The sequence below is a fragment of the Benincasa hispida genome, chromosome 1 (assembly GCF_027475165.1).
Source record: "Benincasa hispida cultivar pf3 chromosome 1, pf3_genome.v1.1, whole genome shotgun sequence".
NCBI lineage: Eukaryota > Viridiplantae > Streptophyta > Magnoliopsida > Cucurbitales > Cucurbitaceae > Benincasa > Benincasa hispida.
This window is the reverse complement of record NC_143478.1, coordinates 69959714-70031802: the sequence shown is the minus strand read 5'-3', so window position 1 is coordinate 70031802 and position 72089 is coordinate 69959714. Positions and strand designations below refer to the sequence as shown.

At 36.3% G+C, this 72089-nt stretch overlaps 2 protein-coding genes across 4 annotated transcripts; one reads left to right on the top strand and one right to left on the bottom strand.

The window, feature by feature from the left end:
* The first annotated feature begins 22482 nt into the window (after window positions 1–22482).
* Window positions 22483–55837, top strand: LOC120090672 (prolyl 4-hydroxylase 1). Of its 3 annotated transcripts, none has more exons than XR_005485582.2 (12): window positions 22483–22846; window positions 23501–23548; window positions 24435–24503; window positions 30998–31050; window positions 31806–31871; window positions 43649–43723; window positions 49744–49818; window positions 51271–51341; window positions 51434–51485; window positions 51615–51704; window positions 54428–54718; window positions 55524–55837. XR_005485582.2 is itself a non-coding variant. In XM_039048392.2 (12 exons), exons 1-12 carry the CDS (start codon window positions 22780–22782, stop codon window positions 55635–55637), a joined length of 873 nt encoding a protein of 290 aa, XP_038904320.1. In that variant the 5' UTR covers window positions 22483–22779; the 3' UTR covers window positions 55638–55837. The 3 variants fall into 3 exon arrangements, 2 of the variants coding, with proteins under 2 accessions (XP_038904320.1, XP_038904325.1); XM_039048392.2 differs by having other exon boundaries at window positions 54626–54718; XM_039048397.2 differs by lacking the exon at window positions 43649–43723 and having other exon boundaries at window positions 54626–54718.
* A 3342-nt stretch (window positions 55838–59179) lies between these two features.
* LOC120086071 (putative lipid-transfer protein DIR1) lies at window positions 59180–59690 on the bottom strand. The gene has a single exon (XM_039042507.2). The coding sequence runs from the start codon at window positions 59643–59645 to the stop codon at window positions 59346–59348; it is 300 nt and encodes a 99-aa protein (XP_038898435.1). The 5' UTR covers window positions 59646–59690; the 3' UTR covers window positions 59180–59345.
* Window positions 59691–72089: the final 12399 nt, after the last annotated feature.

Genomic DNA, 72089 nt, shown 5'->3' with positions numbered 1-72089 from the left:
CATCTTTTCCCCGAACCCTTCAAAATGAAACAAAATTCATTTTTATTCATCGGTTACAATAACCAACGCTGTTCTCCACTAACACACGTCTGAGGATATTTTAGGTTAATTATCATATAATTAACCAATCAAATTAATAATAAATATAATCATATTATATTTTTATTTTATAGTTTGATATCACATATCTACTATAGTAATTTCTCCTCTACTTGATATAAATCATATTTATATCTAATTTCCTCCAAAATAATGTATCTCATACATTTAGCCAACTATATCATATATAATTAACCAGACCGATTATATCATATATAATCGAACTTCCCCTTGTCAATTTGAACATTTCAAATTAACCCAAACATTGATTCTCGACTTTATCCACGCTACCCAGGGGACCTAATGGACCTGTGGCTTGAAGCTCCAACGGTCCGTGAATAGTTGACTAAACTCTTTAGCTACGAGATCCACCATCCGTTAACTGTCAGGCATTCCACTAAAGATCAACAACTGAACTTTTCTTACCACAGATGTATTTCTATGTCCATCAGATATAACCAATCATGAGTACGATGACCCTTCACAGATGATCGTAAGTACAACTAGGCCAAATTATTGTTTTGTCCCTGTAGTTACATCTCACTCCCTAAGTACCACTGATTCCTCTAATGAACAATACAACATATCCAACTATGTGTGAACACCTCTCGGGCAAAAAAAATGTGTGTGGCGCCACATTGTTCAAGCTCTAGAATCAGCCCTTAAGGGAGCTATCTATCTACTTACTCCTACCTCGGGGAAAGAGTGAATTCCATCTTGTGTAGCTGAGTTCTCAGCTCCCAAATCAGACAAATCCTCAAAATGATAGGTTTGAATCGGTGACCTGGCCACTCATACCCATACAAATCAAAGGACCGCCCTTAATGGCAGGAGTTCCCAACTCACTCAGGATTGAGGTCACGTTACCTATGGTCATTCTAGTGAAGTGAAGTCTTTATCATGAGTGGTGTTATATAACGAGACGTTAACATTTCGTGGTTAGGTCTTATACAAACTCTTTGTATAGGATGCCCCTGCTCGCATGTCCCTAGGATAAGGTTTCCATCCTATATCCGTATACTACAGACCATTTTGGTTATCATTCAAGACATGATCCACTTGTATGTCACCACATACATGCTTGAGTTACATACAGATAACTGAGGATTTTAAGTTTATTGGTTTGTATTAAAGCAAATAAAACATGCAACTAAGCAAAAAACAAGATGTGAAGTAAATATCATATATTATACAACACAAACGTTCGTACAAGCTGTTTACAAACTACAGAACACGAGACTTTAGGGCATTAACCACAACACTAATCTTTAGGTCTATAAGGTCCCCTTGCTAGCTCACAAAAGGGTAGTAATGAGGAATGATTTAAATTGTTCAAATCAAACGATGGAATTTTATATTAATGAGACTAATATATAATAGTTAATTATAAATGTGATCTATAATCCAAATTATATAAGATAGATATATTTGAATAAAATTCAAACATTAGATTCATAAAAGAGATGTATACATATAAATATGTGATATTTATATGCTAATTAACTCCATATTAAATATGTTTTAATATAGATACTTAATTAATTAATTGCCTAAGAAATAATGGAGATTGGAGGTTAACATAAATATATGACATTTATGATGATTAATTAAATGTATATTAAATAGGATTTAATATATGATTATTTAATTAATGTGTCATTTAACTAAATATGAGATTTAATTAATTGGCACTAAGGGCATAAAAGAAAATTCTTGGAGAAGAGGTTAACCCTTCTCCATATAAATACATCCTTATAACCATTTTAGGTAAGGTTTTTGATATCACGCAAAAACTAGCCTCCATCTTCTCTCTAACTTCTCTTTAGAATTCTTTATCATTTTCCTCCTCATAGTTCTTGAAGACCATACTTCCAGGTTCTTTGGATCCTAGAAAAGAGCAAGGTAACCTCATTGGTGGTGTCCTTCTATATTGGAGAAGTTTGAGATTATTAACAATAATAGAAGAAGAAAACTAGAGGAATCAACAAAAGTAAGTTGTGATTTCTCCTATTTTTCCTTTTTAAAGCATGTCTATGTTTTCTTTGAATATTTATCCTAAAATTACATGTTTTATTTTACTGTTTTTGTTTCTTTAAAAATCAAATTTCTAAATGCAAGGCGTTCACACGCTTGCGCTTAAGATTAGATTCCTTCAAATAAGTCCACATATATCACCATGAATTCGTTCTAAAAATGCAGGTGATTTAATTCCCATTTTAGCTGGTGATGGTTTAATTATTAATTTGTCTCGAGAGCAAGCATCACCTAATAATTCATTAGATTGAAGAATCTTTTAGCTCTTTAATAGATGTCTAGTGAATATTCAATAATTTTTATCGTCGTTATAAATTTTGGATGACCCAATTGGTCATGCCAAATTATAAATATGTCTGGATCCATGAACTACAAGTTCATTGATGCATATATTTCAATTATTTCTATATGAGTATAATATAATCTATATGATAAAGCAAATAATTTTTTCAGTATACGTTTTTCATTTGAGACAGTAGATGCGATATAAAGATATTCTATCTTATTCTTTTTATCGATCTTAATATGACAACCATTGCAACGTATATCTTTAAAACTTAGTAGATTTCTCTTTGGTTGACTAGAGAATAATATATTGTCGATTGTAAATTATGTTCCTCTAGATAAAGTAATATTTGCTTTTCCAAAGCCTTCAATTAGGTTTGCAAAATCTGATATTGTATTAACTTTTGCTTTCAAGATTGTTAATTTGGATAAATATTTTCTACTTGTAAGTATTGTATGCGTAGTTGCACAATCTGCCAACATAGATATTCATTCCTCATTTTTTAGTTACTCAACATATGAAAACTATCCATGCTTCTTCATTAGACAAAATAATTACAACAGGAGAAATAAAACTTGAAATAAAAATTTCAGCCTTAACTAAAAAAAATATGAAAGATAGATTCTAAAGAAAAACAACATTAATTCTAGATATTCTCAAAATAAAAAGACACACTTGTTATGCCATCAATCGTGCCAATTTTCTTTTTAGGAGATTCAAAGAAGTCTGTCACATCCAAATTTGTCGCATTGGATGAGTAAAAAATATCATTATCCTAATATGCACGATTTTCTTTCACATTTTTCCATTTTTCTTGCAGAAAAGCTTGATAAAGATCAACTAAATGTTTTGATGTACAACATATGCGTACACAATACCTAGTCATACCACATTGAAAGCATTTTTGTTCAATATTTCTTGAATCTTTTATTTTGTGGAGCTTTTCTTTTATGACCATCATTTCATGTTGTTTTGAAATTTGAATAATTATAACGACCACCACAGAAAAAATAATTATTTCTTCATCTGTCATGGCATGGCCTCGACCATAACCAAGATCTCAACCACGATTACTAAAGTTCACAACATTCACTTCAGGGAGTGGTGTTGTTTCAGTTGGTCGAGATACATGATTTTTCATCAATAGCTCGTTATTTTGTTCAACCACGAGAAGACATGAAACTAATTCGAAATATTTTTTAAAACCTTTTCTCTCAATATTGATGTTGCATGAGCATATTCGAGACATGAAAAGTAGAAAATGTTTTCTCTAACATATATGCATAAGTAATTATTTCTCCACGTAATAACAATTTTGAACTGATTTTAAATAATGTGGAGTTGTAATTGCTTACTGATTTAGAATCTTGGAGTGCATCAATTCATAACGAGCTTCAAGAAGAATAACCGTTTTCGGGTGATCATATCTTTCTTTCAAATTTTTTCACAAGATGTGGGGATCTTTTACTGTTAGATATCCCATCTTTAATCCCTCATGGAGATGACGATGACGGAAGATCATGGCTTTTGCTATTTCCTGACCGGATGTCACATTCCCTTTTTCAGTTGTTTCTCCAAGGTTCATGGCATCTATGTGCATTTTGGCATCAAGCACCCATGACAGATAATTATTACCATTAATGTCAATGGATGCAAATTCTAGTTTTGTTAGATTTGTCATAGTAATACTATCACAAAAAATGTATTTATATTAAAATTTTAACATATATTAAACATACAAAATTATTTATTAATAAATAGGGGAAAATGGCATACCATTGGGACTTACCTTCAGCGGGGGAAACGACAGGAGCTCATGCTGATAACGTGTTGTAAAAATTGAGGAGCACAATGGGAATATGGATATGAAAAAAATATAATATAATAATAAAATATATAAACAAAACAAACAAAACAACAAAATAACTAAAATTTGGAATAAAGAAAGAAAATTTGAAATTTATAAAAATAAGTAAATATGGAAATTTCTCTTTTTATTTTCCACCAATATGCATATCACCAACACCGCAAAACAACCATTATTTGTAGGAAAATTTGGCTACTAGGATATGACTTTACATAGACACTAACAATATGTAATTGTAGGACATAAGAACAATATGTATAAAGACATATGAGGTTAATGGGAGAATATCATTTGGTTTTTTTTTAGCACTAAGCATGAGCATCTATCTAACGCCTAGATTATAATATTTATAATATGAATATATTTTTATTCTTTATTATCTCCCACTTCATCTAAACGTGCAATGTCATCTCCCATGAGACATTTATTCGACATTTCATTAACTGATTAATTTAATAAGAAATCAACTAAAACACTACAAAAAATAAATTATGAAAATAATAGTTACATAAATATAAATATTTAATGATAAGACCATGTAATAAATAGATTTGTTAAGTTCAATAAAAATTTATACATAAAACTTTGCTCATAACTCTAGACATAAGGTATACGTTGAGGATTGTTCCCTAAATCTCGTGGTTTGTAATGTATAAATGATGATACTCATTTATTTAATAAAATAAGGAGTTATTTTATTTGACATTTGGAATTGTGTAACCTAGTCCAATAAAGAAGATCTGAGGTTATCTAATGTAATTTGAACATGTAGGTGGTTGACATACATGTGGATCATGTTTAAGTAATAACCTAAATGGACTGTAGTATATGGATAGGGTCGGGTGCCTTATCTTTGTGACACTAAGGATACGACCAACTTTGTAATTGTTACAATAGTTGTAAAGGTTAGGGTTGATGCCCTAAATTTCGTAGGGTTCTATAGTTTGTAAATGTCTTGTACAAACTAATTATTTATTTAATAATATATGATATTTTATTCCTTTTTAGTTGCATTAAGCACAAACCAATAAACTAACTTCCAAGATTATCTTGTAGCTTAAACATGTATGTAGAGACATACGGGTGGATCATATTTAATTGATAACCTAAACGGTATGTAGTAGATGGATAAGGCTGGGTACCTTATCCTGGTGATACTACGAGTATGGTCTGCTTTGTAGACATTACAATGGTTGTAAAATGCTACAAATGATCTGATCCTGATCATTCATGTGTAGACATGTGAGCGAGGATATTCTATACAAAGGAGTTGTATAAGACCGGATCACGAAATGTTTAGTCTCATTATATAACGCCGTTCATAATAGAGACTTACATTTCACCAGGATGACCATAGGTAACATGACCTGAATCCTGAGTGAGTTGTAGACTCTTGCCTATGAGGACGGTCCTTTGATTTGTATGGGTGAGAGTGGCCAGATCGTCGACTCAATAAGCCTACCATTTTGGGGATTCGTCTAATTGGGGAGTTGGAAACACAACTACACAAGAAGAAATTCACTCATTCCCCGAGGTCGAGGTAAGTAGATAAATTGCTCCCTTAAGGACTAATTTCAGGGCTTGAACAATGTGGCGCTATACCCTATCTTGGCCCGATAGGGGTTTAGTCATAGTTGGACTATGATCTATTGTTCATTAGAGGGATCAATGGTACTTAAGGAGTTAGATGTAACTATAGGGGCAAAACGGTATTTTGGGCCCAACTGTACTTACGAGCAATTTGTGAAGGGTCGTCGTATTATTGATTGGTTATATCCAATGGACACAAAAATATATTTGTAGTGCAAAGAGTGCAATTTTCGGTCTTTAGTGGAGTGCCTGACGGTTAACGGATGATGAATAATTTAATTAAAGAGTTTGATTAATTATTCATGTACCGTTGGAGCTTCAAGCTACAGGTCCATGAGGTCCCATTGGTAGCTTAATAAGATTAAATAAGAATCAACTTTTGGATTAATTTGAATTGTTCAAATTAATTGAGGGATTTAATTATATATGATATAATCAAGTTATTTTAATTATATATGATATAATTATTATAATGTATTTGATACATTATAGCATTTGTGAGAGAAAATAAATATTTGAATTAGATTCAAATATTAATTACATGAATTGCATTCATAATTGTTAAATTTAATATAAATGTAATTTATAATAAATGTCATATGAGAGAGAAAAGAAACTATAGGTTATATTGTATATGATATAATATTAAAACTATAGGTTATATGCTATATTTGATATAACATATAATTTAATATATATATATATATATATATATATATATATATATATATATATATATATATATGATAAGTTAGTTATAAATGTTATTTAAATTTAAATGAGAACTCTCTCCCCCTCTCTTCTCCCTATCCACGTAAGTGGGTGGTTGATGATATTTGGCTTTTGATAGAAGGGAGTCTCCTTCTTCATCAAAGTGACAGAAAGTGATAAAAACCTTCTATGTATAAGACTTTCTCAGAGAACAATCACAATTCCTAATCCTTCTCTCTTTTCTCAATCCCTTCCCCTCATTCCAAAATAGCCAGAGCCCACTACTCCTAGGTTCTCTACTTGAGGATACAAAGTTGTCATCGTGGTAGTGCCCGTTTCCAGTCTGAAGGATTCTTGAAGATCTGTCTTCAAAAGTAAAGGTTTCTGAAACCCTATTTTTGTTTATCTTTGCATGCTACAGTTAATTTTATAACAACATAATCTACTTGTCCATTCTGTAAAATTGCTTTCTCTAAAAGAATGGTATTTGGGACGATCCCGCTTCCGCTCAAGGTTCCCTTCAATAAAGTGCTACAAATGACTTGATCCTAATCATTCACGCGAAGACGTGTGAGTGGAGGTATCATACACTAAGAGGGCGTTTGGGGCAAGGAGTTGATTGTTATAGTCCTAGGTTATTATAGTTGGGTTATAATAGTTTGTGTTTGAGGTGTAGATTATTTTAGTTTGGGTTATAATAGTATGTGTTTAAGGTGTAAAATATTTTTAGTTTGAGAAAGAAATAGTAAACATTGTAGCAAAGAATTAAAAAAAGATGAATGTAAAATAGTAAAAACTATATCAAATAGTAAATACTGTAGCAAATAAGGATTTTGAAATGGTGTTGACTTAGCTAATTGGAGACTTTGAAATAGTATTTACTATAGTAAGAGGTGGTTATTATAGTCTTTGGATAGTCCTTACCTCAAATGTCCCTTAAAAGTTTGTGTAAGATTGGACCGCGAAATGATTACCCTTTCTTTATAACGTCTTTGCTTGAAAAGACTTACATTTCACTAGGATAACCATGGGTAACTTGACCTCAATCTTGAGTGAGTGAGTGAGGACAATCATTTGATCTGTATGGGTGAGAGTGACCTAATTCGCCGACTTAATATGCCTACCATTTTGGGGATTTATCCGAGTGAGGAGCTAAGAACACAACTATACAAGATAGAATTCATTCCTTCCAGGTTATAGGGTAAGTAGATGAATTGCTCCTTTAAGGGCTGAATCTGGGTCTTCGATGAGGTACTGACACTTTCACTGGCAAAATAGGAGCATAGTTTATAATTGGACTATAACTAATTGTTAATTAAAGGGATCAGTGGTACTTAAGGAGTTAGATGTAATTATAGTGGTACAACGAAAATTTTGACCCAGACATAGTTACGAACGATTCGTGAAGGGTCAACTCACTGTTGATTGGTTATATTCAATAGACACAAAAATATGTCTACAATACGAAGAATGCAATTGTCGATCTTTAGTAGAGTCATAGACAGTTAATGAATGTTGATTGATTGATTAAACTAATTAATCTCCTATCATTTGAGCTTCTAATCTGTAGGTCCATTAAGTCCCCTTGCTAGCTCACTAAGGATAAAACAAGAAATAAATAATTTTAGAATAATTTGACTTGTTCAAATTATTTAAGGGATATTTTATATTAATGTGATTAATATAAAGTATAATGTGTATTGATACATTATAATGCATAGTTAATTATGAATATGATTTATAATTAATACTATTTATAAGGAAATTAATTTAGTATATATCATTATAGTACATCATGGATATAATTTATAATCAATAAGAGAGATTAATATTTGAATGAGATTCAAATTGACTTAATGTATATTGATACATTATAATATATAGTTAATTATAAATATAATTTATCATTAATACTATACAATATATGACATTGGTTTTTTTTTTTTAAAATAAGATTCGAATATTATTTATATAAATGAGATTTATACAAATACTTTATGTTAAAATTAATGTGAACATAATTCATATTACAACTATAGGTTATAAGAGAGATGTGCAAATGCATATTATATGATTAATTAAGTTACTTAATTAATCACCTTATAATATGATAATAATGTATATTAAATAATTCCCCATTACAGGGGAGTTATTTTCTTTTCACGATGGATTGGATTCAAAATAACTCCCATCCTCCCTTTTCCTTCACAATCTGTACTATGAATATAGAAGTATAGATTTTGAAAGTGCAAAAGGATTCTCTCATACTCTCTCACTTCCTCTCTAACTCTTTCTCACTTCCTTCTTCTTCTAAAGCAAAGGATCCCACAATCCTAATTCCTTGCCGGAGAATAGCAAGGAAGTCTTCTTAGTGGCATCATTGTTCGTGATTAGTGTTGTTTGTGGAAGTTTTGTTCAACGGAGATCAAGTTTGAAGTTGTTCGAGACTTGGAGAGGAAACACTATGAAGAGAAGTCTCTGAGGGTAAGTTTCTCATGATCTCTCCTCAAATCTCAGCAACATGCTTATTAAGTTATTTTGTTATACTTATTCTTCTTTATATTTCACAATTTTCATATTGTACAGCGCTCACACGCTTCCACAAGGAACTTGATTCCTTCAATTGGTATCAGAGCTGAATCATACATTTATTTTTCAATTTTGAAAAGAAAATTAGAGAAAAGGTGGGTGTTTTGCATTATGAACGTTAGTTTGCAAAGTTGGATAATTTCAAATTTTGGCACAAGTTTTACTGCTTTAATCCAATTAAAGTTATAAGGCCCGTTGTTTTTTGGCATTTAATTCTTGTATCAAGTTTGTATGTCCGTGTCAGTCGCGACGAAAGAGTTGTTGAGAAGATCGGTGGAGAACGGAGCAAAAATGGACTCAGAACGAAGCAGAGATATGCATTATGTGCTAGAGCGTTGCAACGCTACCCTTTACGCTGCAATACTGGCCAACATTGCAACATTCTGGCCTAGCGATGCAACACTTCGAGCATCAGGCATGCGTGTTCCAAACGGTTGGAGGGCGTGGGTTCAAGGCTGAGAGCGGTTTTTTGCTACAGTTTCTTGTATTTTCGAATATTTATGTAATATTTGTTCTTCTAATTAATTAATTAATATAATGTGATTATGCTGATTTAATTAATTTTTAGGGTGCCAAAATTTGGTTCAATTTTTGCTGTTTATTTAATTTTGCATGTGACGTATGATTAAATTTATATGTTGCATTTTGTATGTCATATAGTTTTAAAATCACACCTTAGGATAAACATATTTCATGCATCATATTTAATATAAATATTATAATATATAGTTGCATAAAATTATAAGCATGCACATGCATCTAGTTTAATATAATGACCCATTTAGTTCATCAGTATAAGAGGTGAGAATAGAAAATGATTTTTCATCACCATGTTCGGTACAAGTTTTTAACCTTGGGAATGAGAATATCTTATTCCAAGGCATTTCATATTCCCATCTATAGAGATTTTTCATAACCACCCAAATAGATGGATTTTCTCAATTTCCAATGGTTTTTTTCTCTCCGTTACCTTTTATCTTTTCAGTTTATTTGTTTTTCTTCTTTGTTGATAGTGGTTAATAGTGCAAAGATACGCCACTCCAAATTTCTCTTTTGAATTTTACAGTTTTTCTTCCCTTTCTTATCTACTTTGCTCATTGTTTCTTGTATTAAGGAGTTCTTAAGACCATAATCCATTTTTCACTATGATGAGATTTCTGAATGTGTACTAGTTATTGAACTAGTTTAGTTATTTTCATCTCTAATCTTTCGATTCCTGTGGTTGAGTTCATTTTGCAGACGTTGAAAACATTGTTGGGTTGGTCCAACAGATTCATTTTGGACTTTCGGGATAACCGGAGGTATGGCATACGCAGCAAAGAAACCAACTAAGCCATGCTTGGAAGATCCACAAGAGCAAATCCATATGATCTAGATCATTGCCCTTTCCTCCAAAAATGTTAAGAAACTTGAGAAAGGTATATCTTTTATATGCGTTGTTGCTTTTTTTTATTCTTTTGTAATTTGGTGAATATGGCACTCAAATGAGTTTGCATCTTCGTTTCTTTTGTTTGATAACATTCATGTGAAATGAAGTGAATTGAGGATGATTGGTTGGTAATTTTATTTCGATGCATTGATTATGAATAAGTTATGAGATTGTAAACAATGGAATGATATGATCTATTAAGACTGTAATTTTCTTGCCATGCTCTAATCTATTAAGTAGTTTTGGGAAAAAAAATGGAATGAAATTCAGTTGAAGTTTTTTTGGGTGGTTTTTACCGAGAACAAAATTGGGGGTTTGATTTGTTTGATAATTTTACCTCTTTGTCAAGAGATAAATTCATTTTTTAAGTTAATTCAATCTATACATTGTGGTTTTTGGTATGTTTACCTTGTTAAGAACTCTCATATTCTCAATACTAGATGTCTTGATGCTTTTGACAACGTCAAGAACAGTAGTACTTGACATTGTAAAAACATCTGGGAACATTGTTTTTCTTGCAGTGGTTGTAAAGTTAATTTTACAACTTTTATATGTAATTTTGTTTTTGCATTGTAGTTCTATAGCACTTTACTTAATATCCGAATAAGTTGGGACTTATATATGGGTGCATTTTCTTTCAGGTAACATCAACGTTTATAGATGAAGAATAAAAATCTTACCTTCCAGAGCAAGATCATTTGCATCAGAGCAGGTATGTGTAATTCTACAGTTTTTTTTTCTTTTTAAATCATATCACACGACATGGTTCATATTTCTGGTTTATTAATTATTATTATTTGTTTAATATGTCCTTAAATTCCATTTATTTTATTAAATTCTCAATTAAGCTATCACCCATGTTCCTGTCAATGGTTTTGTAAAAGAATACTCAAGTTGACTTATTGCTTGTGTAGGGGAGAATGCTAACTCTAGGGTTATCACCCGATGTGTATCAAATGGCGTAGGAAAATCAAAGCTAAAAACGATGGTACAAATATTCTTTTATTTTGGTGCTCAAGCTTCACTTGGTTCATCTTGAACTCTTTTTAAATGTTGAACATGATTTATAACTATTAGAAACTCTTTGTCTGTAGTCTAGGAATGATTCACAATGTTGAATTACGGTGCGCTTTTATAGATATTGCACGAATCCACTAAAGTGATGAAACTACCAAGCAAGTGATTGACTTTTGGTTAGTGACAAAACTTATTAAAATGTAGTTACTCGTGACAATACCTTGTTGTAGTTTTCTTGTAAAAATTTTACCAAGTTTGGTTATTAGATTATTTTGTATTTCTTCCGTTCGGGACATTCGATAGTTTCCTTGTATTTAGTTTCTTTGTAAAACACTATCCATTTTATTCTTATATATGAAAGTTTTTATTTATGTTTGTATTGATTTTGTGTTAAAATAAGATTAGTTGATGGTGGATATCATATGTGTAATGACAAGGTTTAAAGAAATAACAAACTATCAAGACATGTATTCTATTGACAATATAAAAGTGTCATAAATATGAAATTTTGTGATAATAAAAATGTGTAGTAATAGAATACTTGTTGACATAAAATAGATGTCATTGTTCAAATATTCTTGACAATAAAGTGTCATGGTTCATATATTCTCGACAAGAAAAAAAAGTCAGTATATTTTCTTTTTTTAACATTTTATAATCGTCGTCAATGCTCGTGACACTACAGAAAATACCCAATTTTGAGTCAATCGATGATAATAATAATTTGGCATAATATATTTGATAATGATAGTTTATGATTATCAGTAATTATTCATTGTTGACAATTATTTAAAGACCAATTATGATATTTTTCAAAAACTATCCTTGATGCACATACCTTTACAAGCGATACAACGACTGAAAATAATTGTCACGACTTTCAATTCTGATAGCTTTTAAATATCACTAAATTTCATTTGTGTTGTTGTGAGAGGATCAACTTGATCTAATTTCCTTAGATCATACCGAGGGGAGCAATGAATGGCTGGTCAGAACATTAGATAAAGAAAATAATGAAGCTGAAGATGACAATGAGCTAGTTTTTTATGACGAGGACCTCACATATGGAGATGTGGCTCGTGCTAGTGGCGTTAGAGAACCCATCAGGTATACTAGATCAAGAGAAAAGTTCAATTGCCTTTGCCACCACTTCTAGAGTTCAAAAACAAAGATCAACTATACAAGTGGTTAGTGATGAAGATGACGACGATGATGATGAGGAATTAGACATTGAGAAGGACAATGGTCAAGGAAGAGCAATGGACGAAACCTTAGATTTAGATGGGGGATGGTGATGATTTGACATTTGATCATGTTTTGAACTTTTACTTTTATAGTGTTGTTCATTTTTATTGATTAAATTACTATTATTAATCTTAAGGCTTTGATATTTGCACATAAATTTATGTTCTACTTCTACATTATTTATTTATTCATTGCACCCTGCTTCGCTCGGGCATTGCCTTCTTTCACTTCTCACCTTGAGGTAATCAAATGACTTTTTGCCTTGAGGTGCGCCTTGCGCTTTGAAAACACTGGTACTAATTAATAACTCTTCCTACAGACATTCTAACTTTTTATTAATACCCTTAGCAAACACATGGGACGAAAAAGAATGTGTGACACCAGGATCAATCAATACATGAGCAGGTCTACAAAAAACAAATAACATACCAGTAACAACATCAGATGTTTCGTCAGCTTCCTGTTGGGTCAACACAAAAATCTTCCTCTGAGCACGGGATGACCCACTAGTGCCTTCTGTTTAGCATCACTCGTATCCTCTCCTCTAGGAGCTGTTGGCACAGGTGGCTGATCCAATGTTTAAGAAGTGGTCCTTGGACTAATATTGCTCACATGTAATAATTGAGGATAATCCCTGCGGAAGTGTCGGCTTTTCCACAGTTGAAACATATGTTGTTCTTCCCAAAGCATGAATCCCAATGATTGCCTTGCTTCTTGAATCTTCCTTGCCTTGTTTCTTATAATTGCTCCTTTGGGTATATACAATGGTTCAATGGTTGAATTCACATCAAAGATCTCTTATCAACTGCTGCTGATACACCACTAGATGATTTAACTTGTGTATCTCTTGTGGACTCTGTCAATCGTCTTAAACCATTAAAAGATTGGAACCCTCCTTCTTTGCCAGATCTAAAGTTGGAAGAGCCATTATACCTTGGTTTAAATTCGAAACTCCAAGAGTAAACTTCTTACCAGATCTATCATGTTGTTGGCTCGAAGAGGTAGCTACACGAACACTCCTTGCAGCTTCTTTCTTTGTCTTCTTCTCAACTAGATTTTTCTCAACCCTTGTGATAGTTTCAATTCAACTGATTTGACAAAATCATTCCATCCAGCACTGGCAATGACTGGAGTACAAATCTCCTTCTTCAAATCATCTTTAAATCTTTTGCACATGTCCCTCTTATCTTCAATTACTAAATTAGCATATTTGGACATTTCTATATACTTTTTCTCATCCCGATCCTCGTGAGAAATTTCACAGGGATGGGGAATAAAATGGGAAGCGGGGACAGGGATGAGGAATGGCATCCCCGGCCCTGCCCCGCCCCGTGGACATCTCTAGTTTCAAATGATTTGGCAAAATCATTCCATCCAGCACTGGCGGTGACTGGAGTACAAATCTCCTTCTTCAAATCATCTTTAAATCTTTTACACATGTCCCTTTTATCTTCAATTACTAAATTAGCATATTTGGACATTTATATATACTTTTTCTCATATTCCACCTCCGTCATAGTTCCCTGTAATAACTTCATTTCATTTCATATCGCAAAATGATCTTGGATAGAACTTGTCATAAAAGAACCTTCTAAATTCCTCTCAACTGACCACTCGATCTCCTTGGCATAACTGAGTCATATGCCACCAGTCATCTGACCCTTATTTGTAGTAAAGTCCCACCTTCCTGTCATCTGGGCATCTCATTATCTTAAAACACTTTCCCTTCATTTCCATCCAATTATCTACATCTGTAGGATTAGCTTCCCTTAAAATGTTGTCACTCCCAGGGGCTTCAAACGTTTTATCCCGAAATTCTTCTCAAGGTTATCTTGCACGACCCTCACACTAGCAATAAGTTATTGAGCCAATCTAGTCATCATTTGTTCTGCAAACTTCATCTCAACATGGGGTTGACTAATTTCATATTCAAATTCCTCAGCCCCACCTCCCACACCACCAGGAGCATTACTAATTCCTTCAACTAGTTGTTTATCCGTTCTGTCACAACGAAGCATGATTCCTAAAAAGCAATATGTCATACCATATTTGGTAAAAATCATTGACAACCTGTTAAATGCAAGCCTAAAACATGTTGACCCTTTAGCACACAAACCTTAGGTTTCCCAAAAACCTTACTTTGATACCAAGTTGTCACACCCCTTTCTAGATTACTCTCTTAATCTAGAAAGAGATATGGATATGCTAAACATCACCTCCCTTGGTGACATTTAACATCCGACCCTCCAACTCAATCTGTATTTGAACTTGAACAGTTTCATGATGAACATTCAATACATTTAAATTTCATTCAACATATTGATTACATGACATTCACTAACACACTTCATAACTTTCTTCATTTCCTGTTGTACTAAAACTAAATTCAAACACATTATTCAAAAGAAAATATATATATACATACAGACTATCAATAGAGTTTATGTTCATTAGAAGCACTTTACTACTACACAATAAAACCACTACTTTAGGTACCATGTTCCCATAACTCACGTACATTTAGTAGTGGTATGCAATCTATCAAAACCAATACTCCAAAATATGTAAACCTGCAATGCAGTAGGAAACTATCATTGTATAGTAGTTGACAACTCAACTTGTTCTTGGAACTTGATCGTTACCTGGGGAAGGGGGAAACATAAAACATTGAAAGCATGAGTTAAAGCCCAATAAATCATAATTGAATATGGATATAAGTTTTCTCTTTTAGAAACATCAGTGAAATTCATTAAAAATAGGATGAATAAAGTATATAAGATTCAGTAACATCTCAAACACGTGCTAATCAAAGATTGACACGACCATATTTCATAAAGAACACAACATAAAGTTTTCATGAAGTTTCAGAGAATCACACAAACTCTATACCCAAATCCTCATTTATAACGACGGGTTATTCTAGACAAAGACATGGGGCTGCATTAAGCCTATCACACATCTAATATCTCCCTACGGTGGTAAACCATAACAATGTCATATGTGCATGCAGAGCTGCCTCAAGACTAATTATAAATACACACTACAGGCCTAGGTTCCTTTAAATTTTCTGTATACTCTGGCCATGTTCAACCCCAGTAGTCCCCTGACCGCCTGAGTGGTGATACTGAAACACATCCAGGTAGCATGGGAAAACCATCTCTCGAGTACGAGACTGAGTAGTTTGAAACCACTTTCACAAATCATTTAAACATCATTTAAAAGTGTAGTTCATATCATATTTTCATTTCTCATCAAGTCCACAATCATAGGTTTACTTATAAAACCATATAAATCATGGCAAAATAAAATCAGGTTCCAAACTACACTTTCATAAATCCAGTTCATATAAAACCAATGATAACTTAGAAATCATTATTCAAAGTATTTTGTAATCATGGTCAAGTAAAACGGATCATGCCAACACATTTCACAAATCATGGCATACATACTTATATACTTTTCATATCAAAGTACACAAAATAAAACCACTCACAGTCACAGGCACAAATTCCTCGGCTTATAGATCTTTCCAATCTCAATTTGGCTTGAAACAAGATCCTAGGATTACTAGACACTTACAAAAGGTAAAAATAACCCTAAAAAACCTTAGTAATTTCATGACACCAATTAAACTCAACTTAAGCCTTAAACCTTCACATTTTGCACTTTAAACACATTTTCCTTAAAATACCCAAAATAGCCCCAAAATCATTTTAGGGTCCAAACTTATTTATTTTAGGGTTAGAATATCAAGAAAATCCTAATTGAGTTTAAAAAATATTCACCAATACCCAACATGGAAAAAAACAAGCAAATGGGCACCACGAGGGGGTTGGGTACACGACAATGAGCGTGCTAGACGTGCAGGACGTGACTGATATGCAAGGACACACGCACAGACGTGGACGGATGGGCGTTGGACGTGAGGCGCGTAATAGGGGCAGGGGATGTCACCATGCGTGCGTGGCTATGGACATATGCATGGGGACGCACGTATAAATGGTGGGTGATGCATGACAGACCCGTGGGCGAGTAGGCAGGCTGATTGGCAGGTGCGCGCGGGCCTGGGTGGTGTTAGGCAGCTGAGTGGTAGATAGGGTGATAACAGGCTATCCTGTTATCCCCTATTTTTCCAGCATTCTTTTAGACTCTATTTTATCAAATCCGACCACTATCACTTCAAAATAACATTTATAGAACTCAAGATGGACCTTATAACTTACTAACCTTTAAATTTGGAGTCTTAAATCCTACTGAAAACGCCCCAAATAACCATTCAAGTCAAGTGTTGGAATGCCTTGAATTTTGTTAGCTGACGCTTCGAACAACCAAGTACGCCTCTGAAACCTATTCGAAATTCGTAATTAGCATATTTAATTGTTTATGGTTATTTATGATTATGACGCTAATAAAGGAACTATTCAAGAGTTCCCACGAGCGGAAGCGGATCTTTCCAATTCACTGTGACAGAATTTCCACATATACATTCAAACATACTAATATGCATTCATAATGCTACATTATTGACATGCTCAAAGGAACAATAAATAAGAGATCCAGAGATCATACCAGTTGAAGACTTATTCTTCACAGTAAATCTCGCTTTCGCTGAGACGGCAAGCTATCGCTCAGCAAAACTCAATTGTCTACCTCGAACAGTCTCCACACGAACAGAAGAAAACGGAGACGACACCACCACTCAGAGCCCTCAGTATTCTTGGAGTGAGAATCCAAAGGGTGGGCTTTGTTAAGATATAGTGAAGGGAAGTAGGAAGGGAGATCGTATACAATGATCAAGCAAGTGGAGATAGGTGCGTCTATCATATAGACAAAATGCTTGATCGTTTAGGTGAAGTATACGATCGTGTGGGAAAAGGTAAGTGATCGTGTAGAAAAAACTAAGTGATCGTCTATACAATCGTTTAGTAAATATCGGGCGCTAAACGATTGTTTAGGAAAAGGTAAACGATCGTTTAGTAAATATCGGGTGCTAAACGATCACTTAGGAAAAGGTAAACGATCGTTTAGTAAATAGCGCACACGGGTGTAGTCGTTAAGCGGTCGCTCAGCACTATCGTACAGGTAGGCGATCGTTCAAGTGCTATCGTATAGGCATAGGTTTTGCTAAACAATGACACTCTTCAACACAATGTCCATGCATCCAATGCTTAACACACCATGAGCTATTTAAGCGTCTCAAAGTGATTTTTCAACTTACTCATCCGTTATGAAACACAGAAGAGACGTCGTCATATTACCTCTTTAACCGTCCAATTAATAGACAATGAATATCATCACATCATATTCATAACCTATGAATTAATATCATATGTTAATCATAGTATTTTTTTCTCCACTAGACATAAATCATATTTATATCTAATTTCCTCCAAATTATTGTATCTCATACACATAGTTAATTATATCATATATAATCGAACTCCATCTTGTCAATTTTAAAATTTCAAACTAACCTAAAAACTGACACTCAACTTGTATCCAAGCTACCAAGGAACCTTACGAACCTATGGCTCGAAGCTCCAACGGTACGTGAATAGCTGACTAAACTCTTTAGCCACGATATCCACCATTCATTGACTGCTAGGCATTCCATTAAGACAGACAGTTAAACTCTTCTTACCATAGATATATTTTTATGTCTATTGGATATAACTAATCATCAGTACGATGACTTTTCACAGATGCTCGGAAGTACAACTGGCCAATTTACCGTTTTGCCCCTATAGTTACATCTTACTTCTTAAGTACCACTGATCCCTCTAATGAATAATACAATATAGTCCTACTATGTGTGAACACATTTCGAATCATGAGAAGGTATGTGGCATCACATCGTTCAAGCCCTGAGATCAGCTCTTAAGAGAGCAATCTATTTACTTACCTCTATTTCGGGGAAGGAGTGAATTCCATCTCGTGAATCTAAGTTCCCAGTTCCCAAATCAGACGAATCCCTAAAGTGGTAGGTTTGAGTCGGCGCTCTGGCCACTTGCACCCATGCAAATCAAAGGACCACCCTCAATGGCAGGAGGTCCCAACTCACTCAGGATTGAGGTCATATCAGAAACCTGGCTCTGATGTCGATTGAAGAAACTCTTATTCAAGAGTACCTACGAGCGGAAGCGGATCTTTCTAATTCATTGTGACAGAATTTCCACATATACATTCAAACATACTAATATGCATTCATAATGCTAAATTATTGACATGCTCAAAGAAACAATAAATAATAAATCGAGAGATCATACCAATTGAAGACTTATTCTTCACAGCAAATCTCGCTTTCGCTGAGATGGTAAGCTATCGCTTAGCAAAACCCAATTGTCTACCTCGAACAGTCTCCACACAAATAGAAGGAAACAAGGATGAAACCACTACTCAAAGCCCTCAGTATTCTTAGAGTGAGAATCCAAAGGATGGGCTTTGTTCAGATTTGGTAGAGAGAAGAAGGGAGGGATATCGTATATAACGATCAAGCAAGTGGGAGATAGGCTTGTCTATCATATAGAAAAATTGCTTGATCGTTTAGGTGAAGTATACGATCGTGTAGGAAAAGGTAAGCGATCGTGTAGAAAAAAGTAAGCGATCGTCTATACGATCATTTAGTAAATATCGGGCATTAAACGATCGTTTAGTAAATATCAGTCGCTAAACGATTGCTTAGAAAAAGGTAAACAATCGTTTAGTAAATAGCACATGCGGGTGTAATCGCTAAATGATCGCTCAACACTGTCGTATAGGCAAGCGATCGTTCTAGAACTATCGTATAGCATACAGGTTTTGCTAAATGATGACATTCTTTAACACAATGTCCGCGCATCCAATGCTTAACACACCATGAGCTATTTAAACGTCTCAAAGTGATTTTTCAACTTACTCATCCATTATGAAAACAGAAGAGACGCCGTCCTATTACCTCTTTAACCGTTCAATTAATAGACAATGAATATCATCACATCATATTCATAACCTATGAATTAATATCATATATTAATCATAGTATTTTTCCTCCACTAGATATAAATCATATTTATATCCAATTTCCTCCAAATTACTGTATCTCATACATAAAGTTAATTATATCATATATGATTAACTAGTTCAATTACATCATATATAATCGAACTCCATATTGTCAATTTTAACATTTCAAACTGACCCAAAAACTTACTCTCAACTTGTATCCAAGCTACCAAGGGGACCTTACGAACCTATGGCTCGAAGCTCCAACGGTACGTGAATAGCTGACTAAACTCTTTAGCCACGATATCCACCATTCATTGACTGCTAGGCATTCCATTAAGACAGACAGTTAAACTCTTCTTACCATAGATATATTTCTATGTCTATTGGATATAACTAATCATCAGTACGATGACTTTTCACAGATGCTTGGAAGTACAACTGGCCAATTTACTGTTTTGCCCCTATAGTTACATCTTACTTCTTAAGTACCACTGATCTCTCTAATGAATAATACAACATAGTCCTACTATGTGTGAACACATTTCGAATCATGAGAAGGTGTGTGGCGTCACATCGTTCAAGCCCCGAGATTAGCTCTTAAGAGAGCAATTTATTTACTTATCTCTATTTCGGGGAAGGAGTGAATTCCATCTCGTGAATCTAAGTTCCCAATTCCCAAATCAGACGAATCCCCAAAGTGGTAGGTTTGAGTCGGCGCTCTGCCCACTCGCATCCATGCAAATCAAATGACCACCCTCAATGGCAGGAGTTCCCAACTCACTCAGGATTGAGGTCATGTTACCTATGGTCATCATAGTGAAGTGAAGTCTCAGTCATGAACGGAACTATATGACGAGACGTTAACACTTCAAGGTCAAGTCTTATACAAACTCTTTGTATAGGATGCCCCCACTCGTATGTCCCCTACACGAATGATCGGGATTAGACCATCCGTGACAAGTCACAACACTTGTAACTATTCCATAAAGCGGGTCGCGTCCGTATTGTTACTAGGATAAGGTTTCCTTCCTATATCCATATACTACAGACCATTTTGGTTGTCACTTAAGACATGATCCACTTGTATGTCACTACATACATACTTAAGTTACATAAAAACAACCAGGGATATTATGTTTATTGGTTTGTGGTAAAATAAAAAATATCTAAATGTGCAAAGTCAATAAGTGAAGTAAATATCATATATATTATACATCACAAGCGTTCTTAAAAGGTTGTTTACAAACTATTGGACACGAGACTTTAGGATACAAACTCCAACAACCAAGATTTAGAGGAGTGCATAATATATTCTATAACCCTAGTGGCGGTGTTTTGTATAGAAAACATTATCTCTGATAACATTATTCTCCGTCTACTCCATGGACGTAGCTAACATACTGTTAATGAACCACGTATATCTATGTGTCAATTCTTCTTTACATTCTTTTTTGTATTCTCTAATTGTCGATCTCGTAACATCAAGACTCTTCAATTTGCCCTGATTTTCTGACCATCTTGGATTTCTTCATGATTTCTCAACTTTTTCGACCTCAAATTTTCATGGCTGCCCTAGGGTTTGTTCTTCACTCGTTCCTTTTCAATTTGGTCCAAGAAAAATTGACCTTTTTCACGAGTAAAATGGAAGAATTGACCTTCTCTTCCTACCTTTTCAATTTAGCTGAATTATGCCTTTTACTTCTTTTAACGAAATTCGGCCAACCAACTGCTTCCAAGTTTCACACGTGGTTTCTCCTCATTTTTTCCTTTCATTTACTCCATTTTGAAGTAATTTAATTAAAATTTGATTATTAATTACTTTTTTTTTTCTTTATTTCCTTATATTTTCTCAATTTAAAAACAAAAAATTTTGCTCCTTCAAGCCTTAAGTGTCATTCCTTTTTCTTATAAAATTTTGTTGGGAGCACCACTTTATAGAATATAGTACCTTTTCCTGGGAGCCAGAGAGAGACATGGAACACACACGTGTTTTATGCCCTAACACTTAATCAACTATCCACTCATAATCAATTATTCCAACACATGCCAAATTTAGTAAGCTACTAAATAAATAAAAGAAGCTTGCATTTGTACAATAAAATCCAACTACCAACTTCAACCCTTAACAACAAAACATACTCAGGTCATATAATCCAGATATTAAATTTTGCAACTTATTCTCAAGCTTAAGTAAGAGAAATGGAACAAAGGCTTACTCTCTTTCTATATACATGTATTCATACATACATTTTTTTTTGTGATGGTAACAAATATAGTTTTCCATTTTTCAGTACAATAGGATGTGAAGAATTCGAACTAAAAGTCTCTTGTTGCTAACACATATTATATGTCAGTTGAGCGATGCTAACTTTGACATAGTTATCAAAACTATACTATTAGCAAAGTAAGTTTTTCTCAGGTGACTTCGATTTCTCAGTATGTTTATGCGAACACACCAAATACATGCAAGATTATGGAAAAATTTATAGTACTATACTCCCTTTTAATGAAAATTTTCTTTATCAATGTTAATTTATTATTGAGAACCATATAATGTTGTTAATGTCAAAACATTGAAAGAAACACCCAAACATTAGCATAATAAATCTAGCTAAAAAAGGAAACCTAAACACAAACACAACCTCCGGCTCCCATTATTTCAAAGCTTGTATTCCCCCTCCCTAATAAACACAAAATTAGAAGAAAGAAATCAAAGGGATCCCAAATCACAATCACTTTTTTTCTTCACTGTTACGAAAGAAATCATACTGAACGGCAGAGAAGAACAAGAAGAAAAAGCAGTAGCGAATCCTCTGCAGTGGGTCATCTCATTGGGTCCCCGAGCTGTTTTCTATCTTCAACACTTCAAAGACTAACGGCTTCTCCTTCTTCGCCTGAATTTGGAGTCAAAATTTCGTTTACGCAGCCATGGCTTCCGCTCCGATGAGGATTGTCTTCGGTCTCCTAACCTTCGTCACCGTCGGCATGATCATCGGTACGCATTTTCGTTTCTCTTTGTCGTTTTCTGTTGATTCTATGCATTGGTGTTTTGTGTGGCTTGTTGTTTACTTATTCGATATCAAAAATGGAGATTACTGATGTTGTTATCTTGGATGAACTGGAGTGATCAGTGGCTTTACGGTTTGTTGAGGTCTCCGTCAATGTAAGTTAAATCTGAGTTGTGTTGTAAGCCTGTTTTAGGAGGAGCTCTTGCGTGCGATGTTTCTTTGAGTTTGCTTCTTTAGAGGAGAAACGAATTGCTGGTGAAATTAGCGAATTACGTTTTTTCTTCTTCTTTCCCCTCCACTTTCTAATTGTACAGTTGCCGGCTCTATCAGAGATTGGCAGTTACACAGTGTCGTGAGACCTGTAAATGTTCCTTCACTTTTCATTTTCTGCAATTTAGCTGTTCCATGGATTTGATTTAATGGAATGGAAAACATTCTCCTTCTTTTATTTTTCCAATAATTAAACGTTGCAGCTTTATGTTTGGTATGAATTGAACCATTTTAATGATGAATCTTCGAATCATTTGGCTGGATGTTTGTTCCCATTTGGTAAAATTTAGCGACTTGATTGTGTTCCTGTACTTCTAGAGAACTATGCAAAGTTCTGACTGATAAGGTGCTTTCTTGAATGGTAATTGCAGGTGCTTTGTTACAACTAGCATTTATAAGAAGGCTGGAGGACTCTATTGGTACACTTCTTGGTTTATTTGTCATCTAGGATCCAAAAACTTGAAATTATAATGAAAGTATCTTATATTTGGAAACAGGACGAACACTTTTGGGGTTGGATTTGGATAATTTTGAATCTTGCATTTCAATTTTATTCTCATTCATGTTTCTCGAGAAGCATTGTCATCTTGTCCACTCATAAATAAATAAATATGTATATTATCAGAACCAACAAACGTTCATCAATAAAAAGATCTATAAAATGCCGAGGAAATAGCACAAGGTTACAGTCAATATGCAGTATGAGTTAACTTATTTTGGTTCAAATGAATAAGAAAAGAAAGTTGTTCATGAACATATTTGAGATCCCTAAGAAACTCAATTCTATAGCATGCACCATAGGCATAGTTCCGTGAAAAATAGGAAAAATGATCAGGTGTAAAGACTTGCCGGCTAGTATTGAAACATATCTTTTATTCAACTTGACTAAAAAGTTTCGAACGGCAAGCTAGAATGGACCAAACACTTGGACTTCAGAGCACGTAGAAGATAGTTTAACTGTCTGCACTCATGATAGTTTAATTTGAAATTCGATGAAGAAAAAGTGTTCTTACATAGATATTTTAAAATTATCTGAAGTAGATGTATGGATCTCCCTAGGATTTGAAATATTGTTTGCATATCATAAAACATATGACCTCCAGGTATTTATTTGGAAGAATGATTGAACGATGTAGACACTTCACTTAGTCAAGAGCTCTTGACGTATCCATGCAAAATAATATCATCTATCTTTGCTGACAGCACGGCATTTGCTGGCTGGTGGATGTAACCTATATGTTTATGAGGCATGGTTTGTTGATGTTACTAAAATGATTGACTTTTGTATGATCTATGTCTTTGCAGGCACGGAGTTTCTATCTGCTGGAAGGTTACATAAAACTCAGTATGATAGTCAACGTCAATTATCCCGAGGTTGGAAAGATATTATAGGGTCAACTTTTACACAAAAATTAACCCCCATTAGATAACAATATAACAACAGAATTGGTTTAAAGGAGATGTAGCTTTCTTCGATCAAATTGATGTGTTTGATCTTCTATGATTTGGCATGGCTGCAAGTTGTCCGTCTATGTTTTTGCTTCAAAAGTGGTTTTCAATGTCAGTTTATTTCATATGATGAAGAAAAGATTTGATGGAAATTTGACTTAAATTACAACTTCCAATTTCTTCAGTCATTTTTGTTTTGTTCCTAGATTTTTTACCTAGCAACAATCCATCCACAATTATTACTGAAAGTTTCCATCTTCATGTTAATAAAAAATGATGATTTCATCATTTTTTTGTTTGAAAGCCAATTATGTTTTCATTGAAGGACTATACGTAATTTTTTCTGTAATAACTATCAAGTGTTGGCCAAGTGGACATAAAGGACCATGGGTTTAATTAAGAACTTAAAGAGAATGATGCCAAACCATGACAGCCACATACCTATGATTTAATATTCTATGAGTTTCCTCGGCACCCAAATGTTGTTAGGTCAAACAAATTGTCCTGTGAGATTAGTTGAGGTGCACGTAAGTTAGTCCAAACACTCACGGATATGAAAAAAATATTTGTAATTGCCTTATTTTTATACAAACTGGATCAATTGGAGAACCTTATTTATTATTGTTGAAATTAGGGTGTTAGTCCTAGGGGCAATTTTGTCTTTTCACTATACTTGAGGGTTTCCCTTTTTTCTATTTAAGCATGTAGCCTCTGTGTATCTGATGTATCAAATTATAATAAGAAAAACTCTATATCGTGGTTTTTTCTCCCTGTATTAGGGTTTTCCACGTATACCTGTGTGTGCCCTCTCTTCCTTCTCTTTCTACTTTTCATCAAGGTATCAGAGTAAGGAGATGAAACCCTGACCACCATTGAGGAAAATCAAACAGGAGAATCACAAGTGCCATCTGGCACCACGGATATTGTAGCCGTCGTACAAACAACCATAGAACGATACTTCCAAACGATCTTACCACACCTTCATCAGTCGATTGGAGCAGCCCAACCTGGAGGACAAGTAGCCGATTGGGTAAAAAATCAACAGGCCGAGTCGGCTGATTGGATCGATCACTAGACAGCAGCCATAAGGGAGACAACGCGCTAGACGATCGGAAGCCAGATGGGATCGCAGCTTTGTGTCGGCCATTCCACGAGCAGCAACCAACCGATCCTTCGTGGCGATCCTTCCACGAGCGATGGCCATCCGATCGAAGACACCCATCTAGTTGGAGCGTTCTGGGTTGGTTCTAGCCGAGCGCAGCAGTCCGTTCAACCCCATTCGCCGCTCGGTTCCAGTGCAGAAGTCCACGCGTAAGCCAAGGCATTCAACTCCAACTCCACCATCTCAGCCAGCCGCAATGCATTCGACTCGAGCTGCTCTTCCTTCCCAGCCATGCTTGCAAATTTCCCTATTCCAGCCGCACCTTCCTTCCAGCCGAGAGCGAATAGTGGTTTCAGCCAAGGACCTCCTATGGGTGGCTGATTGGAGATGGGCGAATCATCTTCATATCCAGAACATAAATTTGATTATATCCAGGAATAATTTGTTCAACTTCAACTCCAGATTAAACAGTAGAATGAGTCAGTTCTGCAACAGATAGCCACTCTCGAAGAGGTTCTTGGGGTTACCTCTAATAGCCGATCAGAACTCCCCTCTAGTCTACCAGCTTACTCAAGAAGCCCGGTAACCTCTTTCCCTGCTTTATCTACAATAAATTTATTTTTTTGGTGTAATAGGGAATACTGCTAGCTATATTGTAGGGGAAAAATTAAATGGTCATAATTATTTTTCTTGGTCCTAATCCATAAAATGGCCCTTGAGGGTCGGCATAAATTCGGATTCCAGGCTTTATACCTTACGCAAACAAGTTCATGAGTGCAAGCAGAGAACAATGGATGTTACAACGGTACTTCAACAAGCTATCTCTTATCTGGCAAGAAATGGACCTATGTCGAGAGATGGTCTGGAATTGCCCGTGTGGGGGAGTCTTACATTACCAGTCTGAGGAGACCGACCGAGTTTATGACTTTCTAGTGGGGCTGAATTCTAAGTTTGACGTGGTAAGGAGTCGGATACTGGGAGCTCGTCCGATACTATCTCTGACGGAAGTTTGTTTTGAAGTCTGCCTCAAGGAGGACAATTCGAGTGCTATGAATAATCCACTGGTTCGTCAACTGACTCGGCTGCATTTAAAGCATCAAATTCTGCTAATGATAAGCCAAACGGTAAGCCAACCCCAGTATGTGAACACTGTAAGAAGCTTTGGCACACTAAAGATCAATGCTAGAAGCTGCATGGCCATCCACCGAATGGTAAACGGCGTCAGTCAGGGTCTGGACGAGCACTGGCTAGTGAATCGACAACCGGAGGTTCTCAACCTCAGAATCGGGAAACCAATCAGACTAGCTCTAGTATAGTGGGTGTAAGTGCGATTGCCCAATCAGGTACTCTCTAATCTATTGGTCTTGTTAGTATAACTGGTAGCAAGCTGTGGATTCTAGATTAAGAGGCTACGGACCACTTGACTGGCTCTTCTGACCAGTTTATTTCATATCATCCAAGTGCTGGGAATGAGAGGATCAGAATTGTTGATGGGTCCTTCGCCCTTGTAGCCAGAAAAGGTCACTTGTCACCCTTTGAGGGGTTAATTCTTCAGGATGTGTTGCATGTGCCTAAAATTTCTTATAATCTGTTATCTGTTAGTAAGATTACAAGGGATTTGAGATGTCGTGTTACTTTCTCACCTAATGCTGTTGTGTTTCAAGACCTGAACTCGGGGACGACGATTGGCACTGCCCGGCATGATGGGGGCTATATTTCCTTGCTGAAGATGCTTCATCTAGGATATTTGATAGTACTAATTTACTTTCGTCTTGTTTTTCTACCTCTGAAACTGATTATATGTTATGGCACTATCGTATTGGACATCCTAGTTTCCATTATATGAAATATTTGTTTCCTCATCTATTTCGCAATGTTAATCTTTCTAATTTAAATTGTGATGTATGTGTCCAAGCTAAACAACCACCTGTCTCATTGAAGCCACAGCCTTATAAGCCTTCCAAACCATTCACCCTCTTCCATAGCGATGTGTGGGGTCCGTCACCGATTACTACCGCCATGGGCAAACGGTGGTTTGTAACCTTCATTGATAACCACACTAGATTAACTTGGGTCTTCCTTCTTACCGACAAGTTTGAAGTCACATCTGTTTTCAAACAGTTCTATAGTTCTATAGAAACCCAGTTTAATGCAAAGATCACTATTCTTCATAATAACAATGGTCGGGAGTTTTTTAATAACTCCTTTAGGAAATTCCTAGTCTCTAAAGGAATTGTCCATCAGAGTTCGTGTGTGTATACTCCTCAACAAAATGGAGTAGCCGAACGGAAAAACTGTCATCTGATCGAAGTTGCTCGGTCTCTTATATTATCAATTTCTCTTCCGTCCTATTTGTGGGGAGATGTTCTAACAGCAACTCATTTGATAAACCGAATGCCTTCCCGGGTCTTAAAATTCCAAACCCCCTTAGACTGTTTCAAAGAGTCCTATCCTGATAACCGACTCATCCCTGATGTTCCGCTTCAGGTGTTTGGGTGTGCTGTGTTCGTCCATACCAATGGTCCTAGTCGAACCAAGTTTACCCACCGGGCCCAAAAGTGTGTCTTTGTGGGATATCCACTTCATCAACGTGGGTACAAATGTTACCATCCTTCTTCTCGAAAATATTTTGTCTCCATGGATGTGACCTTCGAAGATCACCCCTTCTTTCCCCTTAGTCCTCTTTAGAGGAAGAGTACTAGTGAAGAGACTAATTGGGGTCCGAGTCGGTCAGTCTTACCAGAACCGATTCCTAACATAAGTGTCAACGAACCCATTATGCCCACCCAACAAGTCCCGTGGATCATGTACTATAGGAGGAATCTCAAAAAGGAAATAGCGCCGCCTGCTATTTCTCTGGCTCCAGTCCATGAGTCCCGGGTGTCAATTCCAGGTACTAGTACTCCTATACCTAATAATGGTAACATTTATGTTGACAATGATGCTTGTATTGAAAATGATGTGAGTAAAGACAGAAAAGACAGTGACAGCACCAAGGACTGTACCAAGAATGTGATTGATACGAGTGATGGTAGCTGTGAAGAACCTGTTCCAGCAGAGAACATTGTTGACAGTGGAGATCCCTTAGAAGATAAGACACATGAACAGGAGGCTGAATGCAGTAGGGAGCCAAAGGAGAAGAAAAACCATGATGCCTCTCTTGACCTCCCTATTATCTTAAGGAAAGGTACAAGATCATGCACAAAGTATCCTCTGCAGAGTTACATGTCTTATAGCAACTTGTCTCCCGTATTTAAAGCCCTCACTACAAGCCTAGACACAGTTACAATACCGAGCAGTATACATGCAACAATGGAGATTCTCGAATGGAGAGATGCAGTCATGGAAGAAATGGGGGCACTTGAGAAAAATAACACGTGGGACCAGGTTACTCTTCCTAAGGGACACAAAGCAGTTGAGTGCAAGTGGGTATTTACCGTTAAATATAGACCTGATGGAACGATTGACAGATACAAGGCCCGATTAGTTGCTAGAGGTTTCACTCAGACCTTCGGAATAGATTACTCCGAGACTTTCTCCCCAATAGCAAAATTAAACACAGTTCGGATTCTTCTCTCAATTGCGGTTAATAAAGACTGGTCTCTCTATTAGTTTGATGTGAAGAATGTCTTCCTTAATAGAGAATTAGAAGAAGAAGTTTACATGAGTCCACCCTAGAGTTCGAGAAACAGTTCAATCACCGGTTATGTAAACTATGGAAGTCCTTGTATGGGTTGGAACAGTCTCCAAGAGCCTGGTTTGGCAGATTCACTACCTTTGTGAAGTCACAAGGGTATAGTCAAGGACACTTAGATCACACCCTCTTTACAAAGAGATCAATATCTGGGAAAATTGCAGTTTTGATTGTGATGTAGATGACATTGTTATTTCAGGTGATGATGCTTCAGAAATTGACAAATTGAAGAGGAAAATAGCTGAGGAATTTGAAATCAAAGATCTCGGGAAGTTGAGATACTTTCTCGGAACGGAAATGGCTCGATCGAAAAAAAGCATTTCAGTTTCTCAGCGAAAATACACTATGGATTTACTAAAGGAGACAGGTATCACAGGCTGTAAACCAGTAGACACTCCTATGGAAGCTAATGCTAAACTCAATAACTTGAGTAACAGTACTCCGGTTAACAAGGAGAGATATCAGCGACTTGTTGGGAAGCTAATCTATCTCTCCCATACCAAACCAGATATTGCATATGCAGTCAGTGTAGTTAGTCAGTTCATGCATTCTCCTTACGAAGAACATATGAGAGCAGTGGAGCGCATCCTACAGTATTTGAAAACCTCTTTGGGCAAAGGGTTGATGTTCAAAAAGTCCGACAGACGATGCATCGAGGCATACACGGATGCTGACTAGGCAAGTTCTGTGGTAGACAGAAAGTCGACATCGAGATACTGTACCTTCGTGTGGGGTAATCTTGTGACGTGGAGGAGTAAGAAACAAGGAGTTGTTGCCAGAAGTAGTGTCGAAGCTGAATACAGGGCCAAGAGTCTGGAGATATGTGAGGAAATTGACTGGAAAAGGTCCTAAGTGATCTCGATCTCGATCAAGGTCATGACGGACTGATGAAACTCTACTGTGATAACAAAGCCGCAATAAGTATCGCAAACAACCCAGTATAACATGATAGAACGAAACATGTGGAGATTGATAGGCATTTCATCAAGGAGAGACTTGACAGTGGCAACATTTGTGTTCCTTATATTCCTTCTAATCAGCAGATTGCAGATGTTGTTACGAAAGGGCTTCCCAGATAGTTTTTTGACTCATGTATTAGCAAGTTGGGCCTCATTGATATCTACGTCCCAACTTGAGGGGGAGTATTGAAATTAGGGTGTTAGTCTTAGGGGCAATTTTGTCTTTTCATTGTACTCTAGGGTTTCCCTTTTTTCTATTTAAGCATGTAGTCTCTGTATATCTGATGTATCAAATTATAATAAGAAAAACTCTATATCGTAGTTTTTTCTCCCTGTATTAGGGTTTTCCACGTATACCTGTGTGCTCTCTCTTCCTTCTCTTTCTACTTTTCATCAATTATTACTATTTTAAAATGAACTCCTTTGGTTGGTTGTATTCATCATCAGCTTTGTAAATTTTGATTTCTAATTTGAACCAATTATTTATTTTCCAGAAAAAGAAACAGATATATTAAGTCCGATTATTTTTTTTTTTTTGAAAAGGTTAATGTTGGTATTAATAAGAATGTCCAATTATCAACATGTTTGTCGCACTGATTTTTGTTTTATTTTATTTATTTTTTTTTTATTTTGTCTCGTTCATTCTTTTTTGCTAAATTTTCAGGCCTTCCTAATTGGATCAATGACAAAGAAGCAGAAATTCTTCGGCTTGGCTATGTATGCGTATCACTATTTTCTATTTATGATTATCCACGGTTTTTTTTTTTTTTTTTTTTTTTTTGGGATCTTTGGATGCCTTGTTATTAAAAAAACATAGAATAATGAATATGAAAAAACTTTCTTTATCCTTTGTAAACAAAGTAAAGGTTAAGAACCAAGTAGATTGCGGGAAAACAGTTCAAGAATAAAGAAGTAGGCTAAAGAATGCCATTATTCATCAAATAGACAGACCACCCACACGCACAAAAGAGGAAAGAGATATTCTCAATTCTAGAAGAAGAAAGAGATTACTAGACTCTGTACTTGGCTTGAATCAAGACAAGAGAGTAATTACCAATAGCCTTGGAAGAATAATTCCATTCAGAAGCACGAGAGAAGAAGAATACTCATATTATATGTATATGAAAGTGTCAATTCATTCAAATATGAATGTAAAATAACTAAAAAATTGTTTCATATATCACGACATGTAAATATCAATGTGTAAAAATATGAGAAATATTCTCTGTAAGCAAAAAAGATAGTCAATGAATGATTTGCAAGTAATTAAGAAATTTTGGAGTACTTCTATCATGCCATTTCTACTAACAATTCTGCTCTTTTACATTGATGGACAATCTTTTCTAACATTTAAGTGAAACTTTTTGATCCTACACGTGTTTTTCGGGGAATAATTTGTAGGGCAGTTTTCCATGTTATCATTTGAAGTATCCTGTCCTAAAAGAAAGTTTCCATTTTATTTTGTGGAATAGGTTAAACCAGAAGTAGTAAGCTGGTCACCACGAATCATTGTATTGCATAATTTTTTGAGCACAGAGGTGAGCATAATCCCATCAATATGGTAATTCTTTTGTTGGATGTTATCAATTCATTGCAGATTCTTTCCTTGCAGAAATCTTTTTCAGACTTTCAACAAAGTGTCATATATATATATAAAGCTTACCCCAAGAAATACCATATAAGATAACAAAATTGTAAAGCATGTCGAAAGGGTGCTCCTTACCAGTGTTTTAAAAAGTCCTTCCGGGTGCATGCCTAAGCTCAAGGCGCAGGTGTGGCGCCTCACCTTGAAAAGGGAGCCTCACAAAATAAGGCGCGTGTCTTTTGTGAAGCCCCGAGGCTTAAAGTGGGGCTTTTTCATTATTTTTAAAAAATAGTGATAATTGAGGGTTTTCCTTCTTTATTAACTAAAAAAATCAAATTAATTAAGCATAAATGCAAAATTTCTTGTGTTTAGGATTTTTTTTCCCATGTGTCTACTTCACCTATGCATTTTGTTCTTAATGTAGTACTTTTATATATAATGCGCCTCACAACAAAAAGCCCACTTTTTTCTTTTTGCACCTTGCGTTTAAGCCCAGAGGATTATTGCACTTTATTTTGCCTTGAAAGAGGGAGAGGGTTGGATGCATAGTTGTCTTCAAAGTCAAGGTGGGGAGGGGAAGTGGAAAATTTTGTGTTAGGGAGAATGGAGGTGTCTTGTTGATTGATGGTGACAACTAGTTTGTCAGGAGAATCCATAAATAAAGTCGGGTCAGGTAGAAGGGGCAAGGGTGGGTTTTATTGTACGTCTGAGGGTATAAAAAAGTCTATGGGCTTTAGGCTAGAAGAGGGCGGAGAGAGAGTTTGGTTGGTGGCTGTGGTCAAGGTGGGCCTTGGTCCATTATTTGAGATTTTTGGAGGAGTGGATGGGCGAGAAGATGGGTTTTTAGGTTCTTTGACTTTGGGGGATGTTGTACTGGATGTTGTCGTTAAAGTACGGGGATGTGACTGATGTTTGGTAACAGAGGGAAGTAAGTGTTTCGTGTTATTGTAATGTCAACTTAAGCACTAGGGGTTATACAAAAAAGAAGTACTTGTTAGTATTGAGTTGAGGATCTTGAGGGTACGGACCCAAATTGTCATCAGAAGGTTTGCAAATTGCGTCGGGTTTATCATTGGGAGACCTCAAACGACGGCTCCTTGCCATGGTGATTCTGGCCGTATAATCAACATGGTATTCAACTTTGAAAAATGGATTCACTTGTACAGTTAAAGTAGCTATTGAAATTGAATAGAAAGAAGAAGACAAGGAGTTTACGTGAAAAACCCTAATTCAGGGAAGAAAAACCACGATAGAAAAGGACTTATTATTTAATGTCATCCATACAATAGACCCAACCTCAGATATAAATAGAATTAGGTGAAACCCTAATTTAGCAAATATAGTAAATTACAAAAAAGCCCTTAGGGCTAATTCAACGTATTTCAACACTCCCCCTCAAGTTGGGGTGTAGATCTCGGTAAGACCCAACTTGCTAATACAATCTTCAAACGTCTGTCTCGATAATCTTTTCGTAAAAACATCTGCAACCTGTTGGACTGAAGGTACATAGGGAATACAGATAGCTCCGTGGTCTAACTTTTCCTTAATAAAGTACCTGCCAATTTCCACATGCTTGAGTCTATCATGTTGCACGGGATTATTCGTAATACCGATGGCAGCCTTATTATCACAATACAGCTTCATGGGCCCTGGACTACTCTCGTGAAGATCAGATAAAACTTTCTGCAACCAGATTTCTTCACACACTCCCAGATTCATAGCTCTATACTCTACCTCAGCACTACTTCTGGCCACTACACCTTGTTTTTTACTCCGCCAAGTTACCAAATTACCCCATACAAAGGTACAGTACCCTGAGGTTGGCCTTCTATCAATCACAGATCCGGCCCAATCTGAGTCAGTATATGCCTTGATGCTCTGTGTCATGCTTTCTGAATACCAAGCCCTTCCCAGGGGTGGACTTTAGGTATCTCAAAATTTGAGTCACAGCTTCCATGTGCTCCTCATATGGCCTCTGCATGAACTGACTTACTACACTCACAGCATAGGAGATGTCGGGCCTAGTATGAGATAAGTAAATCAGTTTTCCTACCAAGCGTTGATACCTCTCCTTATTCACAGGAACTCCTTCCGAAATGCTTTTCAGTTTGCTATGGACCTCAATAGGAGTGTCAATAGGTTTGCATCCAGTCATTCCTGTTTCCTTTAACAAGTCCAGAGTGTACTTCTGCTGAGATACAAATATTCCTGCCTTTGATCTTGCCACTTCCATCCCGAGAAAATACCTCAAACTACCAAGATCCTTGATTTCAAATTCACCTGCCATCCTTTGTTTTAGCTTAGCAATTTCTGCCGTGTCATCTCCTGATAGGATGATGTCATCAACATACACTACCAACACAACAATCTTTCCTATGGGTGATTTTTTGGTAAACAAGGCATGATCAGAATGCCCCTGAACAAACCCTTGGGACTTAACAAACACAGTGAACCTGTCAAACCATGCCTTAGGGGACTGCTTCAACCCATATAAAGACTTCCTGAGTTTGCAAACATGATTCCCAAACTTAGCTTCGAAACCTGGAGGTGGACTCATGTAAACTTCCTCTTCTAACTCACCATTTAGGAAGGCGTTCTTTACATCTAGTTGATGTAGGGGCCAATCTTTATTTACGGCGACAGACAGAAGAACACGAATCGTGTTTAACTTAGCCACTGGGGAAAAAGTTTCTGAATAATCAATCCCATATGTCTGAGTGAACCCTTTAGCAACTAACCTGGCTTTATATCTCTCGAGTGTTCCGTCAGACTTATACTTCACTGTGAACACCCATTTGCAACCAACTGTTTTGTGACCTCTAGGGAGAGCTGCTAACTCCCAAGTCTTATTTGCCTCGAGAGCTCTCATTTCCTCCATTATTGCTGCTTTCCACTCTGAAACTTCCATGGCCGCATGTACACTGGTAGGTATTGCTAGAGCATCCAGCTGAGTAGTAAATGCCTTAAAACCAGGAGATAAGTTACTACAGGTTAGAAAACTATGCAAAGGGTATTTTGTACATGACCTGGTTCCCTTTCTCAGAGCAATTGGCATATCCAGAGTGGTATCATAGTTGTCAGTTTTCGTCTGTCTCTCTTCAGTATCAGACTTTTGAGATAATTCTGCATCTTCTTGAGGATCTTTCAGCATCTCATTACCTCCTGAATTTTCAGCCTTCTCTGAGCTCATCTCATCATTTTCTATGTTCCCAGACTTCTCTTCAAGACTCTCCTTTGAAACAACGGGATCTTGAACCTGAGCTAGTTCCGATGCTTGGACACTTTCCGATGGAACACCAAGGGTTTCCTGAATTTCCTTTTGAGATTCTTCCTATAGTATGTTATCCAGGGCACTTGTCTAGTAGGAAGAACCGACACGGAACAACAGGAGCAGAGTCAGGTTCAAGACTAGGTAGATTAGGTTCAGGAATATTAGGACTAGGCTCAAGATTGAGGCTAATAGGTACGGAGTACGTGGAACTGTTAGTCTCGTCATTCGTGGTCTCCCCCTGAAGATGATTAACGGGAAAGAACGGTTTATCTTCAAAGAACATGACATCCATAGTGACAAAATATTTTCTGGAGGATGGATGAAAGCATTTATAGCCTCGCTGATGAAGGGGATACCCGACAAACACACATTTTTGAGCTCGTGGGGCAAACTTAGTCCGGTGTGGACCATGAGTATGAACAAAGGTTGTACACCCAAATACACGAAGAGGAATCTCAGGAATAAGACGGGTAGACTGATAGGACTCTTTGAAGCACTCAAGAGGAGTTTGGAACTTTAGAACTCGTGAAGGCATTCTATGAGCTACGGTAAGAACCGCATCTCCCCACAGGTATGAAGGAAGAGACGCTGGAATTATCAAGGAATGAGCAATTTCAATGAGATGGCGATTTTTCCGTTCAGCCACCCCATTTTGTTGTGGAGTATATGCACACGAGTTTTGAGGGATTATCCCCCTTGACACGAGGAATTCCTGGAAGGTGTGATTGACAAACTCACGACCATTGTCACTCTGAAGAATGACAATCTTTGTGTTGAACTGTGTTAATATAGTGGTATAGAACTGTTTGAAGGTAGATAAAACTTCGGACTTATCAGCAAGAAGATATACCCATGTAAGTCGGGTATAGTCATCGATGAAAGTTACAAACCACCGTTTACCAGACAGGGTAGAGATGCTTGAGGGATCCCAAACATCATTGTGGACCAGGTGAAAAGGCTGGGTAGGTTTATAGGGCTGAGAAACAAACGACACGCGAGGTTGTTTAGCACGTATACAGACATCACAAGATAATGAAGAAACATTCACATTATGGAATAAATGAGGAAATAAATATCGCATATATTGAAAACTAGTATGTCCAAGACGAAAATGCCACAATAAATAATTTGTTTCAGACATAGTAAACGAAGATAAAAGACTAGTCCTAAAAAAGCTTTTGGAGGAAGCATCTGCAGAAAGGAAATATAGGCCTCTGTCATATCGGGCAGTGCCAATCGTCTTCCCCAAGCTCAAGTCCTGAAACAAAGCAGTATCTGGTGAGAAGACAACTCTACCGTTCAAATCTTTTGTTATTTTGCTTATTGATAATAAGTTGTAAGAAATTTTGGGCACATGTAAGACATTTTGCAGAGTTAATCACTGAAACAGTGACATCCTGTCTTTTCCAGCAACAGGAGCGAAGGACCCATCCGCAATTTGAATCCTCTCATTTCCAGCGCTTGGATAGTATGAGAGAAACCGGTCGGATGAGCCAGTCAAGTGATCGGTCGCTCCTGAATCTAGAATCCATAACTCACTCCCTTCAACAAGGAAACTAAAAGATTGAGGGTTACCTGATTGAGCAATTGTTCCGATCCCTATGGTACCTGAATCACCAGGATTGGTCACGGGAGGCTGTGTCTGAGGTTGTGCAGCCCCCTCAACTGATTCACCCACTAGAGCACGCCCAGATTTTGACTTGTCATTCGGAGGACGACGTTTACCACTTGGAGGGCGACCATGCAATTTCCAGCACTGATCCTTCGTGTGCCACTGTTTTTTGCAATGCTCACATACTGGAGGTGTTTTACTATTTTGCTTGTCACCATCAGCTCCAGCGGACTTCACCTTGAAGGTAGCTGACTCTACAGTGGTAACACCCGACCCATTCATTGTACTCGATCTATCTTCTTCCAATCTAACCTCTGAACAGACCTCCATGAGAGACGGAATTGGTTTCTGCCCTAGTATTCGACTCCGAACTATATCAAATTTGGGGTGCAGCCCTGCAAGGAAATCATACACATGCTCAACCTCTTCTATCTTGGAGTATTGAATTCCATCTTGCGGGCAGTTCCAGATGATCTCCCGACATAGATCCATTTCTTGCCATAACAACGATATCTTGCTGAAGTATGACGTTACATCCATGCTCCCTTGTTTGTATTCGTGAACCTGTTTACGTAAAGTATACAGGCGGGATGCGTTCTGACGCCTTGAATATAACCGTCGGACTGCATCCCAAATATCTCGGGCAGTGGCTGAATAGAGTAAAGGTTTCCCGATTTGTGGTTCCATGCTACTGATTAACATTGAGCGGAGCAAAGAATCCTCTGCCTTCCAGACACGCTCTTGAGGATCCCCAAGATTCGGTTGTGGTATCTCTCTAGTCAAATATCCAAACTTATGGCGTCCCTCAAGAACCATTTTAATTGTTTGGGACCAAGAGAAGTAATTTTGCCCATTTAGCTTCTCTCCCATGATCATTCCTGTAGAATTTCCTATAGTTCCAGATAAAAAATTAGTAGTAGGAAGAGTAGGAAACATTGATATTGCATTTTCTGAATACATCGGGGAAGAATCATGGCTATTCAATCTGGCTCCAAGGGCGGCCATCTGTTGCTGGAGACTAACCAATTGTTGTTGGAGTTCCCCATGAGATTCAGATCTGGAATTTTTCTGTCCAAAAATCATGGGATTTTCTTCAACGGAATCAATCATTCGAAACTAAGGTTGAACTGGATACACATGAGGAAGAAGCTGTCCACCATGGTACTGTGAAGAAGCTACTGCCCACCGGCGGCAAGGTGCGGCAACCCGTGACCGGCGCTGCTCCTAGACGGCTGCGATGGTGGGTAATGGACAGAAGGCTCGGCGATCGGCTGCGTGGTTGACGAAACGCACCGATCTGACCCGATCCGGCAGCTGGAGCAAACCCACGACCGTCTGGTGCAGATCTGGTCCTGTGCGAAGCCGAGAGACCGATCGGCTGTAAATCACTCGCATGCACCGGCTGGAGAACGTGCGAAGCTTAGACGGTCGTGTGCAAAGTCGAGGAACAGATCGGTTGTGAACCGCTCGCGTGCGCCAGCTGGAGAACGTGCGAAGCTGAGGGACCTTCCTCGATGGTGTTCGGCTGGAGCGGCTGAGTCAGGAAGCTAATCGGCGCGCCGACTGGAGTAAGCCCACCACCTGCTGTTTGGCTCGCCGGCTTGATCTGTTCGACTGCGCCACCTGGGATGATGGTTCGGAGATAGCGGTCAACTGCTGCTTGAATCACAGCCTCATTAGTTAGTGTACCTTCACCTATCAAGTTTGATGACTGAGTTTCTTCTATCGGGGTTAGGGTTTCATCACCTTGCTCTGATACCATATTGAAATTGAATAGAAAGAAGAAGATACAAGGAGTTTACGTGGAAAATCCTAATTCAGGGAAGAAAAACCACGATAGAAAAGGAGTTATTATTTAATGTCATCCATACAATAGACCCAACCTCAGATATAAATAGAATTAGGTGAAACCCTAATTTAGCAAATATAGTAAATTACAAAAAAGCCCTTAGGGCTAATTCAACGTATTTCAACAGTAGCCATTGAAGATGAAGCTATTTCTACTTCTGTCAGGACAATGCCAAAGTGATGTAGGCTTATTCTAAGTTGGATAGTTAGTATTTTGTTTTTAGTTTATTATTTGTTGGTTAGTAGGCTTGCCGAGAGCCTTCTATTTTGCCTATAAAAGGCTTTGGCCTCTTCATTAATAAAATTGGAAGATAGATAGAGGATTAGCATGGCCTTGTGGAAGGATGACACTTTGCATCAGAGGAGTGCTTCATCTCAAGAAGCAAAAACCACTGGCTCATGATTTTGTTCCAATCATCATGAAAGTGCTTTCTTGTAGCGACCCGACTTTTCTAAAATGGACCCTGGTCATTATTGCGAATTCAAGGTTTAGAAAACACAAAATTTGACTAAAATTATAGTATTTTTTTATTTTTTTATTTTTTTTAAAATATAAAAAGCTTGACTGAAATTATAATTAAAAACAAGAAAAACAACAAATGTTTTGTGAAATGAAACATCATTAGTTTGCTTGGGATCTCTTAAACCATAATTTAAAACAAAATAAAAATTTCCAAAATGAAACATTTGACTCATTCCAAGGCTAGCCCTTGTACTTTCAAATAATTCGTTAAAATAAATATGACTAAACAAAACCACCATGTAGAAGCTCGACTCAAAACAGTTCCAAACTCGTATAACAACATCCTGTCAACTACCTCAACGCCGTTGTTGTCACCTACCGAAAAGAAAAACTGAAAGGGTGGGTATTATTAAAATACTTGATAAGTGACCCCTAACGAGGCCCACCATACACATTTAAGTCATACAAACGGTCAAATGTATATGACACACAAGAAGGAAAACATAAGTTTAGGTGTTGAGACACTCGTGTCACACAAACTTGTCATGTAGACCGTCGGTGTACTCAACAATCTTGCAACAACCAGCCCATGATTTATAAAACAAGGTCACACAGACATATTGAAGGTTCTAGAAAGGCAACCTCAATTAACCAGCTGGTGGAGGCAAAAGAACTACCAAAAAAAAAAAAAAGACTGAAGGTTTTCAGCAATTTGATCGCGGAGACAACACCAGTTAAGCAGGATGCTTAGATTGGAACTCTCCTAATCACTTATGGTTTTCAGCAATTTGATTGCTAAGACAACACCAGTTAAGCAGGATGCTTAGATTGGAACTCTCCTAATCACTTGGTCATTCACATTGATGCCAGCCAAAGCCACACACCATGAAAAGAATTTAATACGTTGAAGACGTTCTATATTTAATTCTCATTTGATCATTTCTTTCTGGAGAAGTTGGTAGCATCCAGACATTTGTCTAAAGGGTGACTTGCTTGTAAACCTTCCCAACATATCATCCAGCCACCACAGCTGGGTATCATGCTGAGGGATAGGCTTTTACCCTCAAACTTTTTAAGAATGAGATATCCTTTCAGAAATTTCCAATAGAACAAGATTGTATCATTGCTTTTTTGGTTTCTTTCTGTGTTTATGAATCTCAATTCTACTTTTGGTTCGAGAAGCCTACATTTGGATAGAGGCACATGATTATGTTAGGAACCCTCCTAACAAGAATGGTACTAAAAGATATAGAAAAACTAAAGAACAATTCAATTATAGAAATATAGCAAAATGTATTGAAAATATGCTATAAACTCACAAACTAACAAGATAAACCCTAGCCTTTCGAGAGGGCTAGTCTCTTCCCAAATTCCCCAATGGAAATTCTCACCAAATTCTTCACACCCTTTCTCTTACCCCTCTCTCACTATTTATAACTGAAATTCCTAACAAATATACTATCTAATTACTCATATGCCCCTTCTAACCTCCCTCCTAATATTGTACTAGTATTCTCATTATTTCTATAGCAAGGGCCTTACAATACTCCCCCCCTTTGGAGACACCTTGTCCTCAAGGTGTCCTAAAAAACACACACACGAAATTGGGCACACTTTTTTTTTTTTTTTTTTGGCTCATCGAGCAGCCCAATATTCTTGAATTTCCCTTTTCTCACCAATCATTGACATATCTCTGGTTTGAAACCTTCCTTACTCCAGCCCATTATCAAGCCCAAAAGTATGCTGCTACCTTTGTCCATTCCATGGCCTCAGCTGACATAGTCCATTAATTTGGGCTCCAAAACTCAGCCCATCGTAGGTGTATATCCCATGTCCTTAGGGTTAGTTTTTGTTGTCCTTGATTCACTCCAACCTACCAGCTTTTGACACGTCATTGGCTCTCTTTGATCATTAAACCCATCCCAACCTTCCACCGTTGTCGCCGTCTTCTGTACATCTTCTTCTGTCTTTTCAAGGAATTTGGTCTCTATTTTTGCTAACCCACCCATCTTCCTCCGTGATCACGTCCGTTGGTTGTTATGTATACACCTAGTTTTCCGACACCGTCGAACAACCTCTCCATTTCGTCCCGCAAATGATCCATCTTAGTGTGATTCTTCTTCCCCTTCCATGATCGTTCATCTTCCTCTGCATTTTTCCGCACCTCCCATCTCCTCGCTTCTCCACCATCTTCGCTTGCCCAAGTTCTATTCAGTCATCTTTTCTCCATTCGCCTAACTCTTTGCCATGGTTGTTTTGGTTTTGTGTTTAAATTGAGGTAGTACCCACCTAACTCCATCTTCATCTTCTTCTTTGACTGTGGATGGACCATACTTCCCATATTCAGATGCAGCCCATTAAGTCTTAATTCTGCAACCCCTCGATAACCAAGAATTAGGGCTTCTACCCATTTACTCATAATCGGCCCATTATGGAATTTCAGCCCCTGTTTGGATAGCCTAATTAATAACACCTCGCTTTCCTCTTTGGGCTGTAGGTGGACATCTTCCATGTTCATTTTCAGGTCCATTATCCTATAATTAACTTGATTCCATTCCTCTAACCTCCCACCGATTGCCATGTGGATGGCATTAGGGTTAAATTTTTCGTCTTTCTCCTCTTTTTGCCTATGCTCGTTTCGTCTTCCCAACTGTTTCAGTGGTCCCCATCTATCACGTGATCGTTCCCTTTCCTCTGCCTTCATCTTCGTCACGACTCCTTCCGCCATGAACGATTCGAATACCCGCATCGCCAGCCATCTTCCCTTTCGTCGTTGGATCTGGATGTTGTCCTCTTTGTTTTTAGATCCATCGTCATCTTGGCTATTGATCGGCCTTTGAATCCGCTCACGTCGTCTTCTTCTGATCTTGGTACGTAGCTCTGTCTCTCTCTGTGGCTTCTTCATCAACTCCGGCCACCCATGCCATCGCCTCCGATCTTCATTACCCTTATCTCGCACCTTGCGGCTTCTGAACCAACCCTTCTTTTGATCTTTTAGCCACCCCAGCCGCTGAACTGCCGAAGACTTCTTTTCCTTCCTTCGACCGCCAAGTTGTTTTTCCAACCATTTGATAGCCGGAAAGTTATCCCCCTAACGTTTTTTCGTGCATCTGCCAACTCTTTTTGAGGGTGTTGTTCTTTCTCCTTTAGGTGTTACTGCTGTCTCCTTCAATCGGCACTTCCAATTCCACCAAGTTCTCATCTCCAGTCATCTCATCTTCTGTCGTTGGCCATGGGTACGCGTGATCAGGATTCGTTTCTTCTTTCCATCTTCTTCCTGAGCATTCTTCTCCTGTTCAACCTTCGTAAATTTGCTTCAAGCTTGTTTAGCATTTTTTTCAGATTCGTCTCTTTCGGTCACCCATGTTGCAGTTTCCCTCGATTCTTCGTCCTTCTTTCCTCCGATTGGACCACTACCCTGCGCCGACACCTTCTTTTGAATCAGGTCATCAACCATCTTCCAACCACTGTCGGTCTTCATTTCCACTTCCAACTCGAAAATCTCATCTCGATTTTGCTCTACTCTCGGATTTCTCGACTTGTCTTGCAATTTCTCTTCATGGCTATACCTTTCTGAGCCTGTCTCTTGCTTTTCTTGGATCTTATATCGGTGCTTTTTAAGAAACTTCATCTTTGACCCTACTGATTTGTGATGCTTCTTCTTCCACTTGCCCTTCCTTCTTTTGGCCGGTATGTTTCTCCTTCCTCTATTCATCTTCGCCTTTCGCTTGCTATCGAATTTGTTCTCTCGAACTCCCTCATCCTTACCTCCTCTTTTATTGTTTTGAAATCGTTCCCCTCCAACAAGTCTGAACCCATGCTTTTGTTCTGGTTTTGTCTTTCCTGGTGATATCTCTTTCGTTCCTTCCCTCTTGGTTTGTCGATTGACTCTTCCTTGCTTTTTCAGAGGTGTTCTCAGGTACGATTGTCGCCTTCCAGCCACTCTTCGAACTCGTCTTAATAGTTTCTGGACAAGGTTTCCCGTCTCTATTTGTGTGACTGCCAGCCTTCTCTCTTATCTTTCTCTATCTTTTTGCAGTGACTCCTTGATCCTCTGATGTATTGCCTTTATTTCTTCTTGTATCTCCAACAACCTTGAATCTAGCCTCAGACCACGATCCATAGCAAAATAATTTCCCAAGAAAGAACGGCTCTGATACCAATTTGTTAGGAACCCTTCTAACAAGAACGTTACTAAGAGATATAGAAAAACTAAAGGACAATTCAATTATAGAAATATAGCAAAATGCATTGAAAATATGCTATAAACTCACAAACTAACAAGATAAACCCTAGCCTTTTGAGAGGGTTAGTCTCTCCCCAAATTCCCTAATGGAAATTCTCACCAAATTCTTCCCACCCTTTCTCTTACCCTTCTCTCCCTATTTATAACTGAAATTCCTAACAAACATCCTATCTAATTACTCATATGCCCCTTCTAACCTCCCTCCTAATATTCTACTAGTATTCTCATTATTTCTATAGCAAGGGCCTTACAGATTAGCTTATATTTTGACTAATTGATTCCTTGTACAGGAGTGCGACTACCTTAAGGCAATAGCACTTCCTCGCCTTGAAATTTCCACTGTCGTGGATACAAAAACCGGGAAGGTATTTCTGTGTGCGTGTGTGTTTGTTTTGCCTCACCAGCCTATTAGTTTCAAGCATTATAGATAATTAAAATGGGTAGTTGTTTTCTCTTGTTTATTACTTGTTATCCATACACTATTCTTGCTCTCAACATTGCTATGAATGTTATCTGTTGAAATAGAACATACTTACTGAGAAGAAAATGAATTAACTATGGTTACGTATTGATATTAGTTTCTACTTCGTTTCTTTGAATTTTGGGTTTTTTTTTTTTTTAATGTTTAAATGAGCAAATGGACTGAATTCTACGAATATTATGCAGGTCTCTACCAGTCTAACTTTCTTAATTTAAACAGCCTTAATCGAAGAATTAAGAAATCACCGGATGATATTTTGTGGGAGTAAATATTTTCTTCTATGTTATTTTTACATGAAACCGAAGTTGGTCTCTATTAAATCATGACTTGTTATTATGTTTTGGACAAAAGAACCAAATTTCATAATGAACAATGAGAGTACAACAAGGAGAGGCCGACCACAAAGGATTCCCGGCCAACAAGAAGGGGAAGCCAAATAAAATAAGGAAAAGAAAACTAATCTCAAAGAAATAACTACTTGAAACTCAATAGATATCCTCCCGTGATTCTCCTTCCTTTGAGACATCCTCTTTTTCCTCCTCAACCAAATATGCTAGCTACATCAATTTACCTCCTCCTCCTCCGAAGAGAGATGTAATTAGATCTCAGGATTTGCATCACGACAGAAATGATACGATCGAGGACTTTCTCTTCCATCCGTCGTTCGGAGAGAAGGGTTCTATCTTTTATAATTAGATCTCAGGATTTGCATCACAACACAAATGATACGATTGAGGAGTTCCTCCTCCATCTGTCATTCGGAGGGGAGGGTTCTATTTTTAATTTTTATGGAGGGCAAGAGTGTGTGCCTTGTTGGTGGGGCATTTAGGGGGAGAGAAATAATGGAATCTTTTGTGCGGTTGAGAAGGCTCCTTATGATATTTGGTCCATGGTCAATTTTAATATTTTTCTTTGAGCCTTTGTGATGAGTTCTTTTTGTTTGTAATTATTCATTTGGTCATATTTTGTTAGGTTGGAGATCCTTCTCTAGGGTGTCCCCTTTTGTGGGCTTGTTTTTTTTGTATGTCTTTGTATTCTTTCATTTTTTTTCCTCAATGAAAGTTGGACTTTTATTAAAAAAAAAGAAAAAAGGAAAAAAAGAGCCTACAACTCCAAACACCTATAAAGATTGGGTCAGACACAAATCAATGGGTAAAAGGGTATAACAGGGGGGCATGATTATGATGCCTTAGATCCTCCCTACAAAGAGCACACCATTAAGGCCAGAGGCCAGAGGCCACACAGACCTCTTATTAAAATCCGTTGTGTTATTCTTCGGTAGGAAACTAGCAAACAAAAGGTTACATAATAAAATATTCATGAAAATAATGGATATGACAATTTTAAAGGAGTCCAATCAGATTTGGCACAGGATGGTCACTAGTATTTATGGGAAGAAGTCACTATGGAAAAAAGGGGTAGAAGTAGTAGTTTCGATTGGTGGAGCATTACCAGTTATCTAGGTGACAGAAAGAAAGGTTAAATTTTGTGAAGATGCTTAGTTGGATCCTCAATCCCTTGCTTGAGCTTGGTTAATCTTTTGGTTGAGTTGAACGTAGGATGAAGATTGCCTTTAAATTTTAAACTTGGACTACGCACCAAAGAAGCTGGAACATTTTGACTGGAAGAAATATTTTAGAAGTGGAATTAGGTTAGCTTAGACCTTGATAACCATTTTAATTTTGGGTTTCTCTGTTTTTAGTTTTTGGTCTTTTGTTTTCTGTTTTTGAAAAACAAAAACAATACATGTTTGGTCATTGTTTTTGCTTTTTAGTTTTCTATCCAGGCATGTTTGATAACAGCTTTCAGGTTTTTAGAAAGTCAAATAAAAGAAGCTATTTGGTGGTTTGATACTTGTTTTTAGTTATATATTTATATGTTTTTATAACAAGAATGCCAAACCATTTTTATAATACTTGTTTTATGTAAAATATTAGCGGGAAAGCTCGTTTGGTCAAAAAAAGAAAATAGAAACAAAAAAAAAAAGAACAAGATCTCAAAACAATTTCAATCAAAAGAGAACAATCAAGAAACAAAGAAGATCCATCAAACCAAAACTTAGCTCCAAAGAAATCTCAAACAACAACCACGACTAAAAACAAGAACCAATGCAAGAAAAGCTGGCTAAAAATCTCTTTCCACAATTGCTAAAAAGTCCGTATACTTTTGACCCGCTGTGAGGTAGGATTAAAAACACATTCAAGAATTAATGGAAAGAGATTTCCTCGAAGCTCCTCACTTTCTTTGAGTTGATCCAATGTGTGGTGGGAGATGGGTTGGGGACTTATTTCTAGGAGGATAGTTGGTTGGGGGAACCCCCCATTGTAGCAGACTTCCTCATCTTTATGTTAAGAAAAATTGTTTGTTTTTGATGTTCTGTTGCTTTTGAGGAGCTCAATCTGTTTCTTGTTTGGTTTCCTTCGTCCTTTGTCGAATAGGGAAACGATGAAGGTTATGGCCCTCCTTTCATTATTGGGGGATGTTGAGGTTAGGCAAAGGAGAAAGGATATTTCATATTTATTGTTGGAGGTTTAGCCCTTCCGAGGGGGTTTCTTGTAAATCTCTTTTTCAGTACTTACCAGATCCTTCACCCTGTGAAGAGTCTATTTCTTCTGTTCTTGGAAGGTGAAAATCTCAAAGAAGGTGAAGTTCATTATCTGGCAGGTTATTCATGGAAGGATTAATACCTTGGATAGGCTTTCGAGGATGATCACTTATTTTGGAATCACCCCCCATAAAAAAATGCTCTTTTACCGACTCTTACTACCATCTTGAGAAACTGGAGAATATTGAGAGGGGCTTCCAAATCTGCTGCGATAGATTTGTCTCTGTACTTCTCAATAATGGCAGAGTCAGTATCATTTAGCTCTTGGTTGAATTGGAGAAGATGCGATAGATTTGTCTTTGTTTGTAGTGGAGGAGATTCTCTAACTTCTTTTGAATATAACTTACAAGAACCATTTCTTGACAAATCAAATCCAGCGACCCACCAAGTTGTGCAATCCAAGCTGAAAGTTTATCCATAAAAACAGAATTGACTCCATAAAAGCAAGGGACGAAGGAATACACCAGTAGACCAAATGCTTATCATTTTTTTTTTAATTTTTAAAATTTTTAAATATATATATATATATATATACTTATCTCTAAGGGTTGAAATAAAACTGCTTATTTCTAAGTTTCAAATCCTTATCTGTAAGGGTTGAAATAAAACTGCTTATTTCTAAGTTTCAAGTACTATTTTAGTTTCAAAACATCCATATCTAGTCCTCATGCTTTGAATAAATTTTTAGTTGGTTTGTTGTTAACTTCTACGTGACATGACAAAAGCTAGTAGCAAATTAACCGATAACTGAATGATAATGATTGATTTTAAAAGTTATCCAAAACATAGCAACTGAGTTGAATGTTTTGAAAGTCAATCAAAGTAGAATAAGCAATAAATTACTAGGAGTAAAATGTTTTTTAAACCAGTTTTTAATTATATTCAAATGAGCTTATTTAAAAGAAATAAATTAAAAAATATTTAATATATCGTCAAAAAAGCAGTTTAAAAAAGTAAAAGTAATAAGAAAAATGAAAGAGGAAAAAACAATGCAGTGTTTGGTGTCTGAGGTTCACGAATGGAATTGGATTTTCCTGTGAGATTAGTCAAGGTGTACATAAGTTGGGCTTGGACACTCACAGATATAAAAAAAAGAAAAGAAAAAAAAGGAATTGGGTCTTAAAAAACCAAAAATTTCCATTTCCAAAATTTCTTTATAAATTAAAAAATGTCTTAAAATATATAACCAAAAACTGGATTTGTTAGTGAATGAACTTGTTTATTCAAAACCAAAATGAAAAAAACCTACTCGTTATCAAACTATCCATTGGTGATTTATTGAGGATGTTGGAAAAAAAAAAAAAAAACAGATTGAAGAAGGAATGGATAAAACAATCTCAAACTTACATCCCTCAGGCAATTTTCTGATTAATACCTTGTTTCACAATCAAACATTAGGAAAGGATTGGATTGTATATCTTTTTGTGAATTTCATTCATCAATAAAACTCTTTCTTATAAGATAGAACTTGGGAAAAAACTATGAATTTCATACATCAATGAAACAATAGAGTGTTTTGTGGGATGGAAAGAGACCCTAATTGTAACGACCCGAGTTTAGGAGGGGTATATGAATGGACTGAGATCACATCCGAATGAGAGGGATCTTGAGGACATGAAAGTATGGTTGAGATAGGCTTAAAAGAACTGAAAGTTACTACCTATACCAACAAGGTGCACCTTCATTTTTGGTGGCTCAATCACAGGAATTCCAAAGTTAAGTGTGATTTGCTTGGAGCAATCCTATGTTGGGTGACTTCCAGGGAATTTTCCTAGGATACATGTGTGTGATGACAAAGCATGCTGAAAGGATTAGTGTTGGTTTGTGGGGATAGTCTTCAATCTTGGAAGCTCAAGAAGATAACGTGTCAGGTTGCGGGAGATGAAGGGGAATGCCGTGGCAAATAAGGTGTCGAATCTGGATTCCAAATCTTTATCCAAATCCTGGACCTGGGGCGTTACAGATGGTATCAGAGTGGGAACCTCTCCCTGTAAGATGTGGTTCGGGGATGAACCAAGTGAAAGCTGGTGGGCATGTAACGACTCGAGTTTAGGAGGGGTACATGAATGAACAGAGATTACATCCGAATGAGAAGGATTCTGAGGACATGAAAGTATAATCGAGATAGGCTTAAAAGAACTGAAAGTTACTATCTATATCAACAGGGTGCACCTTTCTTTTAGGTGGCTCAATCATAGGAACTTCAAAGTTAAGCGTGCTTAGCTTGGTGCAATCCTACGTCGGATGACCTTTTGGGAATTTTCCTAGGATGCATGTGAGTGAGGATAAAACATGCTGAAAGGACCAACGTTGGTTTGTGAGTATAGTCTTCCATCTTGCAAGCTCAAGAAGATAACGTGTCAGGTTGTCGGGGATGATGGGAATGCTGGGGCAAATAAGGTGTCGAATCTGGTTTCCAAATCCTTATCCGAATCCTGGGCCTGAGGTGTTACACTAATGAAGTGTGGGCCGTGGTGAGGTTTCACGTTTCTCTTTGAGCTTCGGTTTCGAAGATTTTTTGTAATTATTCTCTTGGAAACATTTTACTTGGTTGGAATCCCTTTCTCTAAGGGGTCTTGTGGGCTTGGTTTTTTTTGTATGTTCTTGTATTCTTTCATTTTTTCTCAATGAAAGCAGTTCTTTCTATTTAAAAAAATAAAATGAAAATCTTGGGAAAGGATCTGCGGAGGAGGTATGAAAAGGAAATTGTCCCAAAGAGGTCAAAAGATTTAGACCACTAAGGAAGAGATTTCTTTAAAAAAGGTCGATCAAGTCAGCATAGTTTCAAACCTGAAAGAGGGAAGGACTCATCTAGGGAAATCAAGGCATAGATAAATAAGCTGATGATCCAAAGTATTATTATTTTCCTAATAATTTTTTTTTACTTTAAATTTTGAATGGGTTTGCTTGGCTAAAGTGTGTATTTTTAGAATGTTGCAAATTTGTGCCAATAATAATGATAAGATAAAATATCGTCGTATCGTCAGAAAAAAGAAATAATACCGTTGTTTATGAGTAGATAATCTATTTATCTTGAAGTGCTAATACTTCTATTTTTAGGGTAACTTTATTTTTTCTTGCGTGGATTTATTTTCTCTTGATGGATTCTATAGTTCATGATTGTGATTGATAGTTTTGCTTCATTCTTTTGTAAACGATATTATTTTTTGTATTGGAGGTCCCACTTAGTAATGCTCATTTGGTTGAAGGATTTATATATTTTCCCTATTAAAAAGGATTTTTTCCTTTCAGCTGATATTGTTATGTTTTATGGTCTTCCTTCTGGAGTTATTTTTCAGGGAGTTAAGAGTGATTTCAGAACGAGCTCTGGAATGTTTTTAAGTCATCAAGAGAAAAATTATCCGATGGTCCAGGTATTAATTACAAAGAAATTGTTGGTATATTTTGATGTTTCAAATAATGGACATGGCCATATGGATGTGCTCAGAAGTCAACGTTATTGAAAAACTTTCAATTTGGTTAAAGGTGTTCTTTCAGACAAATTTAGAAATCTGTTTCAGTTGTTTTAGACAAGATTTTTATTTAAAGAAAACATAAATGATGATGTACGACTCCTTTACGGTATAGTCTATTGGCATGCTAAGCAAATCCACTATAAAGTTTTAAACTATAGACGATTCCACAAACTTCAGATTCTCATTAACTTCAAATAACCAAACTCAGTTCTTTAAGAGTGACCAACAACAGTAGCAGACTTTAAACCAGTAGTCACTCAACAGAATAAGTTTTATTTCTATTAAAAAAAATGGTAAATAAGTGGCTGACCAAAAAGGGAAAAACTAAAAATTACTGCATCAGTTACCAGACATTTGCCCCACAGCCAAACACAAAGACTAAAGCTTCTTGAAAAGATCTTGCGAGAATTTTTAAAGAAACAGATCAAGAACTTTTAAAGCAACAAATCACATCATTTCCTTCCCTAATCCCTCCAAAGAAAGGTTTGTCCTCAAGTTTTAGGCGGCCAAACAAAAGGTTTCAGGAGGATGGTATTTAAAAAATCAGCAACATTGAAGGTGGGGTTGATCTTCAGATTCTGAGGTAGATACATATGCACTGTCACCAAATCTCTCAAGAATTTGAAAGGGTCCAATCTTCATAGGATGGAGCTTAGAGTAGGACCAGAAGAAAATCTTGTTATCTAGTTATTCACAAGTTATCAAACTTCCAAACTTAAACTAATGCTTATCCTCGAGTAATGCTGCAAAATTCATTTCTAGCTTAACCTCAGTGCGCTAAACTACACTGCATTTCCCTGGCGCATATTTTTTGCTGTAGCTCGACAATGTGCTGTAAAAATGTCCGACTATTTGAGCCTAAACTTAGTTCTGCCTTAATTCCTTCAAGGGCACCTCTTCCTGCCTTAGCCCTATTTCACCTGGCTCTCTTCCTACAGTACTTCCTAGAAGTTTAACTTCTAGTTCCTAGCTTGGGTAATGCACCGACAATTCTCAATAGATTTAAACAAAAAAATGCTTGAATACGCATCTGTCAGCCCATTTTTTTTAATTCATTGTTTAGGTCACCTTTTATGAACTTTTTTATGAGTTCGATTTCTCATTTAAAAAAATTGGAAAATCTTATAGGAACTCAAAAAGAAACTTAATCATTGTGCACACATATCATAAAGCTTGAAGTGACATAGTTATATACCACAAAGGAATTAATACATTACTGAAGAGCGATAGTCAATCATTAACATTCGATCCTTATTCCTTAACATTGAAGTGCATTTGAAAATTGTGGATCTTTGGTTCTCTCTCTCGGTTGGTGATAGACTTCCTGTGTTTTGGAATCTGTGAAAGCAGGCAATTGAAAAAAGAATTTCTGTCTATTCTCAAATACCAGTAGAAAATGGAGAGCTCATTCAAGTGTTAAGGTATGGATATAATTTTGTTTCTGTGAAGATGCACGTGAACACGAAAAGTAGTTTGTACTTCAGTTTTAAGTCTAACATCTTAAGCAGTACAGGTACGAGAAGAATCAATTTTACAAGCCTCATCATGACTACTTTTCTGATACTGTAAGATTTTTTTGTTATTTCAGCCATGAGCCCTAGTATTCTAAAATCAGCAATTATTTATGTTTAAGTATGCTGAACTTGAGCTTTTGCTGATGGCATGCATCGTTTCTTCATGTCCTCATTTTATAGTTTAACTTGAAGCGTGGAGGTCAGCGTATAGCAACCATGCTTATGTATCTAAGTGAAAACATTGAAGGAGGAGAAACCTACTTTCCTAAGGTATTTACCATTTTCCTTGCTGAACTTTTTTTGAATCGAGAAACAACTTCTCATTAATGAAAGTGTTTATAAAGTTTAGGAGATACAAATTCTCACAAGGAGAGGAAAAAGAGAGAGGAAATGGATAACAAGTACATCCAAATAGAGATAAACTTTCAAACGCCTATGACCAACAAAATGCCTTCAGCTGCAGAAAACAAAGACTACCACATTGCTACCAAAGAAAACCAGAAAATGACCACCAACCAACAAAGGACCAAAGAAAGAGCAGACAAAGCAGACGGAAAGTTCTTTGCTGATGCATGAACTAAAATTCACAGAACTTGAAAAGAAACAATCTCATAACGCGCTAAAAACTTCCAACAAGAGACAAGAGGACGACACAAGGGCCAACAAGAAAAGTTAAACCGCCACCACTTGAACTTCCAAAAACAGTGAGCTAAGGAACCAACCACCAATTAAAGAGCAACCCAATGAAAGAGCTCCCACGATCTCAAATGTTTGAAGCAAAAACCTAATTTTGATAAAAAAAACATACTGCCTCAACTCCTTAGTAGGGTGGATTCCTTTGAGTTGTATACCACAAGCCTTAATTAAAGATGAAAACTTTGAAGGAATTGATGAAGGAATTATAACTAGCCAAAAAGATTGAGAAGCCACAGTCAAGTTATCTTGGACATTATTCTTAAATAATGTCTCAAAAGCATCAACAACAGAGTCCACAAGATAAGGATCTTCGGACACTATCTTCCAAAAAAGCTTCAGAGCTCCACACTATTCAAACTAACTTCTCGGAATCAAAAGCATGAATACATTAGAAGGAACAGGTTCTGTAGGAGGAGAAGAGCTAAAATCCGATTTAATTAAGTTAACATTAGAATCGGAAGGAGAAATAACTGATTGACTGAAGGACTGAAAGAAACAAGGTGTCTGTTGAAGCGACTAATTGTCTCGAGGCAATAACCCCTGATATTTTGGAAGAGTCTTGTGTAAGTCATTTTCCTTGCAGAATTAAATTTCATTGCTAAAATGTATTAGTTTTCTTACTCATTTTATAAAAACCAATTAAAGAACAAGACAATTACAAAGCTCGAAGAGCATAGACGCATCCTCTTAGACAGAAGTCCAGTTCGATGTATTAGTTTATGTAAAAAGAAAACCACTTTTGCCAACCATTTCGTAGATAATCAACTTGTTTATTCCAATTTAGTCATGGAACTAGGAGTTGATACTGAGCCCCATAAAAGGACAGGACAGTATTCTTATTTCCCATTCGAGTCTCTGATGTATGACAGTGGAAGCAAGACGAGATGAATGGGGTGAGAACTACGAGCCTAGAAGCATGCATGGATGGACATAACATTGGAGTTTCAATGCAACATTTTTTAAAAAAATTAGGAAGGGGGAGACATTCAACAAAATATGTTTTTAAAAAGTAATTTTTGCAGACTTTCCTACTTACCGATATTATATAAAAAAATTAGGATATTAAGGTAATTTCTCAACCATTGAATTTCAAGCAAATTGAAACATTGTAGAGTCAATTGTATTTCTTTGTGGACAAATATTTTCCACATTGAAGTGAAGTCTAGTGTTTCCATAAATGACATAGCTTTGAAGGGGGTTAAAAAACCGTCATTTTTGCATCTTCTCATACCAGTACAATCAAATTTAGTAGGAGTGAAATCTACTTATTTTATTTACTTAGTTTATTTCCTTAGGGTTTCAAACTTTTATTATTAATATCCTAGTTCCTTGGCGTACATATTATGAATATTGATTAAAAAAAGATAATTATTTTAAATGATAAAATTGCTGTAAATATTTTCAAATATAGCAAAACTTCACTATTTATCAATGATAGAAAGAAATACACACTGATATACGTCTCTATTAGTGATAGTGATAGATGTCTATCAGTGTCTATCATTGATAGACAGAAATTTTGCTATATTTGAAAATATTTTTCAATAGTTTCTATATTTAAAAACAGCCTTCAAAAAAAAAAAAAATCTGTGTTTAATATTCTTTTTCTTTATCCCCTCTGCAAACCATGTTTTCCAACTCCATGCGTCTTGAGCCTGTATCAATGTGTTTCACTAGCTGGACACTTCAAATCATGTATTCTTCTCGTTTTCTCCTAGCATGTCTAGAGGTCCTCATTGGGCACGGGCATGAGCACGTATCAATAGTAGTACTCTAACTCAAAATGGAGCATGCATGCTAAATAGTCAGAAAGAAGAAGGAAAAAAGAAAAGAAAAAAGCAAAAAAGAAGAGGACAATAAAGAAATTCTAGCAAATTATATTATGCTGATCGAAATCAAATAAATGTGGTAAAAGAGGAGAGTTTCAGACTATACTTGGAAAACAACTGTATTATTTTGACAATTAGTCTGCTTTCCAATCTTTTAGTTTTCTGAGATAGAAAGCAGCATGGTGCTATGGCAATGGCATCTTGCAGCTGCAGGTTATATGATTAACTGTCTATTTATTTTTACTCAAATTTAAAAACCAAAATGTTTGATATTTTTAGAATTTTGGCGAAGATTTCATGAGTGTTAGTAATAAATAAAATAAATAACAAAACTAGTAGTAAACAAGTTTAGCCTTTTAAAAAACTGAAGTAAGATTGTTTTCGAATTTGACTGTAGAATAGCATCTGATTGTGTTTATTATGGTTTAAAAAACTAATGGACGTTTGGATTTATCAAATGGCCAGTAGTCCATCACTGAAAAGGAAGGCCACTGTAAGACGAAGAGAAACCTTTTTGATGGAGTACTATGACACTGCAGAATTTAGCATGGCTTTGAAAGACAGAACAATGGCGGCTTTTCCCCTTTTGAATCTTGTTTTTCTCATTGGATCCAAGTTTCTGGCAAGTGTCGTGTCTTGAATTTTCCTTTTGTATATTTTCTTCAGGCTGGTTCTGGTGAGTGTAGTTGTGGTGGGAAGACCGTTCCAGGACTGTCAGTTAAGCCAGCCAAAGGAGATGCAGTGCTTTTCTGGAGCATGGTATGTTTCTTTTGCCTCTTAAAATAAAACGAATGATGTGAAAACAAAATGATTATGATTTTGACTACTAAATCCAGAAATCGATACCTAAGGGATGCCTGATGATAAAGGCTTAAGATTTATTTCAGATTTACCCTAAAACTCGTGGTCTGAGACCCCAGCCTCATCTCGAAAGTTTAACAATCAGGAGTTGGTTTGCTAATGTTCCTGTTCCTTGTTTTTCATTTTTCATATTTCTTACCAAAATTGTGTAGAAATTTTGGAAATAACCAAATTGAGTTTCTTGTTTCTTGTCAACGTCTCTAGTTTTCTAAAACATAAATTACGACATTATTCTATCATTCTCGACTTATAAAAGGGATAATCAATATTTAAAAGTAATTAACATGATCTTTTTTATATTTAACTTAGTTTTCATAAATAATTTTTACTTTTTTAATCTAAATATTCGAGAACAAGAAACAAGAAATAATTATCAAACAAGAAACAAAAAACAGTTATCAAACATAGTTTGTTATTCTTTATTAAAAAAGTAAAAATAAGGAACAAGAACCCAGAAACAAAACCAGGAACTTCACCAGACGGACGAGCCTTTAAATTCTTTCTCAACTTTTGGAGTTGATCATAAAGTGGATTAAGAATTAAAAGTAGGAGTGACCCATGAGTATAATAATGAAAAGGGGTTCCCTGTTCAAGAACATAAAACCAACTAAAAAAAAACCCCTATCCTCAGAGCCTGTTTGGAACAAACTGCCAATAGATAGCTTTTGTTTTAACCATTTCCTTTTGTATGTGATTGCTTCAGGGCTTGGATGGACAATCAGATCCAAATAGCATTCATGGAGGGTGTGAAGTACTGTCAGGGGAAAAATGGTCTGCCACAAAATGGATGAGGCAAAAGAGTACTCTGGTACCATAATTCAAACTTTCTAGTTCCATTGTATTGTATATCAGCATTGAATATTTTACATATCAACTAATAAATCTATTGAGAAAGAGAGAGAGAGAGAGAGAAATGGAGAGAGCCTAATTTAGATAGCATATTAACATAATAACAATTACAGTGAATAAGTTTATTTAAGGAATAATACAATACAGCTGCAGCTGCATCTGATGTTATTTCCCCTACTGTCATGTCAGCTGAGCCTATTGTTTCTTTTCTTTTTTTGGGTCAAGTGTGGGAATTCTCTAAATACCCTTGTAATTTGTATTTTATCTATTTTTCTTGCATGACTATTACAAGGATAAGTTTCAATAGTCAACAAATTTTGCTCCAAGAAACTATTAAGGGATGATTTAGAAGATGTTACTTGTTAGTGTTCATTGAAATTACTATTCACATGGAGTCTAACAGAATGTGTGAAGGGTTTAGGGGAAATATTATATGATATTTATATACTATAGTCATACTATGTGGGAGCTTTATTTTGTTTGTTTGTTTTGTTTTTAAATTATTTTTACAAAGTATATAGTTACACATAACACTATTGATTAAATTATCAAAATACCCCTAGTTGGTTTTAGTTATAAAGTTACATTTTAGTCCTAGAAGTTTGTTTCAAAACAACCTGGAAGGTTTTTGTCGTTTCTTGATTCTGTTTTTAAATTTGATAAGTTTAACAAACATGTGTTTGGTATGATCTAAATTTTGTTTTTGAAAATTGTTTTCAGATTCCATGGTCAAAATAATGCAAATTGTGAAAAATAACTACAAGTATAACTATTTTAAAATGCATAATATTTAATGGATAACTATAACTATTTTATGGTTTATAAGCATAATATTAAATACATTGAGAAAAAAGAACATAGCTCAAATGAGATATAGTATATGTTAGCTTAGCTCTTGAGATTTTCAAATTATTTACTCAAGAACCCTCAATTATCTCTAACGGCGCGTTTTGCAAGTTGAGTTGAGTTGAGTTGAGTTAATAATTATTTGTGTTTTAGATGCAGAATTGAGTTGAGTTGAGTTATGAATATCTGATACAATTTTTTGTAACCTAAAACTAAGAGGTTTTTTTTTTTTTGTTTTTTGTTTTTTTGTTTTTGCTTTAACTTTTTTTTTCCACCAATCCACTACACGCATACTTCCCCAAATTTTTAATACTCATTTGAAATGTAAACTTAATAAATAAATTTTATAATTTTTCACATGTAACTATTGCACTTAATGTAGATAAAATATTATTATTTATATAATCAACAACCTTACAACATACTTTAATGATTGTGAAACATATGAAATTGAATATGTACAAAAAATAAAAAAAAAAAAGGGTTGCTATTAGTGGTGTGTATATATATATAAACATGGCCAACAAACCCATTTTATGCATACAAAAAATTATTGTTCATTAAAATAGTCAAATTAGTCAATTTTACCATATAGGTGCGAACAATACCTTATCCTAGACTGTGGTGGATTGTTAACAAGTAATCCGTCTATTGGATGTTTGTGACAAGTAGGTTTGAAAGGATGACCTAATCATCCCAAATAATTCCTCAATGTCAAATTACTATAAAAAAGAACTATTAAACATCATATCCATAGAAATTTAATATTATGACTCTACTAACATTTAAAGTTTGGTCAGTCAAACATTAAGATAGTAATTTTTATCAACTCAATCCAACTCATGTTGGTGAGCCAAATCACCCTAAGACTAAGTGTTGGTCTTATTTAGCTAGAAATATGATTTAATAAGAATGTTGACGATTGCAAAATAGGCAGGAAATTCTTGTGCAGTTTGCTGCTTTATTCTCCCAACATTTTATTTCAAAAATACCTTTGCATCATTTGTACGTAGATTTTCCCTCGATGGGACACATATGCCTTTCACATCCAGATCTTCAACCAATTAGATTTATTCACGTGCTCTAGCAGTTAACAACATATCATCAGAGATGTTCACGGGGTAGGGCGTGGTTGGAGATGACTTTCTTATTGCCATCTCGGCTCCCCATTTCACTTTCCATCTTGCAAAATTATTCGTTTAATTTTGCATAATTAGGTAAGGGATTACCCACATTTACTCTTCCTTTCTATGTTTGTTTTTCTTTTTGCATTTTCTCTTCTTCCTTCTTCCCTTTCTCTCTCTCTCCCATGTCTCTTTCTTTGTTTTTTTTTTGTCCTTTTCCTTTTCCTTTTCCTTTTCCCTTCCTCCCCCTTCCTTATCTTCCTCTTTTTTCCTTTTTTTTTTTTTCCCATCCTTTGTTCTCTACAAATTTTAATGAATCTGAAATGAAGGATTACATCTAAAACGAAGGCCAAACTTCTTCATTTTATGAGCAAAAGAAAGGCACAGTCAGATATGAAATAAAGTTTTAGATAAAGGTGTACAAGGATTGAATTGGATTGAAGGTATTTTTTGGACCAAATCGAATATTCGAGTTGGTCGGATTGGTGATTCAAAAGACTCAAGTAAAGTCTCCAACCCAACCAAACCCTTAAAATTCGGGTTGGGTTGTCGGGTTATAATTATTTTTTAGTTAAAAATATATAAATTTATCTACAACACATTACAAATAACTAAAATCTCATAAAATTCAAATGTTAAATACCAAATATCTATAATATTTATTACACACTTTAAAAAAGACAAATATCATAACTATTTTTTAAAAAAACCCACAAAACTTTAAACAAAGAGAATATATATATAATTCGGGTTGGGTTGGGTCAATTCAAATTTATTTGGCCAATCTGCTACCAACTCAACCCAACCAAAATAGAAAAGTTTAACCCAATCCGACCCTAATAACAAAATTAATCTAACTCAATTCTTATATTTTGGATTGGGTGATATGGGTTGTTTGAGTTGTTGAGTCATTTGAGCACCTCTAGTTTTAGATAGAGAAAAAAGAAAGAGAACGGAAAAAATAGGACCTAATGGTGGCCATAATAAAAATAGGTTTATTTTTAAATATAAAAAAATGAGTCAAAATATTTACAAATAATAACATAATATCATAATTTATCTGTGATAGACCGCAATAAATCACGATAGACTATTATCTGTGTCTATCTGTGTTATGATAGACACAGATAGTAGCCTATCGTAGTCTACTACAAATAATTGTGGTAATTTTCCGTGGTTTTGTAATTTAAACTAATTTCTCTTAAAAATATGTGAATTTATTTGAGATTTTCCATTTTTTTAATCTTTAAATACATGAGATACACATTTTTATTCACTTTCAAATTCAATAATTTGTAGCTTTCTTTAATTAATTTATAAATGAACTGAAATTTCTCATTCAAAGTAAATGAGAGGATTCACAAAACATACAAATGCTTTCTTTTTTTCTCCCTAAAATCATATAATGAACATAAATTTGTTTTAATCGACGTTTTGAGTCACAAAACTAAAAATTTTTCCAACTAGAAGTTTTTCCACCACAAAATTATCAACACATGTACTCAATATAGAGCATCAAAACCATGAAACATAGAAGAGATGCAACAAACAACCAATGTACTAATCCAATAGTAAATATGGTTCAAACTTTAAAGGAAAAAGATACACACCCTTTTACAACAGTTAAATATGAGGTTTAACTTATTCTTTCCCTGCTAAATCAACCATAGTTCAACATCATAAAACACTCTAACAAGACACTTCCTCTAGCAATTTGGAGAGTTAGGAAGCTTGCAAATCTTAGGTAGCTGCATTGCAAGATTAGGGTCAATGCCAAGAGAAGAAAGAGCTCCTGAGTTCCGGTATGCACAAAAGCAGTGCAAGTCGGCATGCGAAAGCGCCATACAGCATCGAGCGGTCGGCGGTGTCGGATTCGGAGGCGTCACTGACGGTCTACATGCATACAAACCAGCATATGTCATGTTGCAAATGGTTTGAGCTTCACCAAAACCAATCACAACCATCAACACCAATGCCAAAGCCACAACCTTTATAGCTTTATCCATATTTCTCTCTTTTATGTGTTTTTTTTTGAGTTGTTTTGAGAATTATTTGAGAAGGTTTTTATAGAGAAATGAAGGAAGAAGAAGGTGGAAAATAATAGAGATGTGTCCGTGAATGAACAATAATGGAAACAAAAGGATAAAATAAAAAAAGACTGTGCTTTCACATGTGGCTTTGTATCCAAGTTGTGATAAAGGACAAGTCTTTTACGTACAAGGGATAGGGATTGGTCATTCCTTAACATTATGGTCCATTCATGTTTTTATGTGAAAGATGAAATGAATTTCAATATATCCAAAATAAAATAGTGAAAAAGTTTAGGACTTGATAATATTTTTGTTTCTTGTTTTTCATTTTTTAAGAAAGAGGTTTGTTTAATAACTATTTTCGTTTCTTGTCTATATATTTTAAGAAACATTTCTAAATAATGAGACCTATTTATTTTTAAATAAGGCAAAATTTTGATCACTTTTTTTTTTTAATGTATATTAATGTATGTTGCATATTTTTTATGGGAGAATTTTCAAAAATAGAAAAATAAAGAAAATTATTTACACAAAATAACAAAATTTTAATCTTCTTTGATAGAGGTTGATAGAAGTATATCAATGTCTATCAGTGATAGAAACGGATAGAAGTTTATTACTGATAGACACTGATAGACCATGTAATTACCATCTGTAGTAGTACTATCGTGATGGTGAAGACATCTGGTTGACTGTTAACCCTCTTATATGCTTCCATATAGTAGAGTGGCATCATCCAGATTGTGTGTTGAGACTATTCGGTCTGTGACAAACGATACCTTCGTTGTCTAAAGAAAATATATAAATAAATAGGAGTATAGTATTTTAGATTATAAAATCAATTAATTTTTAAAATTAAAATATGTATTATATAATGTATTATAAATTATATATATGATATTGCGGAACAATAATTAAAAAAAATTTAAACATATGACATGTTCATAAATGAATTAATAATAATTTATATTTAATGGACTTAAAAATTGCTAAACTCTTTGTATAGGACACCCCCGCTCGCATGTCTCTACATGAATGGTCAGGATCTACCATTTGTAGTAGTTTACAACACTTGCAAACTTCTACAAAGTGTGCCGTATCCATAGTGTCACCAGGATCAGGTATCCCACCTTAATCCTTATACTAAGACCTATTTAGGTTATCACTTAAGGCATGATCCACTTGTATATCACATATACATGCTTAAGTTTACATAAGATAACCATGGAGTTTTGTTTATTGGATATGAGTAAATGCCAAAATTAAATAACAGTTATTTTATTCATAAAACAATGTGTATAATTACAAACAACGAGACTCCAGGAGAATTAGGACACCAATCCCAACCGTATATATATATTTTAAAAAAGTAATTAAAATTTTGCTAAGATTGAAACAAGACGTGGCATGAAATTCAGAATTTTAACCTTTTTCAAAACTAAATTAGCAAGTTTAAGGACAAAATGTACTTTTTGTCCTTCCAATTTGGAGTTGAAGTCTATTTGGTCCATGAATTTTTTAATATAAATAATTTTTTTAATCAAAAGTGTTTAAATAAAAATGAAACTTTAAAAACTAATTTCTTTCCACGTCAATCCAAACATACCATTAATTTAACTTAATTTTAACTTTGACCAAGTCAAACTTCTCTTTTCCTTCTTAAATTTCAAAGATCCAAATATCTTCTCAAAATTTTTTATTAAAAAACAAAAAATCTAAATAAAATGATTATCTTCTCCAATAAACTTAATTTTAACTCCAAAAGTAAAAAATTACATTAAATTCTCAAAACCATGAATTCGAGAGTTAAATTAAAATATATAATCTAAAAATTTGAAAAATTTGAAAACTATGGTCTTATTTGATAATCATTTTGTTTTGAAAATTAAGTTTATTTCCTTCCCATTTCTTATCATGATCTGCATCTTTCTCAATTACAATGGTTGAATTCTTACCTAAATTTCAAAAATTAAAATAAAATTTTAAAAACTACTTTTTTTAGTTTTCAAAATTTAGATTTGGTTTTTAAACCATTGGTAAAAAATAGATAACATGGAGGTGAAAGTAGTATGATGTAGGGCTACTTTGGGAATTTATATGGTTGTATCTTATTTGTTTATTTTAATCATTTTTCATTTTAACATTTTAGCTTAAGTGTGACAAAACCTTCTTTTTTGGATCTATTTACATGAGGATAAGATTAATTAGTTGTTAGGTAGTTTAGGTGTGAAACCACCCTTTCCCTTTGGGTCTATTTAAAGGGAACTTGTTATCATTTCATTCATTATTCACATCAATAAAATTCCTTCTTCAAGAATCCTCCAAGAAACTCTCTTCTCTCTTGCAAACATTTGCATCAATTGGTATCAAAACCCTCGATTTAGGGCCTGATGGTGACTAAGAACACTAAGAATCCCAAACCTCCTACTGCTGATGCGGAAACATCTCCATCTTCTCCACAATCCTTCAACCGACGCTTGACCATTGTGGAAGCTGCACTTGAAGAACAAGGCTCTTGGCTACTAGATGTACAATCCAAGATGGTTGCTCTAATGGCAATGATGGCTAGAATTCAACAAGCTGTAGAATTCCTCACTCAAGAAAAGGGCAATGACACTACTGCCACTATCCAAGAACAAAATTTCAGACATTTGCATATTCAAGAAAAGGATAATCCGTATCACCCCGTTTTTGCCACTGTCCAAGAATAGCATTCCAACCTTTACATATTCAAGAACAAGTTAATCCTCTGTACCATATGTATAAACGTGAATTCTTACCTCACGCTCGAAAAGAAAGAGTCATCCCGAGATGTCACAACCCCTCTCGAGCTTATTTCCTAAGCTCGAAAGGAGGCGTGAAGACGGTAGATACCACCCTTTTGTGATACCTACTACCCATCACCATTGAACTCGCTGATGCGTTATTTTATGATGTGGAATTATGAATGAAATGCGTTGAGCACTCAAGTTTTCTCAGGGGAATCCAAGTGTAAACTCCACTGAGTTTCTTGGTAAGTCCAGGGTCGAACTCAGGGACTTGGGAAAACAGGTTGCGGTGGTAATTTTAGAAAACTTTGCGGTAACCAAATAAATAAATAAGTTGTTGTGATTATTGCTTGCAAAAATGGAAATAAACAAATGCGGCGGAGTTTGAAAAGAGTTGTTAAAACGAAAGATGCGATGAGTATGCGGTGAACGGGTTGAGAAAGGTTTTGGCTAACACTTCCTAGGATGCGTTCATGCTATGCGATCATGCAACACACATACAATAACAAACCACCTCTCGGTGCGAATGCTATGGTTTCTAATGCTAGAACGCCTGCGATATATGCGATAAGTCTTTAGGGCCTATACATAAGCCTCTATTCTTATTTATGCGATGATAAAATGACATCCACACAAATATGCGACCACATAATATCATACCTATCTCTAGGGTGCATGCGATGCAGTGTTGACAAACAGAACTTATCTCTAAGTCCCTATCTCTTGCTTATGCCGATCTAATCTCGCTCTCTCGAGTCTAGATTCTAACCTAGCTCTCTCGAGTCATTAGGTTCTTTCTTTAGACTCTTTCTCGAGTAGCTCTAAAGGGGTGTTGGGCATAATACAAAACAAGACAATCGCATGTGTTGAAGATCCTAGGTCATGTTAGCTTAGTTCTTCTCAATCCATTCGATTAGTTTAGCTACTCATGCGTGCTAAGAGAGTGAACAGATGTAGAATGAGAACTTCCATTGTATAAATATAAAGTTGAAGTACAAAATAACAATGTAAGGAAAGAATAAAGAGTCTGGTAGCAATCTCTTGCGTCTCAGGCTTTTTACACTGTCTTTCTACTCGTGTTCAAAAGATATTCTTGTTCTCGCGAGAGTCGGCCCACTCTCTGCTTTTACGCCTCAAGGTTCTCTCTCGAGTTGCCTTGAGCGATCTTCTGGCGTCTCAGCTTTTCTCTTGCTCCACCTTAAAATAAAAGAAAACTATGGACAAAAATGTGCTGAGCTAACTGAACCAAACCTCTTTTCTGAAAGATGCCTTTGTTATTTATAGAGCTTCCGGGTGAAGGGAGGCTTTTCTCTCATGATTGCACAGATGGGATGGCTTTAATTCCCTGATTGATGCGCCGAATATTTGTCACTGAAAAGCTGAGTGTACTTGTTATCATTAGCGGCTGTTAACTTAATTCAGATTCGATTGCCATCAACTTTCTATCCCATCGTGATTAATTATGTCTTTCACCCAGATGCGCCGACCAAGTTGCGGCAATCCTTCTTGAGCAAATGTTTGCAGACACGATCATCGCAAAGCCTTGTGGTAATGCTACACTCGACCAATGATTTCCTATGATCGCAATTTTTGCCTTGCGTTAACGCATATTTTGCATAAAAACACAAAAACCATCCGTTCCTATGCGATGAACACATGCGACCGCAATATTATGAATTTGATACTTTTTGGATGCAATTTAACATGTTTTATCAACGCAAGCCATCATTGTTTAAGAACTTAGCACTATGATAATGTGCATTTCTGCCCATTATCACTCGCCTTAACTCAACTTAGTAAAAAAATAAAATTAATTTCAAGTTTTCAATTAACAGAAATTAAAGCTCATAGGTTTTTACAAAACATTTGCCCACCCTATTTTCACAACTATTATATAAAACATTTAACTCGTGGTAGACCTTGTCTTCTTGCAGCAACCCAGACTTTTTTGCTACCTGCAAAGGAAAAACATAAAGGAAAAAGAGTGAGTTGGAAGCCTAGTGAGTGGTAAACAACTTACAGGATCTCTTTCAATGCTTAGAGACAAATAACTCAATCATCATATCCCACATAACGAGGTTATTACTCAAACCTCAAGCTTGAACGAGTTAGTTCCTTGTTTTACCTACACACGGTAGATAATTAAACATATCTCTTTTATTACTATGTGTACGTAGATCCCTCTCTTATGGGCTCAGAAACTAGACCTGTTGGTCCTCTGACCATCCCATATGAGGTTCCTCTAATTGGCTCATGAACTAGATCCTATGAACCCCTCGTAAGATTCTGCCACAGGCTTAGGAACTAGGTGTGCTGACCCTCTGACCATCTCGCTTCATGTATCCTCATCATCATTTAAGCTACATATTCATCTATAAATATAAAATTTCACAAGAAACCTTTAAAGAATACCACTCATCGTTTTTTTTATAGGGATCTCCCTTCTTCTCCGAGGTCCCTGGTTTCCCCTAGATTCTCCCTAGATCTCGAGCATGTATTAATCCAATAATCAGCTTAAATCTTGTATTTAGGCTAGAATAACCTTAGAATACATTCTTGGCCCTAAACTTAGCTTACCAACTCCAACTGATATGAAACTAGGTCTTTAAACACTTATGGACAATTGTGGATAGAAGGTAGAGCTTCCTTAGGTAGTTGGACGTATGGTAGCTCTCTTGGACACCTGGACTTCTCTGCTCAACGCATAGACATCAAGTTGGGCGCATGGACATCAAGTTCAATGCCTAGGTCTTCTTCTCAACACATAGCCTCCCCTTGAGAAACCCTAATTCTCTCAAAATCTCTCATTTTGAGTCTCATCTGAGGGAGTTTGAGTTGTGAGATGAAATGAAACCTTCCTGGGGTATTTATAGGCCTTCATGAGTGTCCTCGTCACTTACTTTATGTCCTCAATGCATGACACCTAGTGTACATGGGAAACCTATGTGTCAACATTATGCAAAGCCTAACGTAACACCCTTGACACCTCCTTCTTGCATGCATAGTTTAGGTGTCCACACCATGCATAGGCGAACATATAGCTACCCTTGAGGTGGCATTCCAACCCTTTGCATGTCTTCCCATGTGCCCATCTCATCCTTGGCTCGGTTAAGACTTCATTTGGTTGAGCCACGTACCCTACTTTGTTGACAATCTGACCGTGCTTCCCAAATTATTCAAGTCAATGCATAGTACCTCATATTGGGTGCATGATTGCCTCACCAACAACCTTATAAGCATCCAACATCACCTCTTATGCGCCTGCAGGGTGTTTCAACGCATGTTTCCCTCAGTTTGGACGTATGGTTTCCTAACTATGCTACCAACTTGTCCCCCTCCCATAGCATAACTTCCTTCTTTGGCTCTTAACAAGGGCATGCATCTAACTAGGTCTTCTTCCTTAGGGATGTGTCCAAATAGATCTTCTTCCTTAGGTATGAATCCAACTAGGAAAATTTAGGCTTCCTTGGTGTAACTCCTACCTAAAGGATTTTCTCATGCTTCCATCTTGCTCTACATAGACCTGAAATGGAATCCACAAAGTCCACCTATGCATCAAACTCTTCTCCTATGCATCTAACTCTTCCTTCCTTCATTCTTCCTTGGTTTTCATCTTATTCTCAAAGCATAACTTTCTTCTTTGAGCTCAAGGCATAGCCATGTGTCCCCTTTGACTCTCTTCACCTCAAAGTATGCGTCCACATGATCATCTATGCGCCCATTTCACCATCTATGTGTCCAACACTCTAATATTTAGGTTTCCCTCACTTATAGTGTCCTATGTTGTCCAATACTTAGCGAAATTCTCTCCCTTGAACACTCTATGCACCAACCAATATCACTCTATGCATCCAACCCTAATTTTCTCTCTTGGTTGTGCATAGGTCAACACTTAACCAATTCTTCCCTATGCTTTCACTTTGTCCCTCATCTCAAAGCATGGCTCCTCATACTCACAACATAGTCTCTTATGCTCGTAGCATAGTCTGTTATGCTTGTAGCATAACTCTTTATACTCATAGCATTGTCTCTTGTTTCTCATAGCATAGTTTCCAACATCCCCCATGCATAAAATTTTTTCCAAAGCCTCCTCTAGGATGCACCTACCTTGCGTCCAATATGGTGCCTCTGGGGTTTTCTCAACTATGCTATGTGTTGTACTTCCTTAGCTATGCTATGATTTCACCTACTATGCTATGACTTGGTCAACTATGCTATCAACTATTCTATGAAATTTTACCTATGCTATGACCTATTTCCTCAACTATACTATGAGTTGAACTTAGCCAAGATTCTCCATTCTCTTATATGCTATGAATCCAACCTTAATTCTTATAACATAGTTTGGAAACTTAGCCAAATTTTTTACTCCAATCTACTATGCCTCCAACACTTAGACATTTTCTTCCTTCAAGGCATAGTTTAGGTACTTAGCCAAACTTTTTCCTTTCAAGGCTTCAACTCTAAGTTCTTCTATCAACCTAAGGAATCCTGTGAGAACTCAGGTGTTACAAATCCATCCCCTTTAAAAAATTTCGTCCTCAAAATTATATTAAACTGCTAAGGAATATTTTATTTTTTCTCAACTGAGTATTTACAGGTTAGGCTTTTAATTATTTACATTTTACACTACTTGGTAATTTTAGTACCAGTAGTCTTTCCATCCCTTCTTCAAACTATCTGAAGTATTTGTTGGGCAGTCTTTACAACGATGCCCTGACTGTTCACATTTAAAACATAATCCTTCCTTTCCTTCACGGTTTTCTTGGGGTACATATTACAATTATACGAAAATGAAGGTTTATTGTTACTGCAATCAAAATTCCTGCCCCTGGATCAGTCGGTTTTGCCTATTGCTTCAGGGTAAACTTTGAGCATTGCTTTCCAATGTGCCCTTCCTACTTCTACACATAACACCAGTTTGTTCCCTGTAGATATTCTCTGGGGTGATTCTTTTCGCAGTTCATACATAAGAGGTTTCTCCATTCCTCGATCTCCATCATGTTCCGTAAATGAGTATCTAAAAAGATAAACAACAATTAGTATAGGGTTAGATAAAACTATTCACAATGCTATATTATACAATATTAAGTCTGTTAATTATTACAACTTCAACTTAAGAAAAAGGAAAAAAGTCTTGATTATAAGTTCATCAACACAACATCTCTCAGGCCTCTGAAGCTTTAGTTTTGCCTTTGCCTTCCTTTCTGATCTGAGGATAGTTCTGAAGGAACTCTTATACAAGAGCACCTTTGAGCGGAAGCGAGATCGTTCCAAAAACATTGTGACAGAATTAACGCATTTACAATCACACAGAATAAATATGCAATATACAACAAATTACCAGCATGCTTTGACAACTAAATAACATGAGAACGAAATACGTACCAACTGAAGAACTCTTCTTCACCAAAATCTCACTCTCAGATAGGGACTGCTCCTCTCGCTCTCACAGAGAAAGTCCAAGCAAATCGTCCACCAAAACCCAGTCGTCTACCCACGAATAGCCTCCACACGAACACAGCAACGGGAAGACACTACCACTTAGAACCCTCGGTATTCTTGGTGTGAGAATCCAAGAGGTGTGGGCTTTGTTGGATTTGATAAGAGGGAAGAAGGAAGAGAAGATCATATACCATGACCAAGCAAGTGGGAGAAGGCTGATGTCTATCATATAGATGATGCTTGATCATTTAGGAAGTGGTACACAATTGTTAAGTAAATAGGCCGCGATCGTATAGATGATCGTTTAGTAAACGCTTGGGCGCACGATCGTTTAGGAAAAAGCTAGACGATCGTTTAGAAAATCCTATGCGATTGTTTAGTAAGCTGTGTGCGTGTATACGATCGTGTAGAAACGTTGAGCTATCGTGTAGGCTCTTTGTTTGCTATGCGATAGACAATATACACTATAACGTGAGCATATGACCGATCTCTTTACAAAATGAAAACGATTTTCATTTTATTCTTCAGTTACGAAAACTGAATGCAACCTCCCACTATCACATGATTATGGAGAAAATGCCGGCACAATTATCCTATAATTGTCCAAAAATAAATAATAAATATAATCATATTATATTCATTAACCTATGGTTTAATATCATATCAAATGCAACATATGAACCATAGTCTTTTCTCCTCCACTAGATATAAATCATATTTATATCAGTTTCCTCCAAATAATGTATCTCATACATAATGTCAATCATATCACATATAATTAACCAGTTCAATCATATCATATATAATCGAACTCTCTCTTGTCAATTTGAACACTTTAAACTGACCCAAAAACTAATTCTCAAATTGAATCCATTAAGCTACCAAGGGGACCTTATGGACCTATGGCTCGAAGCTCCAACGGTACGTGCATAGTTGATTAAACTCTTTAACTACGAGATCCACCATTCGTTAATTGCCAAACATTCCACAAGATATCGACAACTGCACTCTTCTCACCATAGATATTTTTCTATATCCATCAGATATAACCAATCAACAGTACGATAACCCTTCACAGATGCTCGTAAGTACAGTTGGGCCAATTTACTGTTTTGCCCCTATAGTTACATCTAACTCCTTAAGTACCACTGATCTCTCTAATGAACAATACAACATAGTCCTACTATGTGTGGACACCTCTCGGGCCATGAGAAGGTGTGTGGCGCCATATCGTTCAAGCTCCGGAATCAGCCCTTAAGGGAGCAATCTATCTACTTACCCTTGCTTCGAGGAAGGAGTGAATTTCATCTTATGTAGCTGAGTTCCTAGCTCCCAAATCAGACGAATCCCCAAAGTGGTAGGTTTGAGTAGCGATCTGGCCACTCGTACCCATGTACATCAAAGGACTTCCCTCAAAGGTAGAAGTTCCCAAGTCACTCAGAATTGAGATCATGTTACCTATGGTCATCTTAGTGAAGTGAAGTCTTTGTCATGAATGATGTTATATAACAAGACTATAACACTTTGTGGTTCGGTCTTATACAAACTCCTTTGTATAGAACACTCCCGCTCGCATGTCCCCACATGAATGATCAGGATCAGACCATTTGTAGCAAGTCACAACATTTGTAACTATTCTATAAAGTGGGCTGCATCCGTAGCGTTACCAGGATAAGGTATCCCTCCTTTATCCATATACTACAGATCATTTTGGTCATCACTTAAGACATGATCCACTTTTATGTCTCCACATACATGCTTAATTTACAAACGAAAATCAGGGATCTTAGTTTATTGGTTTGTGATAAAGAAAATAAAACATCCAATGTTCATAGACAATAAGTGAAGAAAATATCATATAATATACATCACAAGCGTTTGTTCAAAATTGTGTTTACAAACTACATGACACGAGAGTTTAGGACATCATCCCAACAAGTTCCACTTGTAGTGCTCAGCCTCACCACAATTATAGCATACATTGACGCCTCCATAACACTGCCCTGAATGATACCTATTACATTTTGAGCACAAGGCTTCCGATTAACACTTGCAATAGATTCTTCAGGTCGTTGGGTGTATGCTTCATCCTCCAAATATTCTGTTCTCAACTTCTATTTTCTGGAATTGGGTGTAGTTATCTTTCAACTCGAAGCCTCTGGTACGAACTTCCAGCTCTCTTCCTTCCGAACCTTGTCTGCCAAAAATTCAGAAGCTCTAGGTTACTTCACCATTCCCTCAAACAAACTTGTTTCCAGCCACATTGCCGCCTCTTCCAGTTTTGAGAATTCCAATCTTTTGGCACTGATGGTTATTGGTGTCTGGATTTTGGCTCCCAGTCCACTCTCGAACCGTTTATATCTCTCATCCTCAATGATACTGGTGGCGTACCTACTGAGTTATGTATATTTTTGTTCGTACTTGACCACCGACTGACACTTGTACAAGCCCTAGAAATTCATTTCGCTTTGCATCACGAAACGACTGGGGATAGAATTTCTCATGGAAAGCATTTCTAAATTCTTCCAAAGTAAGTTCGATTCATGTTCTTCTTCTATTCTTCAGCATCATCCACCAGTATGCTCTCTTTTGATGTAAGAAGGTGGCTAACGTCACCTTCCTGTCATTAGGGAACCTTATCACCCTGAAACATTTTTCAATTAAAATAAACCAAGCCTCAGCTTTGGTTAGGTTTGCAATTCCCTTGAAGGTTATAGCACCTAGTGCCTTCAACCGTTCGATACCATAACGTTTTTTTGGGTCCGTTGTCCCTGCTCTTAGTCCCTCAGTTAGACACTAAGCGAACCTTTCTAGGAGTTTCTTTTCTTCCTTAGCTCATACATGTGGGTGACTTGATTCACCCTCACTTACTTCTATCGACTTAGAGGTAGTATCATGAGTCTCTATTGCTAGTTCCTTGCGAAGTCTGCCACTTCTACGAGGCATGATTTCCTATAATATATCAAACATCAGACATATTATAGTGCAACCATGCTCCTATTAGTGAACCCAATTTCCCAAAATTTTATGCTCTGATACCAACTCGTCATACCTCCTCCTGAGATTACTTCCCAAGCTCAAAATGAGGTGTGAGGACGACAGATACCACTCTTTTATGATACCTACTTCCCATCTCCATTGAACTTGCCTTAACTCAACTTAGCTGAAAATAAAATTAACTTCAAGTTTTCATGCAACAGAAATTAAAGTTCATAGGTTTTTACAAAACATTTGCCCACCCTATTTTCACAACTACTATATAAATAATTTAAATTGTGGCAGACCTCGTCATCTTGTAGCAACTCGAACTCTCCTGCTACTTGCTAAGGAAAAACATAAAAGAAAAGAGTGATTTGGAAGCCCAATGAGTGGTAAAAAACTTACAGGGTCTTGTTCAACCCTTAGAGACAAATAACTCAATCAACATATCCATATAACGAGGTTATTACTCAAACCTCAAGCTTGAACGAGTTCGTTCCCCATTTTACCTATACACACAATAGATAATTACACATATCTCTTTTATTACTATGTGCACGTAGATTCCCCTCTTATGGGCTTAGAAACTAGACTCGTCGATCCTTTAACCATCCCATACGAGGTTCCTCTCATAGGCTTAGGAATAAGGTCCAATGACTCCCTCGACCATCCTATGAGATTATACCACAGGCTTAAGAACTAGGTCTGCTGACCTCCTTACCATCCATGCTGCGTATTCTCATCATCGTTTAAGCTACACATTCATCTATAAATATAAAATTTCATAAGAAACCTTTAAAGAATACCACTCATCGTTTGTTAGTAGGGATCTCCATTTTTCTCCGAGTTTCCTAGTTTCCCCTAGATCTCGAGCCAGTATTAATCCAATAATCAGATTAGAATCTTATGTTTAGGGCTAGAATAATCTTGAATACCTTCTTGGCCCTAAACTTAGCTTACCAACTCCAACTGATATAAAACTAGGCCTTTAAAAACTTCCGGACAACAGTGGGCGCAAGGTAGAGCTTTCTTAGGCAGTTGGATGCATGACAACTCTCCTGGATACTTGGACTTCTCTTCTCAACACATAGACATCAAGTTGGGCACATGGACATAAAGTTCAAAGCATAGGTCTTCCCCTTAATGCATAGCCTCTCCTCGAGAAACCCTAATTCTCTTAAACTCTATCCTTTAGAGTCTCCTCTAAGGATTTGAGTTATTTGATGAA

Coding starts and splice junctions, on each gene's coding strand:
- LOC120086071 (XM_039042507.2), bottom strand. CDS start 59,645: ATGGATAAAGCTATAAAGGTTGTGGCTTTGGCATTGGTGTTGATGGTT.
- LOC120090672 (XM_039048392.2), top strand. CDS start 22,780: ATGGCTTCCGCTCCGATGAGGATTGTCTTCGGTCTCCTAACCTTCGTC. Junction 22,847..23,500: donor CACCGTCGGCATGATCATCG/GTACGCATTTTC, acceptor TGGTAATTGCAG/GTGCTTTGTTACAACTAGCA. Junction 31,051..31,805: donor AAATTCTTCGGCTTGGCTAT/GTATGCGTATCA, acceptor TTTGTGGAATAG/GTTAAACCAGAAGTAGTAAG.